The sequence below is a fragment of the Arvicola amphibius genome, chromosome 3 (genome assembly GCF_903992535.2).
Source record: "Arvicola amphibius chromosome 3, mArvAmp1.2, whole genome shotgun sequence".
NCBI lineage: Eukaryota > Metazoa > Chordata > Mammalia > Rodentia > Cricetidae > Arvicola > Arvicola amphibius.
In genome coordinates, this window is record NC_052049.1 from 37,528,693 (window position 1) to 37,600,781 (window position 72,089).

Sequence of the window (72,089 nt, forward strand, 5' to 3'; positions counted from 1 at the left end):
TGTCGTCCTTTGTGTAAAGTTGGGCCACTGAGACTTTTCCCTGTCTGCCTTAGCATGTCTATTGCTGTTGTCTTTGTTCAGCTCAGGTTTAGGTGGCCACGTTGGTGAGACCTTAAGGGTGTAGCTCCTGACATTTTCAGGAGCTGTAACCTCGTAGCAACCTCCCTGATCCTCTGGCTCATACAATGTTTTCTCTCCCTTTTCTACAGTGGTCCCTGAGCCTTTGGCACCGGAGTTGTTGCAGTGACGTCATCAGTTGGGACTGCTCCGCATCCCTGTATTTTGATTGAAGAACCAGAATCTTGTGTGTCTTCCTCCTGCCCTGCTTTTCTGAAAGCCATCCCCAGAGGCCTTCAGAAAAGGTAAGAAGAGCTTAGACTCCAGCTAGAGAGCCCTCATTCCACTTCCAAGCCCCTGCTATCACATTCAGAAAGGCCTTGAACAGGGGTCCCACCTGAGTAGCACTTGGATGGGTTCTATCAATACACAGCAAGCACTTCCTGACAGACTGTCATCTCTGCCTTTGCTAGCTGAGGTAACAGTATATACGAGTGTCTCACACTTTCCGGGAAGATAGGCATGATACTTCTTCCATGTTGGGCTACTTTAAAAACAGAGTTCTCCACACTGGACTAAATTCATTTGGAGAAGAAACTATTCGTATGATCTGAAAAGACAAGTCCAAGTGTTTTTGTTCTCATTTTCCTAGAGATTATATTAAAATCCTGTTGGAAGTTTCCGTGCCAATAAAGATGCACCGTCACACGATGCCTCTGTGAATAATGAGACCCTGAAGAGGAACACATCATCCTTACATGTAAGTTATAGCCCAGCCGGGGCCAGCACATGCAGCACTTGGCTCTCTTCCCTACCTTCTATGGGCCAGGAGGTTCATCTTCTGGGTGATGTTGGTTCATGTTCTGGTTCATGTTGCTTCATTATCTTTTATCAAATTAAAATGGTTTTTGTTTCTTTCTGACTTAAAAATTATTAATAAACTTGGCTCGTGTCCAGCAAAGATAAGCCGCCCGGATGAGTGTAGGTTTAAGTTTGGGGCTTATAATTTTGTCTCTGCGCACATTGGACTGACATCTCACAGGAGGACTGGGGCTTCCATATGCATGATGATATAAATAGCAAGGCTTTGTAATATGGGGGTGCGGCAGCCTCAGAATAGCTAAGCTGGAAGATGTTATGATAATGCTATTTTTTTTAGCCTCATGCATCTGTGTAGGGGGAACAACATCTTATTATGCGTACCCAATGTGCTAACCAAATGCCTAGCAGACAGCAGTTGGCTTTGCTGGGCTAGCAAGGCTGCTGACAAAGCCTCTGCACTGCACGTTGCTACCCAGAGAAGCATAAATTAGACGAGGAGTCGCAGGGCTGGGGAGGCAAGATAACATCCTGGGAATGGTTCAGCCTGAGAGCTGGTGGGCTGTGCAGGGAAAAGGGGGGAGAGAGTGAAGCTGAAAGGCTACGTGCCAGATGGCTCAGGTCTACCAAACACGTTTTCATTGTCAAGGGCAGGCCGTTTGTTAGCCCTAGACATTTATCTCTTAAAAACTTCCTACCCAGTTAAAAATCAACTCCTAATTGAGTGGATTTGTTCAGAAGAGGATGGAGTCCAGCCATGAGAAAAAATTGAGTGTGTTTGAATTGAACGCAGATTCCAGAGTAAAAATTTTTTAAATAATAGATTGCTGCTTGGAACGGAAGGGTAGGGTCATTACATTAATATTATCTTCTTAACTCTTCTAATTTCTGTGGATAAACTCTATTGCTAGTGGATTATTTATGAATAGACTAGCATGCTGAACTTTATTAACCAAACAACATATCTATTTCTCACTCTACTGCTTTTATAAGTAATTTGTTTTTATTGGTGACACCGTTTTAGCTGGGAGAAGTTTTGTATCTACCTTCTATAGGTACCGATCACCGCATCATCCCCAGGATCCAGGAGTGACATTTCACAGTGAGATTCATGGCCATGACCTAACCCAAACACAGAAAGGAAACCACATGCCATAAAACAGACCTTTCTTCAGTGTGGCCAGTAAGGCTTTGTCTCTTAAGGATAGTGGTCATAAGGTCATGAAGTAATCTTTGAATCTAGAACGGAGAAGTGCTTGCTCACTGCTACATGCTTGAATTCAGTCACGCCAGTGGGGCTGGTGTTTAAACATTGGCATCAGTCTTTGACTTCAGTGCCTCCCAGAACTGCTGGTCCTCATGAGGGAAAGTTAAGCTTAGATGAAAAAATCAGAGACTAGCTGCCTCTTAGAAATACTATGAACACGGGGTGGGGGGAGCTGATTTAAGGCAGCTGAGGTTATTGCTTGCATTTTAACAGGAAGTCCAATTAGATCCTGGATCGAACTGTAAATAGGAAAACACAAAGGAATGCTAATATTTTTAAAGATGTCAGTTCAATTCTAAAAACTACAATTTTAAGTTTGGCAGGACAGAATGACTTCCTCTGGAATTTTAAAAGAAAAATTTTCAGGAAAATATTTTTTATTTATTTGCTTTTTCTACATTCATATTAGTTCAGGCAGCATCCAACTGTATATCAAACTGAGAACAATGTAAAATTTTGTGAATTCTGGAAAAGTATAGAAAATACCATAAAATTCATTCAAGATTCTAATTATGATAAAACACTTCCTGAGTAGTTTAAATACCATACATTTATTTTGTTTAAAGTATTTGGCTAATATGGTCTTATAAACTTTTTCTCATAAAGAAATCAAGGCCTTGTCCTTGAAAAATGAACTAAAACTAGACCCTTGAAATTTGATACTGGCGATAATTTCAGGTCATTGTTCTAATTCTTTATATTGCAATGCCTGAGTAGTCACATGTGATAGGTTCACACTGTATGTTCTTCCCAGCTTCATTAGTAATCTTAGGGAAGATTCTAAACAAGGAAAAATGCTTTTCTATGAAGCCAAAGTTTTCTTGGGCACATGAGGCACACATGTGGAAAAGGACAGGGGCGCTATTCGTACCCTGAAAAGGAACATCATCATGCAGCTCCAGCCGAGACAGCTGCTCAGAAGTCTCAGGGCTTTGCTCTCATCGGGACTCTTCATTTATTTGATCCTGGTAGCAGAGTAGTAGAAGCTGTATGGCTCCTGCACCCTCCTCAATCCTGTTCCAGACTCTTTGATCCCTTTGATACATGAAAATTTGTTCAAAGATGAAGAGACACCACAGTGACATCTTACATAGAGGTTTTCCCACAAACTTTCGGCGTGGTTATATTATACATTGGAAGTAGCCATTTCTAAGAACAGATGCAATGGACGGAAGCCTTTATCATTACAAGAATTAAGGTTTCCTTATTTTTAGACATCACTGCACTGTAAGTAACTACCACAGAGGAGTATGATTCATACTGGACAGTTACAGACTCCAACACAGGAACTATGGGGCTATTGGACTAGGAGTGGGTTTCTAACCAATCACAGCAACATTTGCACCCTCAGCATCCACAGGAAACGTCTTTTTTTTTCCATTTTCAATCATGACTCAAGGACAGATCTGTGCTGCCTGTGGTTATCTTTCCTCAGACATGGAAAATGAACCAAGACTGAGAGGCCAAGGGAATCATGAACCGATGCCATTACTAGATATCTCTTGCATTTCCCAGTGGCATGGCTGTTTTTTCCATTTTCCCAAATAATCCTTTGTACTTGAATTTCTCTCCATTGCAGTTGAAGAGGTACTTACCAAAACCCTGAGAAAATTCATTCCTGTCGTTCTGTGGTGTCTTCCAATGCTTGTATGCTGATGTCAACTTGCAGGCCCCAGTTTGAATGCTTGCATGACACTGTGTTTAGAATTCACAATGAAAAGGTGACAGAGTTCAAGTGTAGCAGAAATTAGAGTAGATGGTTGAGCCTGAAACAGCACCCAGAATTGACGCTTTTGGATTTTAGAGTAGAGAAGATAATTGAAAACAAGTGTAGCTCAGAGAAGCATTTGCACAGGAGATGAACTTGACTTTTACTAATGAGCGTCCGTGGAAGAAAAGGTCATGAGAGGGAGGACATTGCATAGGAAGAGGAGACAAATCACTAAACTGGAAGTGTCCTTAGGGGAAGGGTGGGGCTGTGTGAGACTTGAAAACTAGGCACTGGTGTAAGATTTGGTGTGGTAGAAAACAAATCCTTGGAAGTTTTAGTTAGGGATACACCCGGTAAAAAAGACTGCCATAAATACTAGTACTTCCGGCCTGAAAAGAATGACTCAGGAAGGAGAGGGAGGAGGCTGTAGCCAGCACTCCAGCAATGCTATGTGAGGGGACAATGACAATATGGACTTAGCTTGTGGCAGTGAAAGCAAAGAAGAAAGTGAGATCATTATAAATAGTGTGTGTGTGTGTGTGTGTGTGTGTGTGTGTGTGTGTCTATGTACTGAACCCATGAGATTTTATTGAAAGGATAAAGAAGTGAGTTTAAAGACAGTCATCTCCAAATTTTTAATTCTTTATATGAGGATGTTTTCTTGTATGTGTGCAGTTTGGATTATTGCAGAAGCATTTGGAGGGCTGCGCTGTGGAGGTGTTAGGATTTGTACTTGAACTCCAGGGATGGAGAGAACGGGGCAGGACAAATGGTGGGATAAACTCCAGAGAAATGGCGAAGCCAACAGAATGAAAGCTGAGAGTAAGGGAAAGAGAAGGAGTGCTGGATTCACACGCTACATAGAGAGAGGCAGCCAGAGAAGCTCCAGGCAAACAGTGGTCAGAATTATGGTGGAGAAGTAGAAAAGTCTCGGAAAAAGATATTAGTGTACACTGTTGATTGCTTAGACCCATTCTGTTATTGGACTTCCAAAACAATAGTTTGAAAAGCTTGCATTTGTCCTTAATTTACTACCAGAACACTTTTATAGAAATGAATCTTGCTGATGGCTGTGCTAACACTTATCTGCTACCCCAGCATCCAGGGAGCTAAGGCAGGAGGACAGTCAATTAGAAAACAGCCTGGGTATATGGCAAGACCGTATGTTAATTAACCAACCAAACAAACAAATAATAAACAAAACCCCAAATGCAGTCAAATACAAATTACTGTGAAATACAGTTTACAGAGAAAACATGGATTCCACAGAGACAGCAGACCTGAACTCACAACAGTCAGGAAGCCTGCATGGGACTGACCTAGGGCCTCTGCATGTGTGAGACAGTCCTGCAGCTTGGCTCTTAGTAAGGCTTCTAACAGTGAGAGCAGGACCTCCGTGGAGCTTAACTGACTTTTTGTAACCTGTTTCTGTCTCAACGTGTTGCGCCATGCTTTGTGCAAGTTCATGGGAGTCCTGTCCCTTTCTGAATGGAGATGGAGGAGGAGTGGATGGGGGGAAGGAGTAGGCGGAAAAGGGGAGGGGATGGTAGGAGATGGGGGAGGGGACACTGGTTGGTATGTAAAATAAATGAAAAAAGTTATTTAAATAAAAAGGACAGGAAAAATTGAATGTTAGAAGGGAGTTTCAGAATCACACAACAGATACAGCAGTTCGGATAACATTCTTGGGGTGTTGGGGGATTGCCAAGACTCCGACATGGTCTCCATGCTCATGTAGTAAAAATAAGCTTATTTTTTAATAAACAAAGTTAAACTTTTTAAATAGATGACTCTTTTATAGCAGTAGGAGACAGCTTCCAATCGTCAGGAACTCTTTTATTGGACCTCCGTTTGCAACTAGGATGCCAAAGCAAACCTCTAGGCCGTGGAATCTTGATAGAGTCCACCGAAAAGGAAGTTGTCAGTGAATTCATGCTAGATTAAAGAGTGGTTTAGATTGAGACCTCTGGCCATTTTCCCAGGGGAAAAAAAAAAGCTGGATACCAGATTCTAGATTTCTACTCATAAATTGTTAAATATTGATAATTTGGATAATCTGGCATGGTCTGGCCTTAGACATTTTTAACATCACTTCTTTATACAATTCCTTTTGATATATTTTAAATTGCATTTTTGGTAAAGTAACGTTGTTCACTTTTATTACTAAAAGACTAAGAATCCAATGTTGCTTCTATTACAACTTTTGAATTCATAGTTTCATTAAAACTTGTATTGCTTTTCCTTAAAAAGAAAACATGGGTTCTTGAGAAAATTTCAGAAGAGCTGTGGTCTATTAATATCTCCTGGTGGTCAATGACTCTTTTATTTTTGATACATAAATAATAGGGACTTCTCAATTTTAGTCTATGTTTCAGTAGATTTGTTTTCATTGGTTTTGGTCCTTAAAATAACTACACTGTAGATGAGGGGAGTCTCTCCAGTTGGGCTCCTCTATGTTTTCAATCCAATCTGTTTTCTCTCACACCTTGACAGCAGCCTCAGCTATGTGTTTAAACTCGCCACGCCTGCATTCTGATCAGACCGAGAACCAGCTTTCAGCTCAGTGTCCAGTTACTTTTAGTGGCCATTACATCTGCAGCCTCATGGACAATAGGAGGCATTGGCTGGTAGATCGTAGGAAAAAAGTGGTTTCTATATGTGTGTGTGTGAAAGAAAAATGTTAATTGTGAATACGTGTTATGTAAGTCAAATAGGAGTAGAGAGTTGCAAGCCTTGCTGCTTTCTCTTATGCTGGAAGTCTTATGAGCAGTATCACCATGATTAATGCCTTCTACATTTTCTTTGCCATTGATAAACATATAGTGATATGATAATTTTATGGTCTGCCCCAAGTCTCCTCAGTCTATCATTGGTTTCAGTTGTGTTTGAGTGAAAAAGATACATCACAAGAACTAAAAGAATTGGGGCTGGAGGTGCATCTTCATCCTAGAGCCATTGGCCTGCCTGTGTGAAGCCCTGGATGTGACTCAAGAGCCCCCAAAGAAGATAAGGACTGTAGGCAGAGATTTCCTGTCTTTCAGCAGCCGCTCTCGAATAACTGACACCCAGGCTCAATATTAGCTACAAATGCTCGGCCAATGGCTCAGGCTTTTTACTAGTTAACTCTTACATTAAATTAGCCTGTATTTCTTATCTATGTTTTGCCATGTGGCTTGCTACCCTCTCTCAGCACAGCATGCCCATCTTGCTTCTCCTGCGTCTGCTGGTGACTCTTCTGACTCTACTTTCTCCCAGCATTCTCCTAGTCTGGCTCTTTTGCCCAGTCTCTTCCTACCCAGCTATTGGCCAGTCAGTTTCTTTATTAAACCAATTATTTAATGTGTGTTTGTTTCCTTTTTAGCAGTTGATGGATTTTGGAATTTACCCCTAGCTTCAAGGACTATCACCAGAGTACGAATGTGAAGTCCCGTTATTTACACTGGTGTCTGAGGGTGCAAGGAGGCGATGTTAGAAGAAAAACACAATGCATGTTGAATTTTCTGCAGCTATCCTATCCTTCTAACCATGATCTATTTTTTCTATTATAATGTCAAAAATGCTCTCATATCTGCATTTACAGTCCACAGGCATAATACCTCTTGGCTGTGCAGGTTCCCATTACAGGGCATGGGAGAACTCCCCTTTCCAAAATACTTAGTTCTCTGGAATATTCTTGATTTTATATTCAACTTTGATTTATAGCTTCAGATTTATTAAAGCCTGTAAAGTAAATTCTTTGGAAACTATTTTCTCTTCTCTACTAGACTTACACATATTTTGTAATTAAGATTTAAATTCCATTTGTGGTTCTGTTAATTCCACTGTTGTTGGTCCAAGAATAAGACTTGAGAATCAAGAACAAGTGCCCTAGGTATCCTTTTGCCATAGATTGATCAGTAACCTCGGGAAAATAAGTTCTCAGATGTTATCTTTCTTTTCTTTTCTGTTTCATTAATGAGAATTTCCGCAAAACTCCTAGGTGACTTAGAAGCTATGCACAATTTAAAAAGAAATAAATGATTTTTTAAAATATAAATTGCTCTGCAATGACTTAGAATGTGTAAAAGCATCATTTTCATAGGCTTGAAATGAACTTGTTTGCTGTAATTGTTTTCAAAATTATTTCTCCTAAAAATGCACCCCCCCAGTGTTTCTAGTGGAACTGTATCTTGAGGCATGGCTCTATTTAATGAAGAAAAGCATAAATGTATTGATTACAGTAACCTAAGCAACACTTGAATAACAACACCAGTGCCAACGTGGAAGGGGGACATCTCTAAAGGCTCCGCCCTGGGTAAAGACTTACAGGCAATTGATGACTGCTCAGAGAGGGAGAATTGGTTTTCTCAGGAATGAGCCCCTGTTTAGTTATCCAGTCCCAAATGGTCAGCCCATATGTGTGTGTGTGTGTGTGTGCATATATATGTATGTATGTATGATAAAACAGACTCAGAATGTTGTTATATATTTATATATGCCACAATAATAATTAAAAAAAATAGAGATAATCAAAAGCAGTTGAAAGTATTGGAGGTGTGCTAGGGGGAACAGTGGGAGGGAGGAGCAGGATAATAGGTCTTAAAGATGATCAAAGACTTATTTACATCTATTAAATGTCATAATGAAACCTATTAATATATGATTATAAAACGAAACCTATTAAAATGCTAATAAAAAGAGAAAATGTCTTCACAGAATCCTTAAGTTTTATTCTTGACATAGTTTTGGTATACTTCTTAGAGTCAGAAATGAAAACTTTCAGTATATCTTGTTCAAACAGTTCTCAGGAACCGAGATAAGAGCCAAGTCGAGCCTCTTATCTGTGGGTTTGTCAGCTCCCTCCATGGTATCTGATGGCAGTCTGTTATTTATGACTATGGTTTGGCTTGCTCTTGTGCATGGTTTATGGATTAGCTTTGTGTTTTTGGGAGTTTCCAAATGGGGTTTGAAGTTGACCTAGACTTTCTTTTGAAATGCTGAAAAATGCTGAAAAATGCTTCTCTCTGTGTGGTCTTTTACTTTCTTTATTGAAAGCACTTCAGAAGCTGCTTCCCCCACGCTCTGATGGAGAATGCTCAGGCCATGCTGATACACCTAGGAAAATGTCTCTGACCATGGATTGTGTGCGCTGGGTCTCAAAGATCCATCTCTAGCCAATCGTATGTCACAGGGATAACCTTATCAAAGTTGAGGCCAGTGCAAGGAGAAAGAACAAGCTTATTTGGTCAGTGCTCCAGTTAAGGGAAGATGGTGAGGGACCGAGGGGCAGCAAGGGTTGATTTAGGAAGTAAGCAGCTCACACTGGGTCCAGACCTTTGTGCTTCCATCAGCCTTTCTTGCTCTGTTGCCATTACTTACGGCTGTCATGATCGATCTTCTGCTTTGTACAACATTCCCCTTAAATGTGTTCTTTTCGGAGACTTCTCTTTAGCTCATGGTCTTCGAATATACCATGAAATCTTTCTGTGGGCTGGGGAGGAAGAATTTATTTTGGTTTATAAAGATCTGGAGGGGAAGGTATTGTGGCAGGAAGTGGCTGATCACTTGCTGGCCCAGTCAGGAAGCAGAGATGAGCCTCTTATAGGGTCTTCATATCTCTCTCCCTCTCTTCCCTCCCCATTTCTCTCATTTCTTTTTTCTCCCTGCTCTTAAATGTGAGAAGCTGGTTGTTCACCATCTTCTTGAGACTGTGTATTTCCCTAGTTGTGGTTTAGGTGTGAAAGGAGAACTTGCCTCTCCCATAATGTATGCAGCCATCCTCTGTGTTTAGATATTCAGGCTTCAGTTGGTTTCTCATTCTCTTCCTGCTTTTTTGTCTTCATCATGTATCCCCATGGTTCTATCTAGGGAACTGCTCTTAACTTACCCTCCTCAGGGCTCCGACTCCCCATCCTGGTCTCTGGGTTCTGAACAAAGTTTGCCTTGTATGCCAGGCTGGAACAGTGGGAATTACCCTGGGTTTGGGAAGGAGTGGCAGCGGGAATCCACTGTGTGTTTTCCTTACTTACATGGAAAAGTCCCTTGGTTTTCTAGGCCCCAGGGTGATGCGCCATAACAACATTTCCTCTTTCCTGTGCTCACAGTGTTGAGTTCTGTTGGACTCGGTAGAGCTGACTCTGCAGCCTACCCATCCTATATCATCCTTGCTGCCGTGTTCTCCAGGTGACGCTTCTTCAGTTCAGTAATTAGTTCTGCAAGTCAGGAGAAAAGACCACAGGGCTATCAAGATCAGAGATCCAACCTTTGTGCAGGTTTTGGAGAGAACACTTTCTTGATGGTTCAAAGATGAAGCGAAAAGAAAATTGCTGAAAAATTTTGACCTTGGTTTCACAAAAGCCAGGCTCGTCATGGCTGTGTCTCTTGCTTTTCTCAATAGCAAAGCCACATAGGCGTGCTCTTCACGGCTTCTTTTACAAGCTTCTCGTTCTGTTTATGAAACAAGTCATAAATATACAAATGATGTTAGACTTGGGAAATATATACATCTACTAGCTACGCTTTATGACGCATATTTGTCATGCTGCTAACTTCTGGAGCTGGTTAAAAACCACCCAAACAATCCTAGCTGCATTAGGCTACCAGTCTGTTACTTACTGAAACTTTGCATTTGAAAGTCTTACATGTATTAAATTGTAATTATTAATACTTGCTATGTCTTGAGTTGCCAGTGTGAGTAGTTTAGTTTGGAATGAACTTACCATTATTGTTGGCTTCATTTTCCTCTTTTATAGGCTAGGAGAGATGATTCTGGAATTGTTAAGTATGAAGTAGTGCTAGTCCCGTATCTGGACATAAAATAAAATACTAAAAAGTTTATGGAAAGAATAACCAAAACCAAGGAATTGCAAAGGCTTGAGATTTAGATGACTGGGCCCTGGAAACAGCTATGTGGAAAAGTATTTTTGTGCGGGACCTTAAAAAGGCCTTGTATTAGTTACTATTTGATGCTGTGATAAAATACCATAGCTAATGCAACTCGTGGAAGGACGAGCTTATTTTGAATTTATAGAGGGAGTCTATAGTGGTGGGCAGGCATGGCAGCAGGAGCCAGGGCACAGAGCTGAGAGATGACATCTTTCAGTGCAAACACAAAGCAGAGAATGTTCTAGAAGTGGGCTACAAACTCTTCCTTCCAAAACAGTTCCACCAACTGGGGGAACCAGGCATTCAAATACATTAGCCTATGAGGGACATTTTGGATTCAAACCATGCAAGCTGTGAATGGAGGAATGGTACGTCACACGAAACAGTAAGGATACAGGACTATGATGTCCGGGTCCGAAGCCCCAACATAAAAACTACTTTTCCCTAACTGGACCGGTGCAAAGGCATGGGAAATAATAAGATACAGTTCACTCAGAAATATCAGAAGGGCATCTCAGGCTTCATTTATTCCTGAAGATCTACCCACGTTTATTCTTTAAACCTTTTATTCCCCCCAGGTAAACCAAGGTGGAAACTCATTAATATTCTCTTTCCTGGGGACGCAGGAGTACTGTCACACCTACAACTTAGTCACTAGCTTGGAATCCTCTTCCCTGGCAATCTACATAATAACATAGAGAAGGAGCAGTCTTTTGTTAGGTGGCTACAGGTGTCTGGCAGGATAGCAGCTGCCCTTGGAAACTAAGCATGTCCAGAGAACCTGGCTGCAAATATCTCATATGAAATATGGGCCTACACTATGGAAACTTGGCTCCTGGGTGGTGAGAAAAAAGTCCTGAGAAGGGAAGGTGTAGCTGGATGATAGAAGGACTTAGATGCTGAGTGAGAAGCAGACTGATGATCAAATTTAGTAAAAGGGCATCGAGAGCTTGGAATTTCCTTCCTCTGGTCCCCAGAAATTCTGCTCTCCTCATGCGTCTGTCTCAGGGATTGTGTGCCACAGGAAGACACATATTCTTAATTCCAAGTTTCGTACCGATTCCAACCGCTTTGTTGTTGTTTATAGGCAATGGACACAGAGATTGCTTATGCTACTTCTCCCCGATGTTACATGATGAATGAACATTTCTACACATCATTAAGCTGTTCTTAAAATCACTGCATCTTTGTTGTTCATGATGTTAAGGTTCATAAAGGCTTCTTCATCCAGCCCCTGAAGTCCTTTGACAGTCTTTTCCCTCCCTTCTGCATCAATACCCATCAGGACTTTGTTCTTGTTTTTTAGGAACACAAATCTCTTGTTGATGCACCATGTAGTCACACACTCTTCTCTTATAATCAAGGTGCCATTAGTCCCAAAGGGAGTAAAATTTGGCTGTACTGGAGATGTTTTTACACTTACCAGGTAACTTGCCATGGATGCACTTGCATTTGTGATTTAAAGACATGAGGTATTAGATAACATTGTCAGCTTTTTAGCTATGGGATAGCTTTTCAGCGTTGCATTGGAATGTTCTTTGCTACAATTTTAAATGATTTTATAGTCACCACACATTCTATTCTGTGAGGAGGTTTTCTTTCTGCCACTGGATTTGATGGATTTCTCTGTCGGTGTCAAGATTGGCTTGTTCCAGCTTACTGTAGAGAGTAGTAATTTTATGGTGACTTATAGGCCCTTGGTAATAGAGAAAGCTTTTATCAGATGTAGTTGTTAGACTAGAGAGCTACAGGTAATGAATGTGCTAACATTCAACACTTTTTTTCTGAGCAACTACAATGAACCAGAACACTGGCATAGTGGAAAATATTATAATAGACTGTGGAATTTAGATTCTGTTTTGAAGATAAATACTCACACATTAACATATTTTAAGCATGTATTTGGAAAATAACATTTTTGAGGGCTAGTATTCATCACTGTGCATGCCTCTTACACTTCCCTATACAATCCTGCACCGCTAACCTAGAAGCAATCTCTCATGTACTTAAATTCTTTTGCTTCCTAGAAAGTATCAAGGAACAAGAACTCTTCCCTCACCCCAGTCTTCCCTATGCAGGTTTTTTTTTTCTCCATCTTCTCTTTCTACTGGGCAACCCTCCCCTGCATTTACTCACGACTTTAGGTGGCTCTGTCAGGGAAGCATCCTCGACTTCCCCAAACACATTTCTTTGCTTTTCAAATCTCTTGGTTTCATGCTTCATGGAATGCCTTCTCTTTCAGAGCTTTATAGACATGATAATGTTTTACATTTGGTTTCTGTGTTAGACTGTTATTTCCATATGAGCCTTTGCTTTGGCCACTGAAACATTAAGATTCCAGCACATGGTGAATTCTCAAAAAGTATTTGATCTTTAAGTAAGCATTTTGCTCAGGCCTTCCTTCACTCCTGTCACCGTGTGAAGGGTGTAAGTATCCTGCCTGGGGAGCACGATAAAGATGCAAATTACTGGTACCCTCCTGCTCCCATGCTATGTGCACCTTACAAGTATACCAAGGAGGGAGGCAGGCCAGTCAGGCTGTGTGAAATGCTTCTGTAGGAGACATTCTACATAAAATTCTTGTCTTCTAGCCAAGCCATACTAAATATATTTTGATACATCTTCAAATTTGCAGAAAAGTTAGAATATTAAAAAAGAATCATTATCTATTCTTTGCTTAGGTTCTCCAAAATTTGGACTCTCTCTCTCTCTCTCTCTCTCTCTCTCTCTCTCTCTCTCTCTCTCTCTCTCTCTCTCTCTCTGTCTCTGTCTCTCTCTCTCTCTCTATCTGCCTACTTACCTATCTTCCCACCCACCTATCAGCCTGCTATAGTTTTACGTTTACTTTTAAATCCCTATCCCTAGCTTCCTAGCTCCCTAGTCTTTCCCTATTTCCTTCTTTCTATCTATCTATCTTCTTTCCTTGTCTCTTTGTACCCGTCTGTCTCTCTCCTATTTTTACCCCCAACCCATGATTCTACAGTAATACTTCCATTACTAATATGACACAACAGAACTCATATTCTTTCCCTTATTGGTAGCTCTTCTTTCCATCAGTGAGGAATCTGGCTGCAATCATCTACAGTAGAAAATGACTTATTTGCTGAGTCTAGACTGTAAGGAAAATTGTTTTGCATTGCCAACTCATGTCTCGAAGCCTCCTACTCAGGGGAGTTCAGCATCTACTTAGAACTCCTTTTGTACTTGTCCGAAGGACATGTCACTTAAATCTCACCTTTTAAAATGCTACTTGATTTATTTACCGTCTCAGTTTACTCAGTAGTGAGGCTATTTTGTTGAAATCTTTGCTTTGTCAGAGAATTTTTCTCTTAGCTTTCTGATTTTCTTTCCATTTTTAATACCACAAGTATTAACATAGTCTCAAGATTGAGAACTGTATGTGAAGTGTACGTATGCAAATGATCGCATTCCCCTGCTGTCATTTCTTCATGCTTCCTATAAGCAGTCACATTAGTCCTTGACTTAGCTCCCTCTACTGTGATTGTTTTTCCAGGATGGACGAAATACTTCCATTTTCTTTCTTAGATAAAAGGAAATCTCTGCCTCTGTTTATCTATCTTTGCCTTATTCCTTTGTAGAACTGCTTGGTACTCTATTTCACAGATACACTACAGTTTATTGAAACAAATTCATTGTTTTAGGCATATTGCTTCCTTTTCCAATTGCACAGGATAATGCAAGGAATAGTTTTATATGTAAGAAATTTGTACAATAAATTGTATAAAATGGAAGTCTGTATCTTAAGAAGTACATATGTAGTTTTGTTAGATATTGCCAAATTTTTTGTGTAAGAGTATACCCATTTTTTCCATTCATCATGGTAAAGTCACATTCTTAGAAAAGTCCCAGAGAATCTACAATAAAACTCTCTCAACAATAAGGGCAAATTAAACAATAAAGAATTCAACAACATACAATGATGTATAAAATTGACAAATGGTAATCAGTTTTATTACAAGATGATAAAGAAGATCTCATTTACAAGAACAAAGTGTAAGATGAAACACCAAAAAGCAAATTTAATAAGAAATATTCTACTCTTATTGTCACAAACAGTAAAGCATTCCTGAAAGACACTGAAGTAAACTCGACAAACTAGACAGACACTATTTGTTCTGGTTTTGATGGATCAGTATTATATAAAACTGCCAGTTGCCCCTGAGTTGGTTTATAAACTCAATGCCATCCCAATACAATGACAAAATTATTTTCTCAATTTATTTTTCTTTTTGTTTTCACAGAGGTAGGAAAATAAGAGTTGGAAATAAGCAAAAATGTTATGAGTAACAGTTATCACAATTGTATATGAGTGTATGCTGCTCTCATGCCTTTTAGGTGAAACTCTTTGGTACCGGTGCTTCAATAGAATATTCGCAGTGAAATATAAAAGCAAATCCAAAAGTTGCCCTAAATGATAGCATGCTATAAAGAAAAAGTTATTTTTCCAAGCCCTGGGGGCATAGATGAGGTTTTAATAATTAGGACAGAGGGGCAATTGCTTATTCAGTCTGAAAAAGACAAAATTAAAGTAAAACTTTATGTCATGAAGCAGAGTGGTTGAAATGGGCTAAGAATCTAAATATGAAATATGAAACCAGAGCGCTAAAGAGAGAAACATTGTGAGGTGTACTTCAAACCCAACTAGTAAGAGCCTATGTCTGTGCCACATGCCCTGGAAAATGACTCTGGGGGATAATTTCAGCAAAGGGCCATGTGCTTTCCTTGTCCATCCTTATCTTCTTAGTGTTAGAAATCATAGTCGTAGGTAATCTTTCAAGGTAGTTGTCCTTTGTGCGATGGCTCAACCCTCAGGACAACCTCCATCTTACCACTTAAAGTTCAACACAGTATAGAAGTACATATGACATTTCACTTATGCATTAATGGCTAGGAGCAGTCAAATGGCCTCATGCAATTGCAGTAAGCTTGAGAAAACAGAGTCGTCCATGTATCTAGGAAGACAATCCATGTGTGAGATCCAATCCCCTGGCTTTAAATAAGAATGCACATTAATGGGACTTATTACGACATCTGCAACTCATTTATCCCTGGTCTTGATTCCACATGATTGGCAGGCTAGACAATAAATGGCTTTTCTATTTCAAGGTTATCTGCACATTTCCAGAAGTGGCACAATTGAGACTGTGTCATCTGCTTCTTGATGTCATGCCTGTCAATCCAATTGAGAAGTTGGTCTAAATTACTCAGGTCATGACTATCCCCCAGGAGAGAGGGGGTCTTTATGCTTTAGTGGAAGTTATATGAGCATATTCATCCTTTTGCAACAGAATTAAATATAGTCTTAAGCCTCCTGCTGCTGTTCCCTAAGAAGCTACAGCCCACATTCGTTCCTCTCTTTGAACTCCTACTTCACTTGAAGTTTAAACCACACAATTTAGCTTTTGTTTATGTGCCTGAATTTTCTGTAATGGCTTCAACCTTTCTATAAGTCTTTAACTGCTTGAGGAAAAAGACAGTTTCATATATTTCTGAGTGCATATTTGTGTGTGTGTGTGTGTGTGTGTGTGTGTGATTTCTCCTACAATCTTGTTTCCTACTCACAAACATACATAATTGCTAGCCTAATGTTTAACCTACATAAGGAATTAAAAATTATTTTTGAGGAAATGTACAATAATCAAAGAATCAAAGAATGTTAACTCAATGTATTAGTCTGCAAACTCAGAAGCCTTCCCATCATTAAAGTAAGGTACAAGTTTAACAGCTTGGAGTGAACACATCCAAATAGACTTTAGTTGTGAAAAACAGTTATTTTGCATGACTTAATAATTGGTAGTCATTAAAGAACACCAGAGTTTCATATAGAGGGGTTTGTGGCTGGAGCTGCAGAGGTGGCCCAGAGGTTAGGAACACTTGCTGCTCCTATAGAGGACTAGAGTTTGGGTCCCACCACCCATCTTGGACAGCTCACCGTCATCGGTGACACCAGCTCCAGGTGATCCAATACCCTTTCCTGGTCTCTGTGAGTCCCTGCACTCATGTGCATATATCCACATGAAAACATACATGTAGATAAGATTAAAAATAAAGCTCAACACTTTAAAGGAAAGTTTCTGTAAAAAAAGTTCATGTTCAGTATCATGTAGTGTTACAGGAAGTTGAAGAAGTTACATGTAGTATAATTTGAAAGGCACTTTTCATCAGAGAGTTAAATGTTTGGTAGTTCAGGATTACTTTTAGTTAATTAGACAATTTAGTTTTCCTTTATGAAAGCAATGTGTTCGTCCTAATTGCATGCCAATTTGTAGTCTTTTAACTTGATACACCAATATTTATTATTATATATACAAGGATCTTTATATATTGATGTATTTATATGTATAAATATTGATAATGCATCACTTCAATATGAGAAAAGCTTTTCATTCTAAAACTATTTTGCTTATTTAACTTCTTAGAAATGCTACTCACATGTTGAAATGTTGCCACCAGAATGTTTCGTATAAACTGTAAAAGAAAATAAGTAAGTAGAAATGAATAAGCCCAATAAGATGAGGAAAATAATGTAAGTGAACACTTTTTAGAATTATCTTTACTTTTGAAATAAAAATAAAAGGACATCATCTTCCACTTGTTTTTCCCCCTTCCAACCACTCCCTGCACCCTCTGCCTTGCTCTCTCACAAATTTGTATACCTTTTCTTTAGTTTTCGTGTATATTCTTACATGTATAAATACAACCTCTTCAGTTCATATAATGTTTCTTGCATGTGTATGATTTCAGGGCTGGTCCCTGGTATTGCAAAGCCTGCTATGGGGTTCTTCCCTTGGGAAGAACCCTTGACTAATCTCTACAGACAAGATTTGTTTTTTCCTATTTTTCTACTAACTCTTTGACTTTATCCAGAAAGTTTATACCTTAATGATGTAATCAATGACAGAACCCCTGGTTTCAGCATCTAGGGAGTTGCTGTCACTCTCTGTCATTGACTTTGTCTGTAGGCATTTGAAGGGTCGCTCTGCTTTTTGTCCATGTTATTCTTAGATCCTGATGGCATTATAGATAATCCAGATCAGATCAGGATTTGAGGAGATTTTCTTTTTCACCAATTGTCCCAATACTAGAAACTCCAAACACACATGCAGTCTCCTCAACTCCACACTCAGTAGGAGCATATTCCCTTAGTGAAAGTGCTCCTCCTGTCAGTATGAAGACACATGGACCAAAATTGCACGAATTGAAAACACATGTTATAAGATTTTTTGCAAGCGATGGCATATCAGATCTTGAAATCAGAAGCTGTCTTTCATATCTTTGTATTTCTGAAGGGCTTGAGGATCAAATATTATAAGACACTAAAATTAGGCTGGAGAAGTGAAGAGACCCTTGAGGATGAGAATTGAACTGGGTCAACCAACTATAAAGGGATTATTGCCCAGGCGGTCAGTTTTCCACTGTATGGTGATCAAGGCTGTCTTTGAATTAAGCTTGGTTATGGGCAAAATTTTATATCTAATATATATGAATGTTCAGTGTACAGTCAAATGTGAGTCAGTCTGATCATCTTATTTTGTCTTAGTGCCACGGTTTGTTTGATAGCTGGGGTCTGTGAAAGCTCTAGAGGTACAAAGGGCATGAACTAGCTTTCCTGAGCAAAGACATGGCCAGAGCAAGGCTGAAAGCCATAGCAACATCTGACCATCTCAAGTTTAGAGCAAGGCCATCAGACTAAAAAGATATTAGAGTACCAGAAATAGATGCTAACTATATTAACTTCACAGTGGTTTGAAGAAGATGGAAAATGAGTTCTCTGCAGATATCGAGGGAGCTTCCATGCAATGAGAGTATGAAATGTATAACAGAGAGAGACTCTCTTGGCCTCACTTGTTGGTAGTCTGAGATTATTTTTGGCCACTTGCTACTAGGGCTTAAGTATTGACTGATGCAGGGAAGTTGGCATGGCTGAGTAAGAGAAAAAGAACTTCTGCTACCTCAATGATAGGGGGCAGGGAGTAACAGGAGTCATTAACAAAAATCATGGGCTGGGAGTATGGCTTAGATGTGGCATAAGCACTCCACATGCCTGACATCCAGGTGTCCTCTCTAGCACCCAAACCAAAGATAAATTGTGGAGCCAAACTGAACCTAATAGGATAACCAAAGCTTGATTACTTCTCAGGTGTGATAATCATCATGTTTATATGAAGTTTAGAGGAGAGCTTAGAGAAGGCCTCAGAGAAATAATGATGGCACTCTTTGTACCTGGCTGTGTGTGAAACTTACTAAGGAAACAGAGAGAAATAATAAAAAGGATCAAATCAACAAATACAATGACCAAGAGACTTGACATTTTCAACATCTGAAGGATCATCTTCAGACATCTAAAGGAACTGGTCATGGCTCTGTCTGAGACTAGAATGACATACAGTTTGTTATCTAGGAATGGTGACATTAGAGAAGTCTATGGTTCAACACATGAGGTATTAAATTTGTTCAATTTTGTGCAGCTAGAAGAATTTCATCATCACAATTACAAGGCACCGAACCTATTAAAAATTCTGAATTGTTCTAGATGGGCATCATTCTGTCCTGCATATTAGTAGAGGGGGAAGTAATGTCAGTGAAGATGAGACTCCGGTACTACGTGTGATTTAGAAAATCACATACACCCCTAAAGCATTAACCACTGAGCCATAACCTCAGAAGTGTAGAAGCTTTCTTTTTTCTGATCCTTAAACTGCAGGCTTACCTACCAGAACCATCTTTGTTTCTGTGGCTAGAGTCTGACCTCCTTCTGAGCCTGCCTATGAAGACTGTAATTCCACTGGTTCCTCTAGGTCAGTTGTTCTCAACCCCCCTAATGCTGAGATCTTTAAGAGTTCCTCATGCTGTGGTGATGCCCAACCATAAAATTTTTATTGCTACTCTTAACTGTAATTTTGCTGTGGTTATGAACCATACTTTAAATATCTGATATGAAGGGTATCTTATATGCAACCCCTATGAAAGGGTTGTACAATCCCCAAAGGAGGTTGTGACCCACTAGTTGAGAACCACTGAGCTACATGGAGCCTTCAACTTAAAATATGAAGGCAATAGTACTTAATCCGGGCAATATGAAATCTGACAACTTAGTATCATGTAAATGCAAATGACTTGTTTTTCTGCTAATTTAACCAACACGAAGTTAATAAGATGAGTAGATTCACCGTTAAGAATTGTGAATACAGAAAAAGCAAAGATCAGAAAAAGCAAAGATCCAATGTTTCTGACATCTCCTTCTTTGAAGTAGAATAATAACTTTGCTGGAAAATGAATTTAGTCTGTCAAGAGCTAATATTTAAGGGGAAAAAAAGACCAGCAGGTTTTTCCAGTATTTTCCTTCCTGTCTCAGCATGTAATAAAATACAGCAATATCAGTTTGAATTACCAACCATTAATTCAACTAGAATCATTTTTAGTTGAATGCATGTTGTATTTTTCCCCTATACCAACCATATAAGTAATACATAGAAACGTTCAATAGCTCCTGCTAAATTCGATGTTTTCACACTACATTCAGATAAAATGAAGTTCTATTTGCTATTGGGGGATCAATTTCAAGCTTCATAGATATCCAAGAGTGTCTTATATTTTACTTCCCAACAAAGTGACACTCTCCACATTAAATGAGAAAGAAAACATCTGGTGAGTTGCTTAGGCAAGAGTAGATAATACTTTAGAAAACCACATAACAGAATCATGTATGTATGTCAGAAGAACAAGCACAGAAAAATAATGTGACTAGATAAGGTTTCCACTGAGAGTAATTCTTGGCTGCAAATAACCTGTTGGAAAAATCATGTGTTTCCAATCGACGGTTGTCACTTGGAGGTCAGAGGAGAGCACCATAAATCCCTAAACTCTGTATTTCCTTAAGCTACTGAGGCCAAGGCCAGGATACCAGAATGTTTCTCATCTATTTCTTGGTTAAAAAACGTTCACAGCAACCCAAGAAACTAGCTCAAATCCTCATATCATTCTTTAATTTAGCCCATATAGGGGTGGTGGTTGATCTGAATATCATCTTGCTACAAATAAGAATCACATGAGTAGGCAGCCTCAGTTAAAGAACTGTCCTCACTGCCTTCACTGATGTGGGAAGACTCACCCAAACTTGGGCAGCATTTTCTGAAAGCAGCCTAGATAAAAATGGGCATGAGAGGAAAAGTGTTTATTTGCCTTTGGTACCTTGACTTTCTCTCTGCTAATTTTTATTTAATTTACTCTCTTACTGTTACCATTTACTTCCCTGATATTGGAGCCAATGTCTCTGGGCTTCCATTGTTGTCCAGGGACCAGTGGCTCTGCAGCACACTCCATGTTTTGGAACCAGATTGGAATTGCTGAGACATCAAACCTTATGGTCTGAGCAACTACCAGGTTTTCAGCCTATCAAGTTTGAGACAGCTATTATTACTTGGTTGAATAAGCAAAAAATGAATATACAAATAAATGTATATGTGTATATTCATCTTATTGGTTCCATTTCCCTAGAAAACCCTGATTAATACAAGAAGATATGGAAAATTTCTAGTTAATTAGCTAACTCACTTAAAAAAAATACTGAGATGACTTGTAGTATCATTTAGTGAGTCTTCCAAAAGCCAAATCCAAGTTTCAATCTTGAGATCAGAAGAGATTCTTCCCCTTTGCCCCAGATAAAGGAATTCTAGAAACTACTTTAAAACTTAACTTTGGTCCTTAGCAGGCTTTCTTATTGAGGAGATTCTATCAATGAAGTGCTTTTGTGTCAGAGGACACAGAGAGGAGACACTTGCTATTTTGTGAGTTAATTTAATAAGCAGAATCACAAACCTAGAGATTGACATTTTTTTTTGTTTTTTTGTTTTTTTGTTTTTTCGAGACAGGGTTTCTCTGCGGCTTTGGAGCCTGTCCTGGAACTAGCTCTTGTAGACCAGGCTGGTCTCGAACTCACAGAGATCCGCCTGCCTCTGCCTCCCGAGTGCTGGGATTAAAGGCGTGCGCCACCACCGCCCGGCTGAGATTGACATTTTTATGGTTCACGTTGCACACACTGCACATTCAAATGAGTACAGTAGGCCATGCCTACCCATGGGACTTGTTTCCATATAGTCAACCAGTGGCACACAGAAAATTGAAATTCAGAAGGTGTTTGTATGTGTATTAAAATAGGCATTTCTGTTATTATTCCATCAATAGCAAAATACACTGGCTGCTTACACAACATTTACATTGTACTAGGTGTTATAAATCATCTAGGGTGTGTTTAAAATGCATGGAAGGATGCACGAGGCATTATGTAAATGCTTCATCATTTTGTATGAGACTTGAGTGTCCATATGTTTTGGTAATTGCAGGTCCTGAAAACTTCCCCTGATGAATACTGACAGATGACCACACTCCAGCTGGTTCTGTGCTATTCAGAAATTAGCTGAGTTTGTTCCAGAAAGAGAAGAAATTCAAGGAGTTAGTGCCTGTATCTCAAAGGGTAGCCCTGTGACAGTCACATCAGCCTCCTGGTGGCAGGGGGTCTTTCTAGAATCTTCTGAGTAAGTCTCTGACTTTTGCAGGATCCTTAGTTGGTTCATGTTGACATTAAAGTTTAGTAAGCTACCATTTACTGGACTCAAGACCTAAAACTTCTTCCTTTTCCAAAGCCTGGCACTTTGTGAGATGTGCCATGCTCTACCATGGCTGTGTATTTCTAATGCCCAGAACAATGCCTGTCACATGGAACTTTTATACCCTTTGATGTGTCAGGTTAATTCGTGCTAACTGAAAGAGTGAGGTACTGAGTCAGAATTAAAGTTTATCCATGTTAGTATCATATGATTTCTTTTTAAAGAATCTACCTTTAAATCTAACCAACATTTCAAGTCACATGAAGTACAATAGAAAGCTTTACGTATACAGATGATCTCTAGGTTTCATTTTGGAATAGTTTTCCAAATAATAATTTTAAATTCAAAGCCGCTTTATGTTTTCTTATTTCCCGTTTTCTGGGCCCAGCTTATCTTTATTTATTTACTTTATCACCCTACTTTCTTCACATGACTGCAGCATGTGGAAGGAGGCCTTTGCTGAGTTTCCTCCACCCCACTTTCCCCTCCAGCCGGAGCCAACGTGACACTTCTGAGGCGTAAGGTGGGCAGGAGGAAATACAGAGGGATTCCACCTCCCGTCTTTATCTTTGGGATGTTTTCCTTCAGTGCAACCGTGATATTGATTTTATACTTCGTCTGTTCTGAACAGATGATACATAAGGCCCTGGAATGATCTACAGTGGCTGTTCATTTAAAGACAAAACACAGCACTTTTATCTCTCATCTCACGAGCACCACCACGTGTGTTTTTGAAGGGAGAGTGATACCCCTGTTCTTCTACCCATTTCCCTTCAGCCTGCAACATAGTCACCTGGCAGCCTCTTCAAGTGCCGAGCGTTGTAATGGAATGATGAAGATAAATTATTCCTGTTGGGCACAAAACAAGTTATTTTACCTGTTATCTACATTGAAAAGGGACAAAAATACTACTCAATTTTGCCTTGTCAGCAGACACTTGGGAGAAGGGAATTACTTCCTGAACACTTGAAGAATGGTTTCTAGAACATCTGTGGTCGTTAAAGTGAGACTAAAGGTTGGTGCCAGACAACACACTTCTTTGCATCCACTTCCACCAAATTCCTCATCCACTAGTGGAATGTCCAGGGAGACTGCCAAAAAGACTATAAGCTTTTTTCTATCTTCTAGGAAAATTTTATTAGAGTTTAAAGGAACAACCCCGGGGCAGGTGAGCATAAATCTCAGCAAATACCCAGAGGAAGAGAATTGAAATGAGAAGGGAAGGAAAACTGTTCTGTTGAATGTAAACTGGCATAGAGGTCAGCCGGGCACACGGCAGATTAGCAACCATATGACAGGGCATGGGGAACATAAAAAAAAAGAGTAAGGAATCCCCCAAACCAGGAACAGGAACTCTGTGCTTAGAATAGCGTTACAAAGAAGAAAACGAATAAAGGAAAAGTGGGCAGACTTAGAAAGATCCACGGCCGCTGTCCTGTAAGCGACTTCACTATGGGGACGGGAATTCTGTGAAGGGAAAGCACAGTTCTATTAAAGAGGTAATTATCCCATTTGTTGCATCACTTAAGGTGAGCCCATCTTCCTAGAGTGGTCCATCCTTCCTGAAGGGCAGTCCCTTCACCAGGTGATCCATTGCCCTGAGTGGATTAACTCTTTTGTGTTTCGGGTAGCTTGGAATGTAGGGCAGGTGTCCATTCTTAGACATTAGTCTTTTTTTTTATTATTGATTTTTATTGAGCTCTACATTTTTCTCTGCTCCCTTCCCCTCCAACCGTCCCGCAAGGTCCCCATGCTCCCAATTTACTCAGGAGATCTTTAGACATTAGACTTAAATCCACATGAAATATACTTCAATAACCGTTTCTCACTAATGTTTTTTCTTCTTAATAAGAAAATTGCTGCTCAGACATAGAACATGGCAACCTCAGCTCAGTTTCAACCCTTGCAGCACCTACCTGCAACCGAGAGAGGCAGGGCTGTTATTTTTAACCTAAAAGTCAGGTGGTGACTTTCGTCTCTCCCCCTCTCTAGAAGCTAGCTGGGAGGAAGTTCATGCTGTTGGTCTAGCCAATGAAATAGCTATCGAAGGAGTCGGAAGCAGACCCTGGCTATATCACTCTCCAGTTTGGCTCTGGAGTGCAAGTGTACAATTGATGAGGAGCCCAGCGATGGATGCTCACATGAGCCTCTCGGGAGATTCTAAAGGACTTTGATTTAAACATGTCAAAATTACTCTTTGTTGTGGCTTTTCCTGATTCCACGCCTTGGGCTTGGGCCACCAATAACTCTTGCCCTTGTGTCTCCTTCGCCTTTCTATCCAGGTGCCACTCCAGGACTGCCTTCCCTCGCCACACCTGCTCACACCTTCATAAGTGTAACCACATAAGTGCTTTCACCTACATAAGTGCAACCGCTGATCATAAGACTATCATAAGGAAAATGTGGTAGATTTACACCACGGAGTACTACACAGCAGAACAAAATAACAACATCTTGAATTTTGCAGGCAAATGGATGGAGCTAGAAAACATCATTTTGAGTGAGGTCACCCAGACCCAGAAAGACTGTTATCCCATGTACTCACTCATAAGTGGTTTTTAAACATAAAACAAAAAAACCCAACCCACAAATCACAATCTCAGAGAACCTAGACAATAATGAGGACCCTAAGAGAGAGGCATACATAGATCTAATCTACATGGCTTATAGAAAAAGTCAAGATCTCCTGAGTAAATTGGGAGCATGGGGACCTTGGGAGGGGGTTGAAGGGAAGGGGAGAGGCATGGAGGGGAGCAGAGAAAAATGTAGAGCTCAATAAAAATCAATAAAAATAACTAAAAAAAGACTATCATCTTGCTGGGTGATGGTGGCGCACGCCTTTAATCCCAGAACTCAGGAGGCAGAGGCAGGAGGATCTCTGTGAGTTAAAGGCCAGCCTGGTCTATGAGAGCTAGTTCTAGGATAGGCTACAAAGCTAGAGAAACCCTGTCTTGAAAAACAAAACAAAATAAAACAAAATCAGAATACTACATAACTTTACAGGACTTCTCTGTGTATGAACTCCTGTGGGGGCTTAAAGCATATTTGAGTTCTCCGGGGAGGACACTGCTGTCAGTGAGGTGGACTTGCACACTGAGGAGAGCGCAGACTTGGACCCTGCAAAGCAGAGAGCCAGCGTGCCGAAAGTGTGCTCTCTGTGTGCTGTTCTTGATAGGCAGTCTGCAAAGCTCTGTGCTAGCTTCTTCTGTGATTCTAAGACCTCTTCCCCCTAGCCCATGGCACATGTGAAAATTTAGCGCTCACCCCATCTGCCCTGGCCTCTGAAAACTTGGTGGAAATGAAAAATAAAGGAAACCGGGGCTACAGTAATTCCACTCTGCCAGCATTGATGGCATCAGGGGCTTGCCCCTTCAGATATATCACCTGATTAATCATTCATCTGTACTCAAAACTGCAAATGCTTTATTCCATGAATGAACAAGTTCGCTAATATACTAGTGCCTTCCAAACCCCTCAGAGCTCTTGGAGATAAAATTGTGGTAGATATCTGCCCAGGAACCTTTGAACCCATATACATTTACAGCCTCCTGACAATTGTCAAATGGAGCATTGCTGAAAGGGGCCAACAGGAGGGCTTTGCTCTCAATGGACTCCATGAGATAGTGTTGAGGCTCAAGGACCACGTCTCACCTGTTCACAAAAAACTTCCTGATTCTAATGGTCCCAGAAGCCACTTAACCAAGATCAGGAAGACACAGACAAGGTGAATGAGAATCAGAGAGAATGAGAGAGAAAGTGGGTCCCAGGAATAAGGTGAATGAGAATGAAAGAGCAAGTCAGTCCCAGGAATAAGGCGTTTATCACCCAACAGGAAGAATTCGTTCAAACACCTATCACCAGCATTTCCAGTGGACCATCAGTGTTCCAGAGAAGCTGCCAGTTTGCAGCCATTTTTATACACTGCAGTTGGATATGCAGTCTGACAAGATACCCAGTTCAGGATGCTTTGGAAAAGCGTGGTGGGCCAGACAATCGGGGTACAGACATCAGGCTAAGGGGTGGGTACTGAAACTTTACTGTCATGAAAAGGTCTCAAGTTACCTTCGTGCTCTGTATGTACATGAAGGAAAGTGGATGGAAGGATGAAGACTGACATTTCCCAAGGTCTGCTGTGTAATCTGTCTGTCTCTGTCTCTCCTATGCATGTCCCTAAATGTGCTTGGTGTATTGATTCCTAGGAGTAAAAAGTTGTTACCCACCAATAAAGATGACAAAGTTAGTTTAAATTAAAATAAAAATAAAAATTTATATGTATGTGGTTGCCAAGATTATCCCAAGGAAACTTAGGTTTGGGGAAATTCAATTAAATATGTTCTAGCCTTGAGTCAAATGCGAAGTAGTAAAGCATCTAGCTATTTATTTGAAGGGAAAGTTGTTCATTATGTCTGCAGTTATGGAAGATTATGTTCTGAGACCCACAGCCAGGACATTCTCGTCTTAGTCATGACCCCACAAGATGAAGGTTCCCTAGGGAATACAAAGCACATTCTCAGGAGTCCAGAGCAGGCAGGTTAGAGACATTTTTATAAAGGGCTTCTTATTCTTGGAGTACCCAAGGAGTTAATGAGCAAACACACCCAGTAAGCTGGAGGAGAAGCAAACTGACAATCTCAAAGTTGTTATGAAGGAAAGGAGAAGCACATCCCTCTGTCAATGCAAGTCAGGGCACTTATTTCAACACTATGGTTTGTTTTCTGTAAAATGATTCAATCAACCCTGGTGAGACTATACATGGCCCCTTAGAACCATGGATTTTCTTCCTCACTAGCCAAAGAGTGAACAGTCCTTACCTAACAGTGGGAATATTGAAACTTTCTCTTAAGCTTGACTGACTTTAACCTTAAAGGAGGACTGAATAAAACACCCCCCATGGTTCTAATCTATTCTGTCATCACAGTATTCTCTTCTCCAGGATGCTTTCAACTGTAGATTCTTCTCAGATATGCCTCTCTAGACTTGTGGTGATCAGCTTGTAATCAGTCAAATTTCTGCCTTCAGATCCAGAGGTAGGGAGTATGCTAACAAAGACACTAAAAAGCTAAAATAAAGGGGCCATCTAGATGGCTCTGTGATTGAAGGTGCTTGCAGCCAAGACGCTAGGATAGAACGCGTTCCTGCCAGGAATGAGGGGAGAGCAGATGAGTTTTTCTCTGACCTCTACATGTGTGTCACGGCAAATTCACATGGGTACCTCTGCGTGAACATGCACACATACACAGAGACATTAAACAAATGTAGCATTTTTTTTAAAAGCTAAAATACAATCCTTAGCCGGGCGGTGGTGGCGCACGCCTTTAATCCCAGCACTCGGGAGGCAGAGGCAGGCGGATCTCTGTGAGTTCGAGACCAGCCTGGTCTACAAGAGCTAGTTCCAGGATAGGCTTCAAAGCTACAGAGAAACCCTGTCTCGAAAAACCAAAAAAAAAAAAAAAAAAAAAAAAAAATAAAATACAATCCTTGATTATTACCTCTATGCCTGTTTTCCTGAGAACTAACTGAAAATCTATCTTGCTTGGAAGATAGATTGCAATTTTTTTCCTCTCTTCTTTCTTTAATCCCACACATTCTTTTCAAAACTTAATTTTCTCCTTGATGCTCAAGCATTCTCGGATACATCTCCATTTCAAGGTTCATTCTGATGTAAATCACTAGACAAAGGAGATTCCAGTTTCTCTCGCAGTCTATCTGTGCGGGGAAGAAAAAAAGAAAGGGCTCCCTTAAGATGCTAAATGAAGGGATTTGTGCACAAAGATAATTTTTCAAGGCCTTCTCTGGCACTTAGATCAATTTCAAGGCCATTAATCCTTTGATTTATGTTTGGGTGTAAGAGAACAGAGGAATCAAATGACTGGAATTGGATTCTACATGGTTTATCAAATAGAGACATCAGGCCATGTGATTTATAGGATTGTTTGTAACAGCTTCGTGTAACCCATTGACAAAGGAAGAGAGATGAACTGTGATTCCCTTGCCTTATGCTGGTCCAAAGTCTTATTGCCTGCTTTTCCAGATACAAGTGCTCCCAAGAATCCTAAGATTTATTTCCAAAATCTGTTTAAGTATCAAAATAATGTCAGAGACCAGCGAAGTGTATCACAGTAAGTTAAAGGGACTTTGTTGATAGAGAACCTTTTTGTTGCCTGTTAGTTCTCTGCCTCCACCTGCATCTGGTCCCCTCAGAAGTATTTTTTATGGTGCTTCCTGCCTCTTAGTGGAGTCTTCTAATGGGCCTTTGCAGCATACTGAAACTTAAAGGACAAAGGTTAAGTCATCTTTGACTTGTGATTCCGGTGATCTCCTCCATGAAGTATTATGTAACTTTGAAATAACCCCGGGTACTATCTTTCTTTCCTGGCTTCCAGATGACAGCAGTAATACCTTTCCTCTGGGGTGCCTAAAGAGTCCTCTGGGACCACATACCATGACACTTAAAATCTACCTTTGACTCACGTATTGTCACCATGCCGTGTGGAGAATGAAGAAGTAAATTATAAGCCTAAGAGGAAAAGAAACAATAGGAAGAATTAAGTAGTTTTTCATATATCTGTGTAATTGTCTCTTAAAAACATACTGCTCAATGAACAAAGTAGAAGAATACACAATATGGCACTATATTGGTTCAAATTTTAAAATCGAATATGATAGCATGTCTTTTAGAAACATGTAAAGAAGAAATCGAATAATAAAGAATAGAGATGTATTTTTATTTGAATTGGTCCTTGGTCATTGGAATTTACTGCTAGTTCTTAGGTGGTATTCATACAGATGGAAAAGAAGTTTTTTGTCACTATGCTGGCTGAAAGGTTAGGATGACATTCTTTTGGATGAATTAAGCAGAAGCGAGTATGCTTTGAGAAATATTCACTTTAATTTTTGCCTCATATTTAAATAACACCATATGAATAATTTGCTGGTCATCTTTGGCGAGTTACAAAACTTAAACTACAAAGACAAAGGTATCTTTGACTTGTAATCATGGCAGACTACACCATGAATAGTAAATATAGTAAATAGTATCCAATGAATAGTAAATAGATCACAAAATAAAACAAGAGATTGTCATAGCATTAATTTACTTCATAAACTTTGGAACAACAGAAAGCAAAGGTTAAGTACTTTGAAACATAGAAAATAAAAGCTTGTACATTTTCACCTGCCTGTAATCCTAGGACACAGGAGGAGCAAAGCTAGATTATGAACTTGGGGCCATTCTGGCCTGTACTGCAAGACTCCGTCATAAACAATCAAAGCAACATTAGGTACCAGGCTCTGCTACGTTCCTTTCTTCTTTTAACTTACTTTATAAATGGATTCAGTATAATATAAAAATTGTCCACATTAATAGAGCCATGTTCTAGCTTGTTCAGTCTTCGTTCAGTCATGTTATAAGTAGGATTTATTTTCCATTACAAATGAGAACTTTGCAACACAGAGGTGTGAAATCAGTCAGTACCTAACAAGGCAAGTTTTCTAATTCAGGTACTTCGGAGTTGAAACATTTTATTTTTTTCTAAAACCATTATTAGTGACTCTTACCAAGAAAAAATACAATGAGCCTTATTTTAGGTATGTGGGCATATTCTTGATTAAACATCAAGTGAAGTAAAAAAAATAATGTTAATTTAGAAATATCAATGCTTCCTATTTAAATTAGCACATAGGTGGGAAGCTATTGCTAATTTGAAGGTTTGTATTTGTCTGTCAAAGCATGTGGCCTTAGGACCTGGACTTTGATGCAACAAGGGGTGAGATGTGGAATCAGAAGACCCAAGCTTGAGTTCCTTCCTGGAAATTCCCAGATGGGACAATGTTGACACATTAAAACCAGTTTTTAGTATAGCCACTTGTACAGTGAGAGTCATGGCGCCTCCTGCAGTCATCTGTCATTTATTCCTTCTCTCTGTCTTTATTTTTAATTTAATTTCTTTATTCCTCACTCTAAAGGGAACTGCTCTGGTGTGTTTACAGGTCCTCCTTTGATTTGAAGTATTCATTTAAGATGTATTTTTTATTTGTGTGTGTGTGTGTGTGTGTGTGTATGTGTGTGTTTGTAGGCTCACTTGTCTCTGCTCCCTTTAGGCTGGCTGTGACCATGTGACTTATTTCATCAATAAAGCATGAGTGTACCTCTTGTGTGTCATTTTCAAGTGGAAGACTTTAGAGTCACTTCTGCCTCCTATTACAGTGACTCTTGAAACTATCGTATGACATATATTTATAATCAAGAAATATTTATCTGAAATTCAAATGTAGCTGAGTGCCCTACATTTTTCTTGATGGCTCTTTCTCCATTCAAAATCTCATGTGTTTTCAAGATTACCCAAGTGCAATGAAAGTGCTTCTTATGTCAAACTTTGTTTCGCAATCCAAAGGTCACATGTAAGTAACTTTTATTTCATTCTGGTGCTTAGAATACAAATAGGGGTTTGAAATGACCTCTGGGCAATGAGAAAACTTTTTAAAGAGGCATTCAGAATTTTAGTTTGTTCTGCTTTAACCAAATGCCATTCTCTGGGTAGCTAATAGATAAAAAGGCATTACTTACAGTTGGAAGCTGGGGAGTTTGAGATAAAGTCACTGACAGTTACAGTGTCTGGTGAGGTTCTGTTTCCTGACTCATGGGGCATACCTTCTTTGTATCCTCTCCCGGGAGTGGGGGAAATCAAGCTAGCTATGTGTGGTATCTTTTACAAGGGCACTAATCCCACTATTGAGGTTACTGCTCTCACGATGTAACTTAATCATGAGGGTCCGTTTCCTAAGATGATCACCTTGGGGATCGTGGTTTTGATTTTGGAGGTACACAGACACCTGGACCACAGCAAATACAAATAGTAGCAGTATGTTCAATGCGTCTGGCTGGTCTTGAAAGAAGACTGGCAGATACAGCATACAGTACGTACAGTAAGGACAAGATGTGGCTTTAAAGTGTAGTCACACTCTTGGCCATGTCACATATGATAATACAATATCTATCAATTTCTTATTAGGGATGGTCATGCATGTTCTGGGATTTTATGACCATCTTGAAAAGTAGAAATAGGACCTCAGATTTAAAATATGTTTTTTTTTCTGTTCTGCTAACATCTCTCCATTCCCTAGTGAATTTGCTAAAGGAAATACCCACACAAGAGAGAAAGAGATATTCACTATGTTGCTGTAAGGCGTTTACCGCAGTCCTTTCTAGCGCCTTTGTGAGAAAGGCTGAACTAAACAAAACCCCGACTTTTCCTAAACCAGAGTCAAGATGAGCACCCTCTGCCCTGACCCTCCCTATTGCTTCTAAGCACACACACACACACACACACACACACACACACACACACACACACACACATATATATATATATATATATATATATATATATATATATATATATGTGGTACAATAATAAAACAGGATTCCTAGAGTGGGCCAGGGCCCCACAATTCATGTGAAGCACAGGGACTAAAGATCTGAGGCCCACAGCTCCATGCTTGGGCATCTAGGATCTCTGATGTTCATGGAAACTCTCTGTGGCCAGCACCTAGTGTTGTTCCACATGGGAGTCAGGATGCTTCTTTAGCTATGTATACATTCTTGATTCTACATTTATTTTCTTCCTTGATGCCATTTTGGGCAAGCAGTTGTATACCAAATTTATTACATTTTTTTCCAAAATAGAAAACAAAAAGTGTTTTGTGTATAATGACTGTAAAAGAAAATTTAACTTATTTTTTTTTTGTTGTTGTTGTTGTTAAGACAAAGATGATCCTAGAAGCAGAAGCAGGAGTGGGAAGTAAACCCAGGAAGTTTTCTTTTGGCTATTGGCCCTTTGCTCTCTTGGGTTAGAAAAGAGGTCAGAAGGTAAGAATATGGAAGAAAAGATGCTGTAGGTTTCTCTTGCAGACAGCCTGCCAGAAAAATGTGTTCTAGCTGTAGTGTGAGAGGAAGTGAGGAAGCATCCTTTGCTCTAATTTGTTCACACCTAGTATTTCTGTACCTTTAACCATGGGCCAGTCTAGATGCCCATGAGACAGTGATCAAATAACCTTCTTGCTCTAGGGTTTCCACTGTGATGGTAGGATACAAAAATATTTTATTTTTTTAACTAAAGCATATCTCTATGGAGAGAAGAACTTTTTAAAAGTCAATATTTCTTAGGCTTGAAACAAGCTTGACTATTACGATGCTCCACCAACACAGGCCATAAGATATTTTCTGATGAAGGAGAAGCCAAGCATGGATTTGCTTACTTTTAGTGTCAGCAAATATCCCTTGTTACAGTGCATTGGGTCCATTCCAATGAGGTGGGCCACTTCCCTTCCTAAAAGTTGGCACTCATCTCAGACAAATGATGTTTTAAGGTGGTTTCCCTGTTTAATTTTTTAAGCTCAGCAGCCTTGGCTGTTGTTTCAATAATGAATAAGTAATTGTGCCTTGTGTATCCTGCTACAGTCAGGCCTTTCAGGCTTTATTACACCTTGCCTGCATGTGTAAGATCGAGCTTCCAAAGCTGGCTTCTATTCTAGGCTGCTTCCTTGGGTCTCTCTTGGTCTCCTTCAAGGAGAGATGGTCACTGCCACAGTCCTGTTGCTCTGTTTACACATATCCAATTTCTGCGTGCTATGGTGGTCTTCCTTATTTTCCCCTTGATAGGGTAGCCATGGCTCTCTGATTTAAAACCCAGACAACTACCACAACCACTTGCCCTTGCTGGAATAAGGGTTCTACTTCCAGGTTTTATCCCAATCTTGCTATCCAAATGTGGTCCAGACATCACAGCAGTGGCACCAGCTGGGTTATTAGACATCAGAATCTCATTAGAAGCAATGAACAGCATCTTTGTCTTCAGAGAGATCCCAGATGACAGGCATACACATCTGGTGCCAGAAGCTGCTCTACCTCCACACTGGATTCTGTGTTGTGTTCTATTAGCAATGCCTGATGAACTAAGGAGTCGTATGTTGTCAACACATTGAATTCATATTAATTCTTGGATATGTTTCTTCAATTTATTATATTTCTGGGATATTATATTTGTTGAAACTCAGAAGGAAGTATATAGTAACATCTAATGAATGTTCTTGTAAGGGATGTACTTTTTGTTGATTAGTTCTCCCATCTATCTCTTCATCTTGATATCTCACTGTCTGTCTCTATCTATCTATCTATCTATCTATCTATCTATCTATCTATCTATCTATCTCTCATCTATCTATCTATCTATCTATCTATCTATCATCTATCTATCTATCATCTATCTGTCTGTCTGTCTATCTATCTATCTATCATCTATCTATCTATATTTCTCTTTCACACACACACACACACACACACACACACACACACACACACACACACACTTTTAATGAGAGCTTTGCCTACATCAAGGGTCCTAACTCAGGTCTACACAGAACAAAGTCATTTCCAGAAGGAACTGACTGGAACATTCTGCTGAAGGGCTCATGAGAGTTGTCTTCTCCACCCTCTGAAAACAGAAAGCCTTTGTTTCTAATTGATTTTGCAGACCTCCCTCCTGTGTGTGGGTTGCTTAGGATTTCAAGGCTTTCTTTTGTTAACATCTAGGAGTTGTTCTGTCCTAGCATTCATTAGACTTAGTTGATTGCTTATCATTTCTTTGTCTGAGTCATGCCTGATCTAATTTGTTTTTTTATTGTAAACACTTGAAAATCTTACATAACCATTTTCCCTACCATGATTGTTACCTCCTTCCATTGTGTTTTAAATGAAATTTTCTAAAGAACAGTTTACTTTGTATTATTGTATTGCATATGTTTATGAAAAGACATTCAGAGAGCACTGTGCAGAGACCTGATAAACTACTTGATGCTCCCATTTATTAGATCTCTTTACAGAGAACTCAATGTTCTATAATCAGTGTCAATGCCCAATACCAATATAATAAGTATTTCAAGACTGAATTCAGCTCACATTTATGTGCTACATTTTAGTCTCCGAATAAAGAAAACTACACAGAACTCGATTTCTCCGTTAAGAGTGCAGTTAAAAATGTTCACGTTACCTCTAAGTTCCATATCCAAAGCTGTATGGTGTGGATTAGGCCACATTACTCTTCCTTTGTCTTGATTAAATCTGTGCAGAAATTGAAAATCCTTCTTCTCCAACACGTGCCCAGTTTGCATGTCTTCCTCTCCATCAGCTCCTTCTCTGCCTCTCCCTGCTTCTTAGGCTGTGATGGCTGGAATGGTTACATCCTATCAAGATTTGTATATTGTGACTTAAATCTCATGGATTCATACATTGTGACTTAAATCTCATCTCATTTTAAAGAGATGATGGTTTGGGGGAAGTGAGAAGGTTACCATGGGTCTATTCATGAACAGAATTGGTCCTCTCATCAAGGAGGCTTTGGAAAACTACCTGGCCAATCAGGACACAGGGCAATACACCATCTTGGAAGCAAAGCCTGAACCTTTACTGGACAATGAGCCTACCAGCATCTTAAGCTTAAACTTTTACTATTAAGCACTTTCAGGAATATTTTTTTAAATTATTTGTAGTGATGGAAGCGGCAGGCTGCTTTTCCACCCAGCTCCCGGCTACCTGGCTAGCTTATGCCCCAAAATAACAACACACAAATTGTATTCATTTAAACACTGCCTGGCCCATTAGCTCTAGCCTCTTTCTGGCTAACTCTCACATCTTGCTTAACCCATTTCTAATAATCTGTGTAGCACCTTACTGGGAAAGATTCAGCATGTCTGACCTGGTGGCTGGCTTCATGGCGACTGTCTCACTGTCTTCTTCCTCCCAGCATTCTGTTCTGTCTTCCCTGCCTACCTATGTTTTGACCTATCAGGCCAAGCAGTTTTCTTTATTAATTAACCAATGAAAGCAACAGATAGATAGAAGACCCACATACATCAATTATTTGTAAGTTATTTAATTGTTAGTTAATTAATTGTGTTGTTTGTTATACCAGGAATCTCCTAAGATACAGGTTTGCTTTCTTTTTACCTAGACATTGACTTGGCAGTTCCTTACACTGAAACCTGAACTTACTCCTCTTCATTCACTGGGTGTGTTATCCTTAGAGAATACTATCCATTTGTAGAGTCTTCACTATGCATATGTATGGAGAATTTGAGGTCTTTGGTATGGACCACTTTTCTGATTTCCAGTTTTGTGTACTGGAAAACATTGGATACCATATGATGTTTCCACTAAAATGATTAAAAACCAACAGAAACTCAGCATCTCATCAACTGTGTTTGAAGTGCTCCTTCCACACAGCTGGGGAATCCCTGGTAAAATTCATCCTTTCATGATCATTTTTGGTTTCTGTGAATTGTGAGGCAAGATTTCCTTTAGACAGATGACAATTACTTCTTCTAACTTTTGATTGGATACTTACCCCAAAATAGCTCAAAATGCTAGGAAAGTTAATAGGGTTAAACATTTAACAACCCAGCAAGAAAACATTCATCAATAAGGATTTGGAGTTGTGTCCATGCTTCCTCATTAGTTGGAAAGAATATCTAGAGCTTTGTCACATTCTCTGAGAAGATTGAAGGCTTGGACATTGGTTCCAAATAGTAACAAACAAACATTTAGCATTTTCTTTATTAATTTTCTACATTACTTTTCTACTGTGCTTCTTGGATCAGTTCCAAAATTATTTTAATCCAAATTCTTTCTCTGGGGTATCATCTTTTTGGGGGAAAAAGCATTTTAGCTTTGGTGGGGATGCATAGTCCTTTCTGATGACCTGCATTTCTTCCTTCCAAATAACCCACACATGGGTGAGGTTGTTGAGCATACCTTCATACTTCACTTTGGGCGATGCACTATGGAGAACATCAGATGAAAGAGGATGGGAATGTTTAAATGGGTAGGTAAGATTTTTGTCATGAGGTATAATCATAACTAAAACAATAAGGAAATAACAAGGAACTATAATGGCAGCTCTACTGGGTGTTGCCCAATATAAATGTCATGGAAATATTGCACATCTGTACTTGCCATTTTAGCAGCCATGAGCTATCCATGCGGAGCTACCTGACATTTAGAATGAGGCTGGTATGAATAAAAAGACCCTATGTTTTAATTTTTATTAAATTGTCATGAATTTAACAGCTACACAGAGCTGGAACTTGTCATCTTAGATACTGCATTTCTAACAATTTCTGCCCTAGCAAGTGATGATGCCCTCTCCCACATATTATATGAGCCATGATTTCTAGTCCAAACCAAACCCCTCACAACTAAACAGGAATGACAATCTCAAAAAGTCAGAATGTGAGTAAACGAGTTTCACAAAGGGGCAAATTGTGCATGTCTAATTCATTTCATCACTATGGAGCTTAAATTTTGAGATCCATTACAATGAAAACATTTAGTGCCCCATTTAGTGACACACACAATTGCCTGTGGAGCTGAGTGTCACAGGAGATGTTTTTACAAGGTAAGAACAGGATACAGCAAAGAGAAAGTCCTCTGAGCATAAAAACACAGCCATAGAAGCTTTTTGGTTGTTGTTTTTTCTTGAGATAGATAGATGATAGATAGATAGATAGATGGATAGATAGATAGATATTAACTTTTCTTTTTCTTTCTTTTTTTTTTTTTTGGTTTTTCGAGACAGGGTTTCCCTGTAGTTTCTAGAGCCTGTCCTGGATCTAGCTCTTGTAGACCAGGCTGGCCTCGAACTCAGAGATCAGCCTGCCTCTGCCTCCCGAGTGCTGGGATTAAAGGCGTGCGCCACCACCGCCCGGCTTAACTTTTCTTTGAGGATATTTCATTTCCAAGCCATGCCTTGTATCTTAGGACACAGGATTCTTGAGAGAGACAGCCCATGCTGTAGAGGTAACAGCCTGAACTCCAGCCAGGCAGCCTGTTCCCAAGCCTCTTCCTCAGAAACACTGCTTCTAAATTGTTGTCTTCAAAGTTTTTCAGGAAGATGTTTTTATAAGACAAGGTTTATTTTTCATATTCTTAATAATGTTCTTTGTTCTTCTAAAGAACAACTATGTTTATTTGTTAATTATTATTGTTTTGTTTTTAATTTAACTTTTGAAGAATTATCTGATGTAGCCCAGGCTTCCTTCAAAAGGGCTAAGTAGGTATCTGAGAATATCTGTGAACTCCTGCTCATTCTGCCTCTACCTCCCATGTGCTGAGTGTACAGTTTTGCACTACCACACCTGTCTTAAGAAATCACACTTAAAAAGAAGCGTTTTGGAGACATTGATGCCTTTTTAAAAATATGTTCATTAGCTCTTTGATAATTTCATTTATATTTAGGTCATATTCATTCCTCCTCTTCCAGTTCTTCCCAGATACTCCCAATGTTGTGTCCTTTTAAAAAAAAGCTCATTATGACAAATTTGTGACACCAAAATATTCTTTGATTTGTGGCCTTCCACTGGTTCTGGCTATGAGAACAGTACTGCTATGAACATAGTGAACATAGTTGATCACATGTCCTTGTGGTATGTTTGAACATCCATTGGCTATAGACCCAAAAGTGGTATTGCTGAGTCTTGAGGAATATTTGTTTCTTAATTTTCTGAGAAATCACCATACTAATATCCAAAGGGGCTGTACCAGCTTACATTTCCACCAGCAATGAAGGAGTGTTTCTTTTACTCCACAACCTCTCCAGCATAAGTTGTCATCAGTGTTTATGATCTTGGCCTTTCTTACAGGTATAAGATGTAATCTCAGAGTTGTTTTGATTTGCATTTCTCTGATGACTAAGGAAATTGAGCATTTTCTTAAGGTTCTTTCAGCCATTTTAGATTCCACTGTTGAGAATCTGTTTAGGTCTGTACTCCATTTTTAAAATTGGATTATTTGTTCATTTGATGACCAATTTCTTGAGTTCTTTGTATATTTTAGAGATGAGTTCTCTATCCGATGTGGAGTTGGTGAAGATCTTTTCCCATTCTGTAGGCTGCCATTTTGTCTTGTTGACCCTGTCATTTGCTTTACATAAGCTTTTCAGTTTCAGGAGATCCCATTTATTAATTTTTTTTCTCAGTGTCTGTGATATATTATATTTTAGAAGTTATATTTTAGAAGTGGTCTTCTGTGCTAATGTGTTCACGTGTACTTCCCACTTTCTCTTCTATGAGGTTCAGTGTGGCTGGCTTTATGTTGAGGTCTTTGATCCATTTGGACTTGAGTTTTGTGCATGGTGATAGATATGGATCAATTTTCATTCTTATACATGTTGATATCCAGTTATGCCAGCACCATTTGTTGAATATGCCTTTTTTCCCATTTTATACTTTTTGCTTGTCAAAAATCAGGTGTTCATAGGTGTGTGGATTAGTATCTAGGTCTTTGATTCAGTTCCATTGGTCCTCCTATCTGTTTCTATGCCAATACCTGGCTGTTTCCAGCACTGTAGCTTTGTAGTAGAGTTTGAAGTCAAGGATTGTGATGTCTCCAGAAGTTCTTTTATTGTACAGAGTTGTTTTGGCTATCCTGGGTTTTTTTGCTTTTCCATATTAAGCTGAGCACTGTCCTTTGAAGTCTGTGAGGAATTTTGCTGGGATTCCTTTACTAATTGATGCTTCAGGTGAGCATTGTTTAATTTACATATGTTTGTAGGCTTTCTGAAATTAGTGTTGCTATTGAATTCTAGTTTTAAGCCATAATCTGATGAGATACATGGGGTTATCCCAGTTTTTTTGTATCTGTTGAGGTTTATTTTGTTATCAAGTATGTGGTCAATTTTTGAGAAGCTTCCATGTGGTGCTGAGAAGAAGGTATATTCTTTTATGTTTGGATGAAATGTTCTATAGAAGTCTGTTAAATCCATTTGAGTCATAACATCTGTTAGTTCTTTTATTTCTCTATTAATTTTTGTCTGACAGACCTGTCCACTCATAAGAGTGGAGTGTTGAAGTCTCTCACTGTTAGTGTGTGGTGTTTAATATGTTTTAACATTTAGAAGTGTTTCTTTTACATATGAGAGTGCCCTTGTATTGAAGGGATAGATATTCAGTACTGAGATTTCCTCTTGATGGATTTTTCTGTGACTAATATGAAATGTCCTTCTTTGTCTCTTTTGATTGATTTTAGTTTGAAATCTATTTTGTTAGATATTAGAATAACTACACCAGCTTGTTTCGTAGGTCCATTTGATTGGAAAATTTTTTCCCAACCTTTACTCTGAGACAATGTCTGTCTTTGAGGTTGAGGTATGTTTCTTGTATGCAGAAGAAGGATGGATTCTGTTTTCATATTCAATCTGTTTGCCCGTGGTTTTTTTATAGGTAAGGTGATATATTAAGGGATATTAATGAGCAGCGATTGCTATCTCCTGTTAATTTGGTTTTCATTGTTGGTGATGTTAATTTGTGTATTTTTCCTTTCTTTGGGATTTGCTACTGTGAGATCATCAACTGTCTGTGTTTTTGTTGGTGAAGCCACCATCCTTGGGTGGGAGTTTTCCTTCTATTACTTTGTGTAGGGCTGTGTTTTGGCTAGGTATTGGTTAAATCTGGTCTTGTCATGGCATATCTTGTTTTCTCCTTCTATGGTGATTGAAAGTTTTGCTGGGTATAGTAGTCTGGGCTGGCATCCTTGGTCTCTTAATGTCTGTATAAAGCTTTATCAAGATCTTCTGGCTTTCATTGTCTCCAATGAGAAGTCAGGTGCAATTCTGATAGGTCCACCTTTATATGTTAGTTAGTCTTTTTCCTTCTGCAACTCTTAATATTCTTTCTTTATTCTGCATGTTTAGGGTTTTGATTATTAGGTGGCAAGGGGACCTTTTTTAGATCCAGTCTATTCGATGTTCTATAAGCTTTGTATATCTTTATATGAATATCTTTCTTTAGGTTGGGAAATTTTTCTTCTATGATTTTGTTAAATATATGTTCTGTGCTTTTGAGTTGAACCTTTTCTCCTTCTTTTATACCTCTTATTCCTGGGTTTGGTCTTTTCATGGTGTCTGATATTTCCTGGATATTTTGCATTAGCTTTTGTTAGATTTAATGTTTTCTTTTATTGATGAATCTATTTCCTCTATTGTATCTTCAGCACTTGAGATTCTCTCTTCTATCTCTTGTATTCTTCTGCTTATGCTTGCATTTGTAGTTCCTGATCATTTTTTCATAATATCTTTCTATAATTCCTTCGACTTTTGTTTTTTTTTTTTATTTTCTCTATTTTAGTTTTCAAGTCTTGAATAGTTTCTTTCATATGCTTGATTGTTTTATTTGGTTTTCTTTAAGAGATTTGTTGATGTCTTCCATTTTTGTTAGTCTTTTCCTTCATTTCTTTGAGGGAATTTTTTATTTCTTCTTTAAGGACCTCAAACAATCTCTTGAAGTTACTTTTTAGGTCATTTTCTTCTGCTTCATCTATATTTGGTTGTTTAAGTCTTACTGTTGTAGGGTCACTACTTTTTACTGGTTTTCTGCTGCTTTTTGTGGTGTTGCATGTGTTCTTATCTTGTTTACCCATATTTTCCTCTGATCGGTGTAGCTGGGGCTGTCTGTGACTCTGGTGATCAATCTTCCAGATTCCAGTGGATCCAAGGTTCAGATGATTGTTCCTCATGGTGCAACTAGGGCCACAGTTTCAGCCACCCCATTGGTTATTCTGTGTTCCTGGAAGTCACTTAGCACTCTCATGGTTTGCTCTACAATACCAGGGACATTTTGGCCTCAAACCACAGAGATTGCTTGCTTGGGGGCTTTTTTTTTTTTTTTTTTGCTGAGGTGGCTGCCTTGAGCCTGCCCTGGCAGAGATCCTGGCTCAAGCCTACTCCCTTGGTGTTTCCAGATTTATGCCCCAGACCTGCAGAGATCTCTGTTTCCTTGCTATACCCTAGGAGGTCCTAGACTCATGCCCAGACCCACAGAGGTTCTGTCTCAGGCCTACTCCCTCAGAGGTCCCAAACTCATACCTGGACCTTCAGAAGTCTCTGGTTCTGGCCTACTCCCTCAGCAGTTGCTCCCTTGTACTTGCTCCTGTGGAGTTTGCTGTCTCAGGCCTGGTCTGACCTAGGTCATCCCACTGTCTTTTATTTTCTGTTTCTTGGGAAGTTGTGGGTCTCTGTGCTTATCATTATCTATTACTAATAGAAGCTTGTCTGATAAGGGTTTAGAGACATATTAATCAATGGGTATAATGATAAGCCATTAGGAGTCAGTTGAATGCTATGTTCTTTTAGCAGAATACTAGTATTGGATTCTTCTCCAAACAGCCTGTGACTCATCCAGCTATAAGTTCTTGGCTTGATGAGGGTGCTGGATATAAGTTTCATCTTATGGATCAGGACTTAAATCCAAAAAGAAAGTGTATGGTTACTCCCATGACATTCATGCCACAATTGCACAGACTGGCATGCCTTATTATAGACAAGTCGTTATTGTAGCTCTTGAGGCACACAGCTGGGTACGATTGATGATCGCCTTTCTCTTCAAATAGCATAAAGTTCCTTCCAGAACAATAAAAAGCTAACCAGTAGGAATGAGGTATCCAGGTCATCATGTCATAACTCAAATAAAAATATGAATTAAGGGAAACTTTCTAAAGTAACGGATAACTGTGGTGAGACTGTGGGGCCCTGAGGGTCGGAATTCACATGTGTGTCTCACTCCAGTGTAAACCCAAACCAGCTGCAGCTATGCTGTTCATTGCAATCCATTGATACTTTTTACTAATTGACAAAATTATTTCCAAAGGTGAGGTGATTAAAAATATCTTTATCACATTTTCCTGAAAAGTAGAAAAAAAAATTAAGCAACTTTTTCAGTTACGCTTATTATCCCTTCTTAGTATACATGCCTGTCTTCTCAGCTAAGCTTATTATCCCTTCTTAGTATACATGCCTGTCTTCAATGCACACCTAATAACTATTATCCTAGATTCCCTTCCAAATCTTACCTGATCCTATCCATAATAATAGTTTTGCCATGACCTGTGTTCAGTCCCAGTCAAGCCCCCTCATTTCCCTGTCTCTGCCAATGAGTGATTCCCCTTGAACTGGCTTCTGAAGTCTCACCCATGGCTTGCCTCCTGTTTCTTTATAAGTCGATACTAGGAAGACTCCAAGCTCAGAGTCTCCCTTATTTCAACAGGCAAGACACTTGTCTTTGTTTTATTCCAGGGTTATTGGCATGGTCTTTTCAGGGAACCATTAGTTAGTATTCCTGCAGGTTCATCAATAGTATCGCTGCGTGCTCATTACCTAGTACCTCCTGAAGATGCCTTTGTGTACATACAGAGATGCTGAAACATATTAGGAGTTAGCAAAATACATGAAAGGTGTGTTTAAACACATAAATGTTTAGGTATTGCTTCCTTAGATTAATTTCTTCACAGAAAGCATACAATAATTGGAAATTATTTTCTGGGGCCCATTGATATGTTAAAGAGATCATGTTTAGTGATCATAAGGAATATCATGATCCATTTCATATATCATATCATAGCACCACTTCAATGGCAAAGAGACAATGGTTTCATGAAAGTCAAAGAAAGTTTGATTTGACTTTTAGAGGAGGGGAGTCATAAGTTGCAACCAAATAGTAGCCTATACAATTAACACCTCTCTACAGGTACATGTCTATTGATGCAATTCTGAAAAATGGACTTATTGCAGATTTGTTGGTTCTTTATACTTTTCCATACTGTGTTTGTGGTTTATTTAGAGACCAGAATATACCATACATTGGCATGTGGTTTTGGGCAACACATTTCTACTTCATTTTGACTTATATTGGCAAAATGGAAGAAAGGCATTCTCAATTCATTTTACTGGAGCTCAAATCTCCTCAAGGAACTCTACCTGGGTCCTGGTGAAATTATGTAGGAAGAAAATATCTACTTAAAACATTAATAAATGGAAATAGATGGTGGTAGCTAACATTTACTGAGGATTTACTAAATTCTGGAAAGGCACTATATTAAGGCTTTAACTGTATCATTAAATTATACCTTTTCAACATTTCTACATCTGTGCTTTAATTGTTATTGCATGAATTACTACTTGAGGCTTAAAAACTTAAACCAAAGGCTGGAGAGATGGCTGGGGCTAAAAGTATGCATTGCTCTCACAGAAAACCCAAGTCTGGTTCCCAGAGCCCATGGAAGGGGTAGCGACAGCCTGTAATTCAAGAACCACAAATCTAATGCCTCTTCTTGTTCCTGAAAGCTCTTATGTTTACATTTACAAACAGGCGCATACACACATAATTAAAGATAGGATAAATCAATTTAAATTAAATACATAATTAAATGAAAGCCTTTGAAGGTCAGACACAGAGTAAATAGATCCTTAAAATTCATCTACCTTCTTGTTTGGCTATGGATTTGTTGTTACTACAGTGTATTATAGAAAACAAGCTGTCTAAACCAAGGACTGCATCTCATTTGTATTGTCTCTAACTGAGTTTGTACACAAATTACACATGACGTGGTAATGCCATGGTTGACTCAGAAAGCTCAGAAGCAATGGGAACAGATGGACACTCAGTAAGTTCTGAGGGGAGTAACAAAATTCGATGCAAATGCTTATAATTTCCTCCTGAGAATGTGAGTGAGCTAGCTGGGTCATCACTGACAAAAACCAAAGGAGCCAAGTTTTTGTCAATGATTTAAAAACCTTTTATTTGCTGTGTACTCACTGTGGGCCAGACTTTGTGCCAATTGCCAAGGAAGTAAAGTTGAGATAAACAATCCTTTATTTCAAGTTGAGAGAGAGAAAGGAAGGGAGGAAGAGTTGGAGAAGAAAAAAAGAAAGTCTCGAAGTAGAATATCTAGAAGTGGACAACAGGTATATAAGTAACCCAGAGAACCTAGACAACAATGGGGACCCTAAGAGAGACTTACATAGATCTAATCTACATGGGAAGTAGAAAAAGACAAGATCTCATGAGTAAATTGGGAGCATGGGAACCTTGGGGGAGGGTTGAAAGGGATTGAAAGAGAGGCAGGGAGAGGAGCAGAGAAAAATGTAGAGCTCAATAAAAATCAGTTTTAAAAAGCACACCAATAAACTTATCTTTCCATTGACAAATAAAGAAAAGTTGTTCTCAGAAGGTTGCATTAGAACAGTTAGATATCTATCAGCACTAAGATCACAGCATATGTGTATGTCTTAGGCTTTCTATTTCTGTAAAGAGATACTATATCCAAGGCAGCTCTTGCAAAGGAAAACATTTAATTGGGGTTGGCTTATAGTTCAGAGGTTTAGTCCATTATTGTCATGGTGGGAAGTATGGTGGCATGCAGGTAGATATGGAGCCGGAGAAAGAGTTGAGAGTTATCCATCCAGATTGACAGGCTTCAGAAAGAGAGAATGCCACAGTAGTCCTGGATTGAGCATCTGAGACCTCAAAGCTTGCAGCCAATAATACACTTCCTTCAATAATACCACACCTACTGCAACAAGGCCACAAGTTCCAATAGTACCAGTCCTTATGAGCCTATGTGGTCATTTTTCCCCAAACTATTCCATTCCATTCCATTCCATGGAACTCATAGGCTTGTAGCTATGCCATAATGCAAAATGCATTTTGTCTAACTTCAAAAGTTCCCATAGTCTATAATGATTTATGCAATCTCTTAACTGTAATCTCCTGTAAAAATCAACATGAAATGTAGATCAGATGTTTCCAACTTATAATGGCATGAGATATACATCACTGTTCCAAAAAGGGAGGAAAGGGAGCATAGTGAGGAAATACTTGCCTGCTGCAAGACAGAAAACCAGCTGGGCCAACTCCAAACTCTGCATCTCCATGTCTGATGTCAAAGTGCTCTTCAGATCTTCAACTCCTTTCAGCTTTATTCACTGAAACACACTTCTTTCTCTGAGGCTGGTTCTGGTCCTTTTTAGTAGTACTCCTTGGCAGGTATTGCACAGCTCTGGCATCTCCAACATTTTGGGGTCTCTGAGGCAATCCAGAGTTCACCTGCACAAAAATACCTTCAAAATTTTGGTGTCTCCAAAGCAATCCAGGGTTCACCTTCACAAAATGTTCCTTCTATACATGGACACCCCTGATACATGCTTGGCCTTAGTGGGTGGCTCTGCTTAGTCAAGGATGGAGATTCCATAACCTCTTTCTTCTAGCCTTGACTCAAAAGCAACCACCTTTTGTCTTAGTTAGGGTTTCTATTACTGTGAAGAGACACCATGACTATGGCAACTCTTATAAAGGAAAACATTTATTTGGGGGCTGGCTTACAGTTTCAGAGATCTAGTTCACTACAATCATGCTGAGAAGCATGGTGGCTTGCAGGCACACATGGTGCTGGGGACAGAGCTGAGAGTTTTGTATCTGGATCCACAGGCAGCAGTTAGAGAATGAGATGTACTAGGTCTGATTTGAGCATCTGAGAGCTCAAAGTCAGTGGCACACTTCCTCCAACAATGCCATACCTACTCCAACGAGGACAGGCCTCCCAGAAGTTCCTGTCCCTATCAGCCATCAAACTACCAGGGTATACGCATGTAAATTAACTTCAAATTGCTGCAAGTGATTTCAAAACAAAAGGTTTCTTTTTTTCTTTATATTTTTAATGAGAGATAAACAGAGTATGATGTGGGATATGGAGGAGGAATTGGAAGCCATCTCTACTCATTGGGAGGTGAAGGAAAGGTAGCTTCTATAGCCTCTTCCCCCTCCTCAAGGTCTCTCCCTCTCTGAGGCTCATCTGTTCACTCCTTCACTCCACCAGGTGCTTTAGCCACAGTACTGCTCCTCAGACACATGAGCCAACTTCTCATCAAGCTCTTTGCTCTGGCTGTTCCCTCTTCCTAGAATTCTCTTCTTACCTTGCCCTTTAGCTCCCAGTGACTGCATTGGTCCACACCATTCCTGGATTCTCCAAGATCATTTGGCTATTCCCAGCTTCTGCTGTCATCCCAGATGGTGGCCCCTTGCCTTCCTCTAACTTACAGGCTAAAGCTTAGAAGGGGGATTCCCAGGGGCACTGGAGCTGTGCTCAAGCTGTCCTCGCCAGTCCTTCCTGTGCATTCGGCACATTGTGCAGTTAACCTGAAGAATGACAATCAAGTGCTCACACTCCAACGCAACCTCGGGTGCTTTCCTACACCAACAGGCAGACTTAGCAAAGAGCCATTTTCACTAACTCAGCCTTTCTTTCCAATGTGCTCTATACTTTTCAAACCTTTCATTGTATTTTTCTCTTCTTGGGGAATTTCAATATCTGTACGATGCACTTTTATCTACTCTTCTCCCCACTTCAAATTCTCCCATAAACATTCAACTTTCACCTCCCAACTTAACATCTTTCTCTTTTTTTTTTTTTAGTTTTTTGGAACAGGGTTTCTCTGTGGCTTTGGAGACTGTCCTGGAACTAGCTCTTGTAGACCAGGCTGGTCTCGAACTCACAGAGATCCACCTGCCTCTGCCTCCCGAGTGCTGGGATTAAAGGCGTGCGCCACCACCGCCCGGCTTCTTTTTTTTCCTTTATAACCCACTGAATCAAGTTAGTACTGCCAGTAGGCAAATGGATGTGGGGCCATTCATGGAGCACAGGCAACTAGAGCAGAGGTCTTAAAACTGGAAGAAAAAAAATACCTGACTCTGTGTCCACCAGCAGCCTTCAGCTGCCTATAGCTTCCAGCTATATAGGTTTTGGCTATGTTTACAGCCCCTGGTATGAGTTATCTCCTGTGAATAAGACCTTAAGAAAGCTATTGGTTGCTTGTTATATCAAAGCTTTTACTGCCATATTGGAGCAGAATTTAATATTTTAAAAAAATTCAACTCGATCTCTCAGCAACACCTAGGAATTATTGTGCTTCCATGAACAATACTGTGGCAAAAAAATCCCCAACAAAATCAGCTCATAACAAACAGCCAGCCTAGCTTTGAAATTTTAAAGTGCTTGGAATTGATTTTAGGATGAATCATACAATAATTGCACACAATTACTCACAAATGCAAAGGAGTTCGAGTTTTTTTTAAAAAGACGACATCAAAACTAAATGAATACAATTTGTGAATCATGCTCACACCATGTTCTCATACCTCCTTTTTGTTTTTTGATGAAGGCTCAACCCCAAGGTACACCAAAGGGAACTTTCCACCCGCTCCATCTTTGTCAGTTATCACAGTGACATTTTCAGGAGCACAGCGGTGATGCGCAGTGTGCTTATTTCATTGCGTGGGAAGGAACAGTTTGCTTCAGTTCACTGACAAACAATGATGTGTCTGAGATAATCTGCAAGCCTGTAGATGGGGAGTGAGTGAGTCAAAGGAGCGCATTCAGAGATACCACTCAGGAACCTTGAAGACGGCTGCATCTCCCGATTCTAAGCATGAATGTGGGCATTCATGCGAATCATGCCGATCACAAGAAAGCTTGACTCTCACTCAACATGAACTTGAATAATAGCTGGACACTCATTTACTAACCGCTGCACAGTGAATGTGTGCCAAGCACTGAGCTACAGTGGCGGTGAGAAGGCAAATGAGCTGCTGGGATGAAGTTCATGAAGCAACAGGAAAGACAGAATCAGTAGTAAAAATGTGTATCACAGGGAGAAAGGGAAGCCTTATAGGAAGAGAGCCATCAAGGAATTTTCTGTCTGGTTCTCAAGGTTTGATGGGCTGACCTTGAAAGTATGACAAAGAGCTAGGTGGAGGACCTCTCAACACTGGTAAATGGAACTCAGTAGCAAGAATCCAGCCTGGCCTAAGGTTCTTTCCTCCTAATGTGCTCCACACTTCTGAACTTGCTTTTTTTTTTATCATATCCTAGCTTAAGAAGATGCTTTTCTACATGATAACATACAGGAAGCAATACTCAGACCAGGAATTGAATATTGCTTTACTTTTAGGTTTTTCTGTGGCTGTCTACCAATCCTTAGAGAGATGCTAATTTTAAACACTTCAAAAAAGTGAGCTGGGTTGTTTCCAGGTTCTGGCTATTACAAATAATGCTGCTATAAACATAGTTGAACAAATGCTTTTGTAATATGATTGGGCATCTCTTGGGTAAATTCCCAATAGTGGGATTGCTGGGTCCTGGGGTAGGTTGATCCCAAATTTCCTGAGAAACCTCCACACTGCTTTCCAAAGCGGTTGCACAAGTTTGCATTCCCACCAGCAATGGATGAGTATACCCCTTACTCCACATCCTCTCCAGCAAAGGCTGTCATTGGTGTTTTTGATTTTAGCCATTCTGACAGGTGTAAGATGGTATCTCAGCGTTGTTTTGATTTGCATTTCCCTGATTGCTAAGGAGGTTGAGCATGCCCTTAAGTGTCTTTTGGCCATTCGAACTTCTTCTGTTGAGAATTCTCTGTTCAGTTCAGTGCCCCATTTTTTAATTGGGTTAATTAACATTTTAAAGTCTAGTCTCTTGAGTTCCTTATATATTTTGGAGATCAGGCCTTTGTCTGTTGCGGGGTTGGTGAAGATCTTTTCCCAGTCAGTAGGCTGCCTTTTTGTCTTAGTGACAGTGTCCTTTGCTTTACAGAAGCTGCTCACAACCTAGATGCCCTTCAGTGGAAGAATGGATGAAGAAAGTGTGGAATATATACATATTAGAGTACTACTCGGCGGTAAAAAACAATGACATCTTGAATTTTGCATGCAAATGGATGGAAATAGAAAACACCATCCTGAGTGAGGTAACCCAGGCCCAAAAAGATGAACATGGGATGTACTCACTCATAATTGGTTTCTAGCCATAAATAAAGGACATCGAGCCTATAATTCATAAAAAATCCTAGAGAAGCTATATAAGAAGGTGAACCCAAAGAAAAACATATAGTTATCCTCCTGGATATTGGAAGTAGACAAGATTGCCAGACAAAAAATGGGAATATGGGGGTGGGGGGGATGGGGGGATGGGGGGATGGGGAGAGAAAAGTGTGAAGTGGAGGATGGGAGGAGCTTGGGGGAATAGGATGGTTGGGATATAGGAAGGGTGGATATGGGAACAAGGAATTATATATCTTAGTTAAGGGAGCCATTCTAGGGTTGGCAGAGACTTGACTCTACAGGGGTTCCCAGGTGTCCAGGAAGACGCCCCCAGCTAGTTCCTTGGGCAGCTGAGGAGAGGGTACCAGAAATGTCCAGATCCTATTGTCATACTCATGAATATCTTGCATATCACCATAGAACCTTCACCTGGCATTGGATGGAGAAAATGACAGAGTCCCACAAAGGAGCACCAGACTGAGCTCTCAAGGTCCTGATGAGGAGCAAAAGGAGGGAGATCATGAGCAAGGAAGCCAGGACCGTGAGGAGTGCTTTTACCCATTGAGACGGTGGGACAGATCTAACGGGAGACCACCAAGTCCAGTCGGAATGGGACTGATGGAACAGGGGACCAAACCGGACTCTCTGAATGTGGCTGACGGTGGAGGAGGACTGAGAAACCAAGGACAATGGCAATGAACATGAACTCTACAGCATGGATGGGCTCACTGTGAGCCTTGTCAGTTTGGTTGCTCACCTTCCTGGACTTAGGGGAAGCTGGGAGGACCTTGGACTAAACATAGTGAAGGGAACCCTGATGGCTCTTTGTCTTTGGAGAGGGGTGGAGTGGGGGTATGGATGGAAGGGAGGGGAGGGAAGGGGGAGGAGAAGGGGAGGAGATGGAAATCTTGAATAAAAAAAAATGAGAAAAAAAATAAAAAAAAAAAGTGAGCTGGGCTGGTATGCTATTCAACAGAGGAAAACATCCAGGAGCAGATCCTAAAAGATGAGTTTATTAATTAATTTGTATCTATTTAGTGCTGCTATACATTTCAGGCTTCATGCTAAGAAAGGTAGATTCTAAATACTAGTAGTAGTCAGAATAACGCCCCTGCCCCAGCTCTCATATTCCAATCCCTGGAATCACTCAAAATGTTAGGTTATATGACAAAAGGGATGATTCTAGAAGTTGATTCTTCACTGACACAGTTAGTATGAATCATCCAGGTGGGCTCTGCAAGGGTGCTTTTCATAGAAGGAAAGATTTGACTTGTAGACAGAGAACGGAGGCCAAAGGTCAAGGAATATATAGCTGATGTCTAGAAATGGAAAAAAAGCAAGCAAAGCAATTCTCCTTTGGGTCATCTAGAAGGTAGCATCATCCTCCCAACACTTAGATTCCTGAGATAAACTCTGTAGCCCCCAATCCAAGAGCTGTAAGTAAACTTTTGCTGTTTCAGGTTTGTGGCACTTTGAGAACCATTAGAAAACTAGTATAGTTAGAAGAATGTTCTTAACCTCCAAGAGTCAATAAATGTGGGACATGGAGTCCCAGAAAGGGAAGGCAAAAGTCAGATTCAGTGTTTAACAAGGTTGACCTGGAGAAAATAAACTTGTAGATAGAACAAAATGCCTTCTCTGCTAGGCAAGACAGGAACATTGAGGTCAGAGCGTTTTTGCTTCCCATGAAATTGTGTGTGACTCTGAACAGACAGGGTAATGCTATGAGGTGATTTCTCTATACAGCAAGGGCATTTACTCCAAACCAATCAATCAATGGGACCCATGGAAAGTTGAAAAGCTAACCATGAGGTTATAGCCTCACTTGAAAAGAATCTGAGTTGATTCTATTTTTATATATCACCTACATACAGACTTAGAAATCTCCCATCTTCAGCTCACAGCTCTCTCTAAACCCCAGAGGGGGCTGTGTACCACAAGTCTCTCTTGGATATCTACATAGCAGCCCACTTCACATCCTGATTTTCCCCTTCAATCCTCTCCCTGCCTCGGTGTTTTCTTTTTCATAAATGTCACCTCTGTATTTTAGTTCATCAGGACAGAAATCTTGAGAAACTCAAGTGGCTCTTCACTTTCTCTCACATTGACTCTAAAGGAGTAGTGGTCTTTCTCTTTCGTATGTTTGCAGAACTTTATCACCTTTCACCTCTTGCACTGCCAGATTTCCAGTCTTGCCTCACATGCTCTAATAGGCTCAAACTAATCTCCCAGCACCCATTCAGTGCCAATTAGAGTCTGTTCTTTCTTCCTTCCTTATTTTTAAAAAATTGCATTTATTTATCTCATGAAATTGCACATGTGTCAAGGTCAAAGGCCAACTTTTGAGCATTGGTCCTCTTCTTTCACCAGGTGGGGGTCTGAGATAAACTCAAGTCATTAGGCTTTGCAGCAAGCACTGAGCTGTCTTGTGATTCCACTACTATCTAGTCTCAATAGAGAATATAGGAATAGTCTTTCAACATGTCAATTATCCAGTGGTCAATAACTTGCAGTGATATAGTAAAACCTAAATCCTCCTGTATTTATACCCCAGGGAAGTAAAAACATACATCCGCACAAGACTGTATAAAAATGATTAAAGAATTATTCAAAGCCATCAAAGGCATGATGTGCCTCAGAAGTAATAGAGGGTAGAGCTCTGTGAAGAAGGAGCATGTGCAGTAGGAAAACTTCATGTTCTTTGAGGCCCTTCAACTCTCGCAAATTGAAAATTTTTCATTGAATCCAAGAGCCTTGGAGCCACTAGAGCATCAGAACATAGCTGACAATTGATGTGGTATTCCCTCTGTATGCTGTGAATATCAATGGTTAATAAAGGAACTGCTCTGGGCCTATGCAGAGTTATAGGAGAACAGAGCTAGGTGGGGAAAGCTAAATGGAATTCTGGGAGAAAGAAGGGGGAGTCAAAGAGAAGCCCCGGAGCCGCCACAGGAGACAGACATGCTGAAACTTTGCTGGTAGGCCACAACCTCGTGGTGACGCACAGATTAATGGAGATGGGTTAAATTAATATGTAAGAGCTAGCCAATAAGACGCTAGAGCTAATAAGCCAAGCAGTGATTTAATTAATACAGTTTCTGTGTGATTATTTTGGGGCTAAGTGACCGGGAACTAACTAGTAGTCTCCTTTCAACAGACAATGTCAGATATTCACTTCCAGCAGACACTTAATTTACGTTCTGAAGACCACATTAGACAAATATCAGTCCTGTGTAACAAAAAGAGTGTTATCATTTAGGTGAATAGTACTAGAGACCTAGATAGACTGACTGAGTGAACAATGAACCAGAAATCAAGGGGATCTACATGGAGATACCTAAAACTATGACTATCCACAATGTGCAGCAATAAAGAGAAGAGGCCTAAAGACACTGGAACATCTGGGGAGAGTTGGAAGAGATTTCTAAATATAGGAAACAGAACACATTTTAAATAAATAATAAAAACCAAGATCAGTTTAACAAGAGCTGCCATTTCAATTAAGATTTGGAGATTTCTTATTTTGGTTGGGTTGTATGAAATTCAGCCGTAACTGCCAAATATGGACCATTTTGTATAGTTCAGATTAATAAAATCCTTTCCAGAAAAACTGGAAAAACACTTAGCTAGCAGAGGAGAACTCTTTGGAGTTTGATTGGGGTGTTAGAGGATGAGAGGAAGTGGGGGCACTTGATGTTGGGGACACACTTGCTGTCAGTGGTAGGTCTAGGGTCAGCAGTGACAGTGAGGGCCATGTTTGTGATAAATACTCATATGTAGCCTGTCATCTAGTTATCACTAATCCATGCACATTAGTGTGTGTTTGTGTGCACGTGTGCACATGTGCGTGCATGAACATGTTTCTGTGTGGGAAGGATATAAATGTGTATAAGAGCCTGTGGGTATTTTCTTCTATCTCTTGCTATGTTTTTGGAGACTGAACCTGACAGTCATGGATTGTGTAGGCTGGCTGATCAATGAGTTCCAGGGATCCCTCTGTCTCCAACTTCCCCTAGAGCTTGGATTACAGACATCTACAGCCATGCCTAACTTTTTATCTGGATTCTTGGAATTCAAATTTGGATTCTCATGTGTATGTGTGTGTGTGTGTGTGTGTGTGTGTGTGTGTGTGTGTGTGTGACTGTGCAATCTCCAGTTCCCATTTTAAAAAAAAACAATTTCCATATGAAAACTGGAGAAAAAGACATCTCAAGTATTTGTTTTGTTAACGATTACTAAAGCTGCCTCCTACCATAAAAAGTCCTCTTTCACGGACTAAGTCTCTCAAGTTCTTAGGTTTGAAGAACTTGGTCATACAACTCATTAATGACAGACAAGTCTAGGGCTTCAACCTGGGCTTGCTAATCCTGTCATAAGCCCCAGACGTTTTCCTGTGAAGTAGACTCTTGCAGAATTAGCCACTTGGAACCTGCTGCGATGCTCCTTGAGAAATAATTTTTTTCCCTTGCAGCTTTTCTTCAGTAATTTGCTCCACGAAATTCAAGGCTCAATCATCCCTCCACTCAGGCTTTTAATAGTTTGGAGACTGTAACAGATGGAAACAGCATTCTGATGATTTGTTTGAGCATTTCCCTTGCACAATCCTATTTGGATGTGTCTAAGCTCAACCTTAGGGGAACCGAGAGCATTTTATTAATGTCAAGCTAGTTAGAAAAAATTTGAAGTCGTTTTAAGTTAGCTTCATTATTGCATAAAGCATACAAACTGAATTTTGATATAAGAAACTCTCTGAATAAATTACCCCTACAGATTCTATATGTATGGCTGTGTAAGTATGTATATGTATGGACCAGTGGGCACACTTTCTTTTTCTATCCCTGCCAACTTCCTTAAAATGATGATATTTTGCTATTTTGCTGGCTGGTCTCAAATGCATGATTTCAAGTAATCTTTCAGCATTATTCTCATGAGTATACTATGCATTTCTACTAAATGAATTCATAATGAACTTGGTGAAGGGGGGATTCTTCCAGTCTCCTGAACTGTGACAGTATTAGAGGGTGAGCCACAGCTCCCACTGAGTTCAGTAGTGCACAGAGGTGGTCTTGTAAGGACTGAGATGTCCCCCTTTCTTTATTGTAATCCAGCAGGGATGCCCTCTTCCTCCCAGTTAGCAATGACAATGACATCCAACCACCACATGCCTGCATTAGGGAAATGGCTCTGTCAGTGAAGTGCTATCGTGCAAGCATGCTTACCTGACTGCAGATTACCATCACCCACATAAAAATGCTGACAACTGAGCATGCATCTGCAATCTCAACACTAGAGTTGGAGTCAGCAGGGTCAGAAATTCAAGGTCATCCTTAGCTACCTATTGAGTTCAAGGGCAGTCTTGGGTATACATGAGACCCCATTTCAAAATATTAAGAGGAAGGAGGAGGAGTGGGGTGAAGGAGAAGGAGGAAAAAGAAACAGCAAATGAACAGCAAAAGGTTGGTTGGGCATACTTCTTCACAGCTGGTTTTAGTTTTTAGTTATAAGAACAGGCCTCTAAGGTCACAATCAGCTGACTGAAATTCCCCAAGTTGTGTCTCTAGTACCTAAGTGTTCATAAGACCCCAACCCACCCCATGCTCATTATTAGATTTTCTATGGGAAGCAAACATAATAATCTTACTACTTGTATTTGTTTCCTAGAGCTGCTGTACCTAACCCAACCCAAATATATGATGTCACGATTATGAATGTCAGAAGTTCAAAATGAGTCTCACAGGGATGAGGTAAAGGTGCTGGCAGGTCTGTGTTTCTCATGGAGCCTTCAGAGAAAGACTGTTATTCACCCTTTTCAGCTGTTAGAAGCTGTGTGCATTTCTTGACTCATGGCCTCCTTTCAGCAGGGCCTTTACTCTGGTATCTGCTTTTGTCCTTAAATCTTCTTCTCTAAGTCTGTGCTTCCTGCCTCCTTCTTTATTCTTATAAGAACTCTTATTATCACATTGGGGCTATATGTATACAACAGGATAACCTTCTTTTTGTAGGACCCTCACTTACAGCAGCAAACCCCCATATACAATAAAGGCACCATGGTGCAGGTTCTAGAATGTGGATGTCTTTATGAGAGATTGTTCAGTGTACTGTGTCATCGACATTATTAACAACTTTGGTCGTGATATGCTTCCATGCTCTGCCAGGGCATACCACCCCCATGACCACTTTCTTCACTATAAGCCTGTCTTCTTAGGGATCACTGAAGCTTGATGTAGTCCAGCTATTTGTTGAAAGAAACACTTAATCCATGATACAACTTGCCTCACCAAAATCTGATCCTGTAATCATTTCCCACCCAAGTACCACCAGCAGACTTTCCCTCTGTCTGCTCCCAGGGGCATTCCACAAAGCCTTTGATTGTGCAGTAAGGTGTGTGTGTGTGTGTGTGTGTGTGTGTGTGTATACATGTGTACACATTTGTGAGTTTTATCTGCTGGTATACATCCCCATTCCATTATAATGATTATTCTCAGTGCTTCTTTACTGGGCTAGAACTGGGATTCCCATTCAGTCTCAAAACCATTACAGTCAGTTAGGTCTATAATAAAAGAACACAAACATTTTTGGTTATAATCAACAGTCTATTATCAAGATGTTGGCTGAAAGACACTTAAAGGAATGCTCAGCATCAGAGAAATGCAAATCAAAACAGCCTTCCTCAATACCCAGCAATACCACTTTTGGGTATACACCCAAAGGATGTTCATTTATACCACAAGGACATATGCTCAACTACATTCATATCAGCATTGTTTGTCATAGCCAGAACCTGGAAACAACCTAAATGCCCCTTGACAAAAGAATGGATACAGAAAATGTGGTACATTTACACAATGAAGTACTAGCAGCAGAAAAAAAAAATAATGACATCTTGAAATTTGTAGGCAAATAGATGAATCTAGAAAATATACTGAGTGAGGTAACCCAGACCCAGAAAGACAAATATCATATGTATTCACTCATAAGTGGTTTTTAAACATAAAGCAAACAAAACCAGCCTACAAACCACAATCCCAGAGAACCTAGACAACAATGTGGCCCCTAAAAGAGACATACATGGATGTAATCTACATGGGAAGTAGAAAAAGATAAGATCTCCTCAGTAAATTGGGAGCATGGGGAACATGGGAGAGGGTTGAATGGGAGGGGAGAGGGAGGGAGAGGAGTGGAGAAAAATATATAGCTCAACAAAAACAATTTTAAAAAGATGTTATGTGTTTCATCATCTTTGGTTCTTGGATTATGTGTCCTTGGTTCAATGCCAGTGCACTGGGAACTGTGTCACACAATATGAAGTTTATGGTAATGCAGAGATTCGAACCACAGAACTCTTAGTATTTTAAAGATATCCTTTGAAAGTGGATAGCAGATCAAGCTTAAAGAATCTTCACAGCAAATTAAGGAGTAGTGGGTAATAATAAACTATGCAGGTTTGTGGGGTTGCTTGCCATCTGTTTGTTCGCAGACTCAGCTATAGGCTGAGATTTTCAGATCCATCTATAGAGGTACAGGTAGGGTCAGCAGTGGAACACAATAGGAGGGACATAAGAGAGACCCCAAGGAGTTCTCTCGAAGTAGTGGACTCATGAAAAAAATCTGTCTATACTTTGAAAGTTCCCCCACCCAAAGCCTCTGTGCCAGTGGCACCTGGCTAAGTAAGTCGCCTACAGAATGGGACAAAAATCATACTACACGTATGACAGAGGTGTTTGTCCTCAGGATTCTCCTCTTTAGTGACAGCTTTTTAGAAATGGGTCAGTTTTGTAGTATGAGCTTGAGGAGAGCTCTTCAAATTTCTTTGTATGACCATCCCAACAGATATATCTACAAAATATACCCTCACCTAAGGTGTGGGAAACATTGCGGAAGAGGGGTAAGAAAGACTTTAAGAACCCCAAATCAGGAAGTTTGCTATGAGAGTGCCTTCTAGGAATGTCAGAAATTACACCAACAATGCCTCACCAGCATGACTTTCTAAACATGAGCTGAGCAAGGACAATGACAACAGACATCCTAACAAATTTTTATAAAATTCTGTTATTCTTTCTCATTTTCGGACTTTTCTTTTTGCAGTTATTTAGTAGGTGTGTATATGTGTGGGTAAATGCTTGCCATGTTGTGAATGTAGAGGTCAAAAGACAAGTTTCAGGAATCAATTCTCTCCTTCACCATGTGGAGTTTGGGTATAAAACTCAGGAAGTTAAGCCTAGAGCCAAGCACTCTTACCTGATAGAATATCTTGCTTGCCAATTTCCCATACTTTTAAGCTAGAAAAATAGTTTCTAAATTTTAAGATTTACAAAGATCACAACTTTATAATAATACTTATCAGTCTATTAAAGACATCCAATATTCTCTAGGTACCATAGAAATTTGATGTGCATCATTAATCAAAAAATACTTATTAAGCTTATATCTTCTTTTTACTTCTACCACCAAAGTTAATCCTGCATAATAGGTTTATGCTTAAAGCATTATATTATATTATATTTCTCTTTGGCACAAATAGATACATAATAATAATAATTATTGTTAAATAACCCATATTTCAAAAGTAAAATTCTAGAGTTTAAAAGATGTCTTTTCATGATGAATTTTGTCAGTGTATTTAATAGATTTGATCACAGTTTCATGTGCACTGTCACCTCACTGAGCCCATTCTTCATGTTAGTTAATATTGAGTTTGGTTTCAATGATGTCGCAATGTGCAAACCAATTAGATTCTTTTCTAATTCCATCAAAACTAAAAGGTTAGAAACAGTTTCCATGCAAAAGAATTTTCAAAGTCATTTACTAGACTTTTTTCTAGATAGATACTAGACATTGACTTTTTCCTGGAAAATTTTACTCTGAAGAGTAACTTTTGATGGATGAGAGATGAATTTCTAGGTGTAGAAAATGGGAAGCTTTGCAATGTGCTGTAGGACATCTTATTACTGCTACTAGTGTCTAGATCAACAGGAATCAGAATGCTATCATCACCACACAAATTTCACACATCTTCTTCCCTTTCTCCATGCCTCCTCCATTTGGCCCATGTTTGTAATTGGCAGATAGACAATCATAGGGTGCAATTCCTTTGCTTAGCATTATTTCATTGAGATTGAGATTAGAGAAATCATTCCATAGCATTGCAGACTGTTATAGAGTGTTTGCTTTTGTTTAGTCTATGGTTACTCAGCATTCAACTAGTTTTACAGCTTGGGGCTCTCAGCAGTGATGCTATCAAACATTCTGGTACATGTGTGTTGGGGAAATTTATGAGTAGATTTGTGCGGTAAGTACCTAGAATTTCGGGGGTCATAGACTATTTAATAGCACAGCTTTAGTTCATATTACCAAATAATTTTCCAAAAGAGTTGTACCAATCTAGGTATCTATCAGCAATTAATGAGATTTATGACTGCCACGTGTATTTGCCTACATTTAATTGTTCTTTTTTACAATTTTTTAGTGGATTTATATGTTACCATGCTGGTTTTTATTTGTACCCAGTCCTACATGGTAACTCCAAGTCCAGGGAATCTGGCACATCTCGGACTAATGATTCTTACTTCACATGTTTTTTTAAATTAATAATTAATTATTTTTTTTTAAAAAAGCTATTTTTTCTCATTTTACATACCAATCCCAGTTCCCACTCCCTCCTCTCCTCCCACTCCCTCCATCTTACCCCTCATGCCAGCCTCCATCCACTCCTTAGAGAGGGTAAGTCTTCCCATGGGAAGAGAACAATATCTAGCACATTGCTTTGAAGCAGGACCAAGGCCCTCCCCACTATATCTGGGCTGAACAAGGTATACCTCCAAAGAGAATGGTTTCCAAAAAGCCAGTACAAGCAATAGGGATAAATCTTGGTTTTGCTGCCAGTGGTCCCACAGTCTGTTCAAGTCATATAACTGTCACCCACATTCAAAGGGCCTAGTTTGGTTCTATGTTAATTCCTTCACTGTCAAGCTGGAGTGGGTGAGCTCCCATTAGCTCAGGTAAGTTGTTTCAGTAGGTGTCCCCATCATGGTCTTGACATCTTTGCTCTTATTCTCACTCCTCCCACTCTTTGATTGGACTTTGGGTATTCAACCCAGTGCTCTGCTGTGGATCTTCGCATCTGCTTCCATTGGTTGCTGGAAGAAGGTTCTATGATGACATTTATCTGCAGATGATATGATAGTATACATAAATAACTCCAAAAATTCTACCAGGGAACTCCTACAGATGATAAATAACTTCAATAATGTGGCAGGGTACAACATCAACTCAAAAAAATCAATAGCTCTCCTATATACAAATGATAAAGAAGCTGAGAAAGAAATCAGAGAAACATCACCCTTCACAAAGAGCCCCAAATAACATAAAATACATTGGGGTAATGCTAACCGAAGAAGCTGAAGACCTGTTCAACAAGAACTTTAAGTCTATGAAGAAATAAATTGAAGAAGATATCAGAAAATGGAAAGATCTCCCATGCTCTTGGATAGGTAGGATTGACATAATTAAAAATGCCAGTCTTAACAAAATCAATCTACTTCCCATGTTTATTGGGCTTTTGTAGTACTTCTTTTGTGAAATGCTCCTTTCTTTTTCCCCATTTCCCCATGTCTTGTTTTAAATAACAGTTTTGGTCAGCAAGCTTGAAACATAAAAGCAGAAACTCTGAGTAAAATATAGGGGAAACATCTCCTAGGTCCACACAGCGACTTTCTGAGATGGATGTCAGTCACACAGGAAACAATGCTAGCAAATGACAAGTGCCCTTGCAGAGGACCCACAGGGTAACCCCAATTCCAGGGGATCTGACACAGTCTTTTAACTTATGTGGGCACCAGGATCATGGAAACACACGCATACATGTAGGCAAAATACATAAAGGAAACTGTAAAAAAGAAAGCAAATGCTAGCGATTATGCAGACAAAAAAATAGTTGTACAATGCTGGTGGGTGTGTAGACTAATATAAGGGCTCTAGAAATCAGTATGGATATTTCTAAAACACACAAAAAACCACACAAAGACTGACTATATGACCAGCCAGACCACTCCTGAGCTTTTATACAAAGCACTCCAAGACAACGTATCAAGGAGGTACTTGCAAGTCAATGTGTATTGTGCCGCTATTTATTATTCTAAGTTTTAGAACCCTTAGAGGTATCAGTCAGTAAAGGTATGAGTGAAGAAAACATCACACACACACACACACACACACACACACACACACACACACACACACACACACACTGATTGTTTTCAGTCAGAAGGAAGAACAAAGTTATGTTGTTTGCAAGAAAATAGATGTAACTTGGAAGCAAATTAGCTACATTTTTTTTCAAGAAAAACAAGTACCACATTATTTCTTATTTGTGGATCCCAGACGCATAAGTCACGCATGTACATATGACATGAAAATGGAAGTGAAATAGCAAGGCAGACAGAGGAGAGTGATGGGGAGGAGGAAGGGATAAGGGAAGACAGAGAGCGGTACAGTCAGGGATATGTTCAAAGTACGTTAGATACTTGTATAAAAGTATGTAGTCTGGAAACCTAGTACCATGCACAAAAAAAGCACACTCATTAAAGTATTTAAAACAGTTAAATGTACTTTTTTGAAGTATATTGTGAAATTTTATGCCTTATTCTGTAGTTTGCTTTGTCATACTGGATAGTATCTTTTTATCAACAGTATTCTGAGTTTTAATATACTTCAATTTATCTTTTTTTTATTTTACAGTTTGTGCTTTTTGTACCCTATTAAGAAGTCATTGCCCATTCCAGAGCCTTGGAAAAATTGTCCTATATAGTTTTATTACCTCTGTTAAACATAATTTATGTAAGGTCATTGCTTTAGACTAGACTTGAGGACTCCATAGCAACAGACAGAACAATCTAAAATGGAGCCTCTTGCTAGATACCATGTAATCAGACTGAACTTTTAAATGAGCCAGGTCTTTCTTTCCTCTCTCTGTCTCTCTCTCTCTCTCTCTCTCTCTCTCTCTCTCTCTCTCTCTCTCTCTCTCTCTCTCTCTCTCTCTCTCTCTCTCCCCCCCAACATAGCAGAAGTTGCACAGTCTTCCAGAGCTGGCATGTTGAAGAAGTCCCCTCTTCTGTGACCCTGGAAGAAAAGGAACTTTGAAGCTACCAATTCGTGGTTGGTTTTGTTAATTCTCCTTCTCAGATCTCTTCTGCCTAAAGAACCCACCTGCCTGTCAAGCTTGCCAGGCATTTATATTGCTAGACCAGAAGCTGCCTGACCAACTGATGGTGAATACAAGCTGATCAGACTTTTAGTTCAAGTTGTCAAAAGTCTTTTTTTTTTTTTTTCGAGACAGGGTTTCCCTGTAGTTTCTAGAGCCTGACCTGGAACTAGCTCTTGTAGACCAGGCTGGCCTCGAACTCACAAAGATCCACCTGCCTCTGCCTCCCGAGTGCTGGGTCAAAAGTCTTAAAATACCTTATAGATATATAATTTTATTCCTACTATTCAAATTTTTAGTTCGCAAGAAATGGATGCCTGAGTACATTGTGTAAGGCATAGTAAAAATATACTTTTTCCCCAACATGGATATTCAAGTGAAACGTGCATAGTTTATAGTTATGTGAGTGGAAGAAAGGATATAATAAAAGAAGGAAAGCAAGAATAATAAACCTCCACAGGAGCCACATTCCCACGAAGAACAATTTAAGAAAAAAGTAAATATGAGAATTTATCATTATGGTTCTAAATATAGTACTCCAAACATTTTTATAGTCTGAAAATACTTCTGAAGTACTTAAGATATTTACTAGTCTAAAAATACCTCCTTTCTCACATTATTTGGAAAAAATTTAAGCACCTCTCACGAACTTTGATGGTTGAAACCTACTATACCAGAGTAAAGTTTGGAATGAGGAAGATCAGAACTCTAAGAGAGAGAATAGGACCCACTTGGCAATTTGCACGCGATGCACAGCCCAGCAGACACTCTGGTGCCCTAGAGTGACAGGCTAGAGACACTGAAGAGTGAATTTCTCAACAAATGAAGTGAGATGGTTTTCTTCCCTGAATTGTGGCCCATTTTGTATTGACTTCTCTGGTGATGCCCAGCCTTTTCACTGGTGATTAGTAAGTGGACCCTTGTACTCTTTTTGACCATTGTATTTTTCCTTTCATCAAAGATCATTCAACTGAAGATTTTAAATGCATTTCCATGATTTTAATGTGACTGGAAGTTATCTCTTTCCACAAATGAAAATCCAGAGAATCCCTAAAGCAGGGAGGCACCAATGCAGGTTGTGGGTGGGTTACATCAGTTTGTAAGTGGGAACCGGATGTGGCAGCTTCCCACGTGAAGTTCCTGTTGAGGAAGCCCCCAGCCCATCAGTGATTTCATCCTCTGCCTGGTCACGTGGTCACAGGGTCGGTCTGTGAGCATGTGCTTGTGTGAATTTCCCAGAGGCCACACAAATGGCTGTGTATGCAGAGGAGGGAAGTGGCTGTCACCTGACACCCGTTAGGTCAGCGCCCTTCTTCCCGGAGGCATAGTTTACCTTTTCACAGAAAGTAGAAGCAAGCAGATCTGGTTTGCTGGGTGTTTCAGGATCTTCCAGAGCCTGTGGACAGATTTGATGCTATTTCCATGAACTCTACTGGGGAAAGATGTTGGAAAGAAAAGGTGACTTTTAGCGGGCCTTTGTCAGAAAATCTTCCTTGTTAGTCCAGACCCTGAGAGCGGTGAAGGTTAAGCAGTGCTACAGGCAAGAGGAAGCAGCTTTAAATAGCACAAGTACTAGAGAGAGGACCTTGAAACTAAAAAACGAAAACAGAAAATCAAGCTCTTCAAACTGTTATTTTCATGGAGCGGCCAAGAACACAGTGTGGAGAACGTTTTTTTATGCCCCACGCCCAGGTTTCCCTCTTAGTCTTAGTGAGACACACAGCTCATTACAGACAGTTAATGCATATTGATTGGTTATTAATAGCCAAAGCCTGTTTTTTTTCCTACCATTTCCCCCTAATGTCCTGTATAGAATGGCTCCCCAAACCCTTTCAGATTGCCTGCTGTGTTCAGCGATCATCTGTTAGGTCCTTTTCCTTCTCACAGCCTGTTTCTAACCGTGTTCAGAATCAAGGATTTTGTGAAGTATTCTAAAGTGGGATGTTTGGTTTTTTTTTTCCCTTATGATTACGCTAGAGTTATTACATCTTTAGAAGAAAGACCATATAAGTAAGGAATCATAGTCATCATGTGATACTCACAGGCATGCTGTCATGTGACCATGTGATTGATTTTAACCTCAGTTATATGGTGACCAGTATTTGTCAGTTTTCTCCACTGCCACCAGCAGGGCCATATTAAGACTCCTGCATACCTTAATGTATTGTAAGTCACATAGTCTTCTCACATATGTATGTCTGTGAGTACATTACATTATATTCATTACATATTTATACAATATGTGTAATATTATATATATATATATATATACATATATATATATATGCATGCATTTACCAAATTTAAAAGTAAGGATTGCTTTTTCTAAGGATGACCAATGTATTTTATTCTCATGATATTTTTTGAAGCTAGAAGTTCCTCCAAATTTATTTGAATGTGTTTTCCTTTGTTGTTGTCCTAAGGACATACCTATCTGTCCCCAAAGTAACCAACACAGGGCTTTTGGGAGCGGGATCTCACTCTTCATCCCACTGGGAACACCTCCTCTCCCACCGCCTTTCTGTCAGGAAAGGTTGTAGTAAGCGCATGCCCTTCACGCAGTAGGTCGAAAAGCAAGGACTCCTTGAGCTGAAACCAAATGAGTCTGGTTCTCTCCAAATATGTGTTTCGTTCTGAGTGTCTTAAAACAACTGAAGAGCTGTGTTGGAGAAATGAAGAGTATACAAAGGTTAGCGTCAACATTTGTCCCCCAGGAGACACCTACTTTGTAGAGAACTCTAAACTCTAACCAAATACAGGAATCACTGTTTCCATGAGCTGCCACCTCATGGCAGGGAGATGTGTTTGATGGTTAGCAGCTTTCCCGAAACTTCCAAACCCCATTCCCATCTTCTAGGTTTGACCTTGTTTAGTTGGGGCCTGGGTTTGAAGGAATGTCAGACACTTGTTGAGGTTCATGTGAGGACTATGTTGGGTCTTATTAACTCAGGACAAATGACTAAAGTCACAGCCAGTAGAAACAGAGCCGTGACAGTCATATTGATCATGTGGCCTTGGGGTTTGCTCTGATTCCTGTGCTGTACCACTGTGGCTTACTTGGTCACTTACAGTTTTTTTTTTTTTTTTTTTTTTTTTTGCATCAGGTTCATATAAAATTCTTGGTCACTATGGACTTCTGGGTAAAAGTAAGAGCCAGTTTCCTAATTTCCCCTGACATACTCTGTTTCCATGTGTGTGTGGGGTGATTTACTCTGGAAAGCAGCTAAAACACAGAATGGGGGCACAGTGGTTCTTCTGAGGCTGACCCCTAAGCAAGTCAAGGCAAGTTTAAAGAACTCCAGTGTTAGCTCAATTTTAACATTCATCTCTAAATCTTGCGGAAGAAGGAAGATGCCAGAAGAGCTAATTCCTCTTCATTCTTGACTATTTATGGCAAGAGGAGAAGTACATAAAATTTCAATAAAAATAATTTACTGTTGGGTGAGCAGCAACACAGTCAGGGCCATTGGGGGAGTCTACCTTCAGTAATTCTCTTGCTTAAGCCCACACATAGCATTATCCATACCAGGCATCAGATGATTTCCTGTTGGACAAGACCTTCAAGATATTCCCCTTTTAATGATGCCAGCTAACTGGCTGTAATTTACAAAACAAGAAGGAGAAAAACAGATTAACTTGAGTATTATATTGCAATCAGCAATTCTATTGAACGTATTGAACATTTGGTGGGGCAGAGAGACAAAATGCTTTTGGAAGCCAAGGATGAAGTTTAAAATATTAAAATGGAGTAGTGTGTATGTGAGTTCTTGCTCACTCAAGACTCGCTGATTTTTAGAAATGTCGCCATACCTATTTGCCTCCTAATCATTTCTGTTAGGAACCAGGAGTCTCTCCATATGCTTACTTAAGAAAAGTAGCTAATTTATTTAAAGTCCTGCACGCCTGTGTGACTAGATGCTTCCTAAGCATTCCAACAGCTATTCTCCATCTCCTTTCTTGCTAACAGAACCTGCATTTTGTTTAGAATAATAATTACAGATTTCAGATTAGCTCTTGATAGTCATGAGGTCCTTTTCTCTTTTACCAGCTTTCTTTCCTGAACTCAAGGTACTGTGACTTTGTTATAGATACTGAAGGGATGATTCTGGTAAAATCCGGAGATGTTCAGTTTCTGGAGAGGACTGGCTTCCCAGATACCATGGCAGTTGTGTCTTCGCTTTTCTGTCTTCCCTGCGTCTCCCTCCTTTGAATAAACATGATGCCAGATGCTGGGGCATCCATCCACTGAGCATGAAATAATAATACACCTGAAGCAGAAGAATAAAAGGGATAACTTTAATGCAACCATTGTCGAATCTTCTATACTACCTGTCTTCAGATTTCCCCTTAAGCCTTCTGTAACATTTTAGAGTACTTGCTTATTTTGGGATTTCGGCATTTCTAAAATTATAACTATGACTAGGAAAGGGTAGCAGAACATTCTTTCAACCCTAAACACTAAGGGAGAAGATGAAAAGACAGTGGAGCAGGTGTGTCTTAGCAGCATGCTGAAAGGGGTTACGGTTACTTTCAAAACTGGCTGTGGTGCACAGTATCACAGCTACTTAGAAAAGTATTTCAAGGGACATGGCACTATTTATAGTTTGTTGTCATGGAGATCAATTTTCATGGAAATATTATTGGCAATTTTGAGTTGAAAATGATCCAGAAGAGTTGAATTCTATTTGGATGATATTAGACATAACCAATTTTTCAATTTTTAAAGTGTATGTGCAAGTGATATAAGATAGAGTCATGCTTAATGCATTTATAAATGTATGTAACATGAGAACACTTTCATAACTTCTTGATGGCATGGTTCTTTCTTTGAGAACATAGCAGAATAATTGTTCTAGCAGCTGATGCTCTGTCTGTCCCTACACAGTGTGGTAAATTATAGAATCCCCTTCTTGGTGAAGACATTCCTACTTAGAAATCCTTTGGAGCTGAGATAATTCCCACTGTATACAAGGAAACTCCAAATTCTGATTCTTCAAAAAACCAATGCAAATATGTTAATCTTCTTATGCTTACATGTTCAATACTTAGTGCGGCCTTTTAGTGACCTGGTGTTGAAATACTACCTTTAAATACCTGACTTAAGTAAATTTTCTACAAAGTTATAAAACTCTGCATCTCTCTTTTGAAGCTGAGGCATCAGTCAATTTCTCCCATCAGATTAGTGCTTTCTGAGATGCCCAGACTTACATAACCGTAGATATTGGGTTGCTGCTCATAGCCTTGACGTTACGCTACTGTGTTTTCCGAAATAATGTCCTTTGGTCTTGGCTGAAGTACTAGCTTTCTTTGACATCCAGTCTGAAAATAGGACTTAGGGGACTTCATGCTTGAATCAATCCCTCAGAATAAGTCTCTTTCTGGCCCGCTATGTATATCCTATTGGTCCTTCTGTTGTTGAGAGGCCTGGCTAAAATAAGCTTCCAACCGGATTTTATGATGTGAGTAAATCAATCCTCTACCAGAATGAGGGCTAGTTATTTTTACTAGATGTTGTCTCAGTGTGGGGAATAGCATGTCCCCAGTTGAATTGGTTGTCTTTTCATTTTGCAAAAAGCTTTCCATACTCAGAAAGACTTGTCAAGGTTTTTGTTGTTGATTATTTTATGGTCATTACTCTTTGTAACTATTGTTTATGATTATTGTTACTATCCATAACTGTTTGTAGCTAATTCTACCAGAGTGAGTACAGACATTCCTATTAAATACACATTTTTTGGTGTCCAAATAATGCTCTTGTAGAAGAACTAATGAACTCTTCGTCTTACAAAAGCATTTCTTATTCTCTAGTTTTGTGGGTTTGTGGAAGTATTTATTCTATAATTATTATTTCTTCATTGTTTGATACTGACTTCCCTTTTCCTTATTATAGGCTTAACTCCAGTGGTGTCTGTGCACCATTGCATTTAACAAGGGGAAGAGACATGTACTAAATCCCATATATTGTGTAGACTGCTGTCACACACCACTTATACCATCTTCAAAATGGAACCTCAACTTGACATGTTTTATCTGATACCCGTCGACACTGAGAGAGACACTATAGTGTCCACAATGATAAGCTTTGTTTTTGTTTTTTCTTTCTTTGTTTGTTTTTTTAGTCTTGTCATATTCTAAAGCCCCAGCAATTTCAAAATCACCATTTCCCCTTTTTTGCTTTCATCATATTTGTGTGTAAGCCGAGCTATTCTTTGGTTTATTGGCCATCCAGACCCAAATAATCACACAGAAACTATATTAATTATAACACTGTTTGACTCAAGTGTATCTCTACCTAACTCTTACATCTTAAATTAACCCATTTCTATTCATCTGTGTATCTCCAGGAGGTTGTAACCTATCTAGCATCTGTCTCCTTCAGCAGCTACATGGTGTCTTCCTTACTTCACCTATTCTCTCTATATAGCTCTGTTCAGATTTCCTGCCTAGCTTTACTCTGCTAAGCCATTGGCCAAAACAGCTTTATTCATCAACCAATAAAAGCAACACATATACAGAAGGACAACCCACATCATCTCTCCATTTCTGTCTAAATAAAAAGGAAGGTTTTATTTTAACAAAGTAAAATTACATATAACAAGACAAGTAGCAAGCAAGAATTACAGTTAGAGTATTTTTGTGAGTCTAAAGTTCATCTAATTTATCTTTTATCATAACTTGGTGTGGAAGGCCCTTCTGTCTATATGTTGCTTTTATTGGTTAATGAACAAAGAACTGCTTTGAGCCTATGGCAGGGAAGAACAGAACAAGGCGGGGAAAGGTAGGCTATATGCTGGGAGAAAGAAGGGTGGAGTTAGAGAGAAGCCATGGAGATGCCAGAGTTAGATCCTGGGAACTTTAGCCATTAAGCCACAACCACGTGGTGATACACAGATTAATAGAAATATGTTAAATTATATGTAGGAGTTAGCCAATAAAAAGCTAGAGCTAATGGGCCAAGCAGTGATTTAATTAATACAGTTTCTGTGTGATTATGTTGGGGCTGAGCAGTCGGGAACAAATAAGCGGCCCTTCTCCAACAATTACGAAGGAAAACTATAACTATAATTACTGTTTTCAACTCTTCAAAGACCCCAGGAGGGTATAATATTACCTAAGTAAACAGGATGTGTATTATATTCAACTTCCAAAACTCTAGAAATGACAGAGACATCTTGCTGCCTGGACAGTCACCCAAAGTTCTTATATAACATTGTGGCATCTGTCTTCAGCCTATTAGACCCATAATATCTGGCAGACTTTTCAGTGAAGCAAAAAATTTGAAGATCTGTTCTGCCTTGTAATGGCAAAGTTCACCAGTTGCTTTCGTCTGTGTTTTTCAGAATGTCTTGCAGTTTCTTCTGTGAAGCAGGAACTCTGAAGGACCATCCCACCTTCTTTAGACAAGTTCAACAGTCATTTTCCTGTGGGTCCTGCATGTTCAGTTTATACAGAATGCTACCAAATAGTCCAGGCAAGAGCAGTTTCTTGCCCAAATGGCTAGCCTTGTCATATTGAAGGAAAATTCCATGAGATTCTTCAATGCCCATCAACTTCTCTAAAGTAACTGGTGCTGCCAGAAGAAGACATGTCTCACTGTCAAGAAAAGTCTACATTCATAACACATTTTAAATGCCATGTTCTGTAGGTCTTTGAAATGTTAAAGATTATCTAACTAAAATATATCTCTGTATATCTAGAAAACCTAACTAACACAACTAAAAGTTTGACTATTATAAATGACTATCTATTAATCTGTAATTTTAATTATATATTACATTTTAAAATAAGCTGTATAAGAATAATAGCTTAAATAAGAGCAGAAATAAATATACACAGTATAACAAAATTAACCTTAAATATGTATCAATAGACCAAGATCTATATCAATGCAATGTATTCATCTCTATATTATATCCCCTCCCCTTTTTTTGAAATTGATTGTGACGTTAACTGCGGAAGAAGTTGACTGGAAGAATTCACAAGTGTGGACGTGTGTCTGGTGGACCATTCATCCTAGAAACACACCTCCCCGGCCTTTGCAGTGTCTGTGGTCTCATGAGAACTGATATGGTATTTAAAAGCCACTTGGGCTGAGTGACAAGCCGTTTATATGAGCAGTACAGTTGTTTTTTTTTTTTTTTTAAACCAATCCTGGCAGCCTTTAATGTAGAGGATGATTAAGAGTGTAGGACACTAGCCTTGAAGTTAAGAGCTTTTGAATTCACAACTTTACTATTTACATCTATCTGGCTTCACTGTGTGCAACTTAAAACCTCTGCTTGCCATCAAAATGTAATGACTGAAAAATGCTACCTGTCACATAAAGGTCAGAAGAAGAGGAATAATTCAATGAGAAGCCATTTATAAAGCCCACAGATGGTATCTGGCACTTCCTAAGTCCCTAGGATTTTTGCAGGGACAAACAGAAGGAGTCTAGTTAAGGGCTGTCTCAAAGTCAGGGCTCATGTGTCTTTGGGAAAGGAGCTGGAGAGGGTCTAGGAGGAGCGTTTCTCACAAACATATTCTTCCTACTGCTAAAATATGATGTCGATTGAAGAAGAACTTGGTGCTTGTGTCTTATGCATAAAGCAAAGCTACCTTCTAAACTACCGACAGCTGCTGGCATGATTATGGGATCAGCCTTGTCATTTAAAGATGATTGGATACCGCTCACAAGATCATCTGGGCACTGAAAAGTGCTTTGCATCTTTCTGGAGAACAGTTGTGGGCTCTGTTTATAGGGCCCACTGTAAGTGCCTGCGCTCTGTCTCATGGGCTATAAAATGAGCCAACTCATCCCGTTACTTTGGTGGAACATCCAAAAGGTCACTGCAAATGGGATCTGTAAATCTACCTTTTCCAATCGAATAGCTGCATCTCCCTGGACATCACTGAGCTGTCTGATGCCAGAGTCTTTCTATCTCCCTTTCTTTTTGTCTATAGGTCCCTACAATCCTGTCCTGTTGTTGAAAGCCCCCAAGTCCTTATTAATAGATACAGAAAACACAAGACAGCTTCTGTAAGCCAGACCACAGCTTCCTCCTGCATTTCTTTCCCCCAATATTGTCCTACAAGACTGGTTTGGTTGGCTTTGCCTGCAGATGAAGCTAGATAAATATTAAATATTGCTTTTTAAATCTACCCAGACAACTTCACTGAAAGCCTTTCGGTGCTTTCCTGCTCCACATTTTGTAGCCATCTACATTTTTCATCTTCAAGCTCCTTTCCCCTCTGTTTTTAATTGTTATTAGGCGTCTGCTGGCTGAGAAGGCAGAGTTTGCTTTATGGGATAGTGCGGAAGGGTACAATGTGCCACAGCTTCCTTTCTGCAGTCCTCGGGGAGCAGTAGTTATTAGACAACTGTCTGTTCAACCCCAGATATACATCAGCAAGTGACCCCTGCAGTGGGAGCAGTTGACATCTGAACACACCCCATAACATTATACTAACCATCCTTCCCAGAGCAGAACTAGGAATAGGTAGAAAACAGGCCTCCTGAAGATGCCATCAATGCCCTGCAACAGAGCTGTTATTAACAGCTTCACCATGACCAACGGATGGAGGAGAAGGCTGAGCAGGACTTTCTAATTAGAGCTTGCTGTAAGATACAACAGCTGACCAGTGTTGAACCTGAAACAAGCTAGGGCCAGGTGTCAGGATTGAGTGGAAAACCCCAAAGCATTGCCATTCTTTAATTTCCTCTGCTCAGCACAAGCACAGCCCTACAGCAGGGCAACCATCTGTGGTGCTCATCTTTTCTCGTACTTCTACCAGGATCGCTAACACTCTAGCTCACTGGCCAATTGATAAGGAAACTTTTCTGATTCTCTGTAATGATCCCCAAAGGCCAAACTAGAAAGCCTTTTCAGTTCTTGAGACCAAATAGGAAACCCGTGATTTCTAAGAATGAAGAACACTTCCCACTTTTCAAAATCTGCTGAGAAAACCTGGGTGATTTCCAGAACCCTTCCCCTAGACTTTGAGACGAGACACTGAAAACTGTTAGTAACCCCGATAGTTGGGGCAGGGATAGCTGATTGCAGAGACTGTTGAATTCTCTGGCGATCCTCAAGCCTCTTTCTAGGTCTTAAACAAGATTTCCTATATTTCAAGCTGGCTTTGAATCTACTATGTAGCTAAAGATGACCTTGAACTTGTGACCTTCCTGTCTCTATGTCCTGGGGCTAGTGGCAGGTGCCACTGCACTTGTTCCAGCCTTGATTCTGAGTCTCTACTGGAGTTCCTTTCCTGATGAGAGAGTTTGGAGTTCTCAAAACTGGCTGAGCACACTTAACTTGTCAGGTTGACCATAACTGGGCGGTAGAAAGTGCATAAAGAAACAAAATGGGTTAAATATTCCCTTCTGCATGGTAAGTGGGTTGTGCAGTTTTGAGTTCTTTTCTTCCCATCCTTTCATTATCAGGAGAGAAATACAATTTTTTTTCATTTTCTCATAAATCATAATCAGACAAGAACTTGAATGTGACATTAGAAGCAGAAATGGACTTGCTGAGAAACCAGTGGGGCTTCCCCCAAAAGCTCATTTGAGTCGATTTTTAGAGAAGAAGAAAATTTCCAATTCTGGACAGGCTATCTGGTTTTCAAATCTTTTCCATAATCCTCCAAATTTTGAGTCTGAAGGCCAGCTGTTCTTCTCATTATTGACAGGCTTTGCCTTGTGCCCTGGGAAATCAAAGTTTCATTCCAACCTGGATAAAGATAAGGGCCACTAAGCCAGGCACAGACGGTGAGGTAGGTTTGGGGGAATTGAGTTGGTAGCGTGAGAGAGCAAGCCATCTGCACACCACAGAAAGATGCAGCTGGGGAAAGTGAGGAAGGAACTGTCAAAGA